Here is a 72,089-nt window from a genome sequence, read left to right as displayed (position 1 = left end):
TCTTTGAAAGGTGGCAGGTGCATTACATAAGCCAAAAGGCATGCGTCTATAAGCAAAGGTACCGAAAGGGCAGGTGAAAGTGGTTTTCTCCTGATCAGATTGTGCAACTCGTATTTGGGAGAAACCAGAATAACCGTCTAGAAAGCAAAAGTGTGTGTGTTTAGACAGCCTTTCTAGCATTTGGTCGATAAAAGGCAGAGGGTAATGATCTTTCCTAGTGGCCTTATTCAGTTTCCTAAAATTGATCACCATCCTATAGCCAGTAATAATCCTCTGTGGGATCAATTCATCCTTATCATTAGGGACAACGGTAATGCCTCCCTTCTTAGGGACGCAATGCACCGAACTCACCCAATCGCTATGAGCAACAGGATAGATAATCCCGCTTCCACGAGCTTTAGTATTTCTTTTCTTACTACTTCTTTCATCTTAGGATTTAATCTCCTTTGATGATCAGCGACTGGTTTGAAGTCAGGATCAATTTTAATCTTGTGCTGGCATAGAGTGGGACTAATGCCCTTAAGATCATCAAGAGTATATCCAATAGCAGCACGGTCCTTCCTCGGAGTTTTTAGTAACTTCTTTTCTTCATGCTCTAAGAGGCTAGCACAAATAATAACAGGATATATCTCTTTTTCATCCAGATAAGCATACTTAAGAGTATCAGGAAACTGTTTAAGCTCGAACACAGGATCACCCTTTGGTGGGGGTGGATCCCCAAGCAGTTCAACAGGCAAGTTATTCTTAAGGATAGGATATTGTTCTAAGACAACTCTATCTATTTCATCCCTTTCATCCATATGCATATCATTTTCATGCTCAAGCAAGTATTTCTCTAAGGGATCAGTAGGAGGCACGGCAATAGAAGCTAAGGCAATAGTTTCATCCTTACTAGGCAACATCTTTTCATGAGGTTGTCTACCAAACTTGGAGAAATTGAACTCATGTGACACACCTTCAAAGCCAACAGTGACAGTTTGCTTCTCACAGTCACTATGAGCATTGACGGTATTGAGGAAGGGTCTGCCAAACATGATGGGACAAAAGTTATCTTGTGCGGTAGCAAGAACGAGGAAATCAGCAGGATACTTCGTTTTACCATACAAGACTTCAACATCCCTAACAATTCCCACAGGGCCGATAGTATCTCTATTGGCAAGCTGAATATTGACATCAATAGGTTCTATCTCAACAGGTGAAATCTCATCTTTGATTTCATCATATAAGGATTGAGGTATTGCACTAACAGTAGCACCCACGTCACATAAACCATGATAGCAATGATCTCCTATCTTAACAGAAAAAACAGGCGTGCCAACAACAGGCCTATGTTTGTCTCTAGCGTGAGGTTTAGCAATTCTAGCAGCATCTTCACAGAAGTGAATATTATGTCCCTCAACATCGTCGGACAGAAGATCTTTGATAATTGCAACGCTAGGTTCAACTCTAATTTGCTCAGGGGGTGTAGGCGTTCTAATGTAGCCTCTATGTATCACAGTTGAAGCTTTGGAATGATCCTTTATCCTAACAGGGAAAGGTGGTTTCTCAATGTAAGCACTCGGAACCATAGGATTATTATAGGCAATGACTTTCTCTTCAACTGGAATGGGTTTAACTACATTGACTTCTAAAGGAGGATGATATTTGAACCACTTCTCTTTGGGGAGATCAATATGAGCAGCAAAAGATTCACACAATGAAGCTACTATCTGAGAGTCAAGTCCATACTTAGCCCTAAAGTCACAAAAAGTATTTGTCTCAACAAAGGATTTAACGCAATCAAACGTGAAATTCATACCTGACTCCTTACCTTCTTCAAGCTCCCAATTTTCAGAGTTGCATTTAATTCTCTCCAATAAATTTCATTTGAAGTCAATATCTCTCTTCCTAAAAGAACCAGTACAAGAAGTGTCAAGCATGGTGCGATCATCATGAGAAAGCCTAGCATAAAAGTTCTGAATGATAATTTCTCTCGATAGCTCATGATTGGGGCATGAATATAGCATTGATTTAAGCCTCCCCCAAGCTTGAGCGATGCTTTCTCTGTCACGAGGCCAAAAATTATAAATATAATTCCGATCACGGTGTACTAAATGCATAGGATAAAACTTTTGATGAAATTCCAATTTCAACCGATTGTAGTCCCATGATCGAGTATCATCACATAGCCTATACCATGTCAATGCCTTCTCCTTAAAAGATCAAGGAAAGACCTTCTTCTTGACCTCATCCTCAGGCAAACCTGCAAGCTTAAATAAACCACAAACTTCATCTACATAGATTAGATGCAAGTCTGGATGTGATGTTCCATCTCCTGTAAAAGGATTAGCCAGCAGTTTCTCAAACATACCCGAAGGAAATTCAAAGCAAATATTTTCAGTAGGTGCAGCAGGTTGAGGAGAAACTCTTTGTGCTTCCATTCGAGGTGAAGATACCCCGAACAAGCCCCTCAAAGGATTAGTATCCATAGTGACAAGTGACAATAAATTTCAGCACACTATATGAATGTTTCCTTACCAAGTTCCACTTACCAAAGGCGCTTCACTCCCCGGCAACGGCGCCAGAAAAGAGTCTTGATGACCCACAAGTATAGGGGATCAATCGTAGTCCTTTTGGTAAGTAAGAGTGTCGAACCCAACGAGGAGCAGAAGGATCTGACAAGTGGTTTTCAGCAAGGTAAAATCTGCAGGCACTGAAATTGTCGGTAACAAGTGATTGTGTGGTGAGATGATTCGTAGCAAGAAACAAGTAACAAAAGTAGCAACGGTGCAGCAAAGTGGCCCAATCTCTTTTGTAGCAAGGCACAAGCCTGGACAAAGTCTTATAGGAGGAAAAACGTTCCTGGGGACACACGGGAATTTCTGTCATGCTAGTTTTCATCTTGTTCATATGATTCGCGTTCGTTACTTTGATAGTTTGATATTTGGGTTGACTGGCGCTTGGGTACTGCCCTTACTTGGACAAGCATCCCACTTATGATTAACCCCTCTCGCAAGCATCCGCAACTACGAAAGAAGAATTAAGACAAAGTCTAACCATAGCATTAAACTAGTGGATCCAAATCAGCCCCTTACGAAGCAACGCATAAACTAGGGTTTAAGTTTCTGTCACTCTAGCAACCCATCATCTACTTACTACTTCCCAATGCCTTCCTATAGGCCCAAATAATGGTGAAGTGTTATGTAGTCTACGTTCACATAACACCACGGGAGGAAAAACAACATACAACATATCAAATTACCGAATGAATACCAAATTCACATGACTACTATTAGCATGACTTATGCCATGTCCTCAGGAACAAAAGTAAATACTCACAAAGCATAATCATAATCATGACCAGAGAGATAATGAGTAGCATCAAGGATCTGAACATAAACTCTTCCACCAAATAATCCAACTAGCATCAACTACAAAGAGTAATCAACACTACTAGCAACCTTACAAGTACCAATCGGAGTCGCGAGACGGAGATTGGTTACAAGTGATGAACTAGGATTTGGAGATGAGATGGTGCTGATGAAGATGTTGATGGTGATGAGTCCCCTCCGATGAGAGGAGTGTTGGTGATGACGATGGCGACGATTTCCCCCTCCAGGAGGGAAGTTTCCCCGGCAGGATCGTCCTGCGGGAGCTCTAGATTGGTTCTGCTCAAGTTCCGCCTCGTCGCGGCTGCGAAACCACGAAAAAACTCCTCCCTGATTTTTTCCTGAACGAAACCCTTCATATAGCAAAAGAGGGGGGCAAGTGGGCCAGCAGGTTGCCCACAAGCCCTCATGGCGCGGCTTGGGGGGTGGCTGCGCCGTGCAGGCTTGTGGCCAACCCCTTGCGCCCCTCTAGCACTTCTTCGACCCAGTATTTTTTATAAATCCGGAAAAAAAATCCTCGTTGATTTTTACGGTGTTTGGAGTTGCGCAGAATAGGTATCTCAAACTTGCTCCACTTTCAGGCCAGAATTCCAGCTGCCGGTATTCTCCCTCTTAATGTAAACGTTGCAAAATAAGAGAGAAAAGGCATAAGAATTGTACCGTGAAGTGAAATAACAGCCCAAGAAGCGATAAATATCAACATAAAAACATGATGTAAAATGGATGTTTCAAAGTCATCCATGAAAACCTCAACAATCTTTTCACAAAAGTCAGAGAATATAGCCATCATACATCTTTGAAAGGTGGCACGTGCATTACATAAGCCAAAAGTCATACGTTTGTAAGCAAAGGTACCGAAAGGGCAGGTGAAAGTGGTTTTCTCCTGATCAGATTGTGCAACAGGTATTTTGGAGAAACCAGAATAACCGTCTAGAAAGAAAAAAGTGTGTGTGTTAAGACAGTCTTTCGAGCATTTGGTCGATAAAGTCAAAGGGTAATGACCTATCCTAGTGGCCTTATTCAATTTCCTAAAATCGATCACCATCCTATAGCCAGTAATAATCCTCTGTGGGATCAATTCATCCTTATCATTAGGGACAACAGTAATACCTCCCTTCTTAGGGACGCAATGCACCGGACTCACCCAATCACTATGAGCGACAGAATAGATAATACCTGCTTCCAGGAGCTTTATTATTTCTTTTCTTACTACGTCTTTCATCTTAGGATTTAATCTCCATTTATGATCAGCAACTGGTTTGGAATCAGGAACTTTTTTAATCTTGTGCTGGCATAGAGTGGGACTAATGCCCTTAAGATCATCAAGAGTATATCCAATAGCAGCACGGTGCTTCCTCGAAGTTTTTAGTAACTTCTTTTCTTCATGCTCTGAGAGGCTAGCACTAATTATAACAGGATATATCTCTTTTTCATCAAGATAAGCATACTTAAGAGTATCAGGCAACTGTTTAAGCTCGAACACAGGATCACCCTTTGGTGGCGGTGGATCTCCAAGCAGTTCAACACGCAAGTTATTCTTAAGGATCGGATATTGTTCTAAGACAACTCTATCTATCTCATCCCTTTCATCCATATGCATATCATTTTCATGCTCAAGCAAATATTGCTCTAAAGGATCAGTAGGAGGCACGGCAATAGAAGCAAGGGGAATAGTTTCATCCCTACTAGGCAACTCTTTTTCATGAGGTTGTCTACCAAACTTGGAGAAATTGAACTCATGTGACACACCTTCAAAGCCAACAGTGACAGTTTGCTTCTCACATTCAATATGAGCATTGACAGTATTGAGAAAAGGTCTGCCAAATATGATGGGACAAAAGCTATCTTGTGTGGTAGCAAAGGAAATCAGCAGGATACTTTGTTTTACCACACAATACTTCAACATCCCTAACCATTCCCACAGGGCAGATAGTATCTCTATTGGCAAGCTGAATAGTCACATCAATAGGTTCCATCTCAACAGGTGCAATCTCGTCTTTGATTTCATCATATAAGGATTGAGCTATTGCACTAACACTAGCACCCACGTCACATAAACCATGATAACAATGATCTCCTATCTTAACAGAAACAATAGGCGTGCCAACAACAGGCCTATGTTTGTCTCTAGCGTGTTGTTTAGCAATTCTAGCACGGTCTTCACAGAAGTGAATATCATGGCCATCAACATTGTCGGACATGAGATCTTTGATAATAGAAATGCTAGGTTCAACTCTAATTTTCTCAGGGGGTGTAGGTGTTCTAATGTAGCCCCTACATATCACAGTTGAAACTTTAGAATGATCCTTTATCCTAACAGGGAAAGGTGGTTTCTCAATGTAAGCATTGGGAACAATAGGATCATTATAGGCAATGACTTTCTCTTCAACTGGATTGGGTTTAAATACATTGACTTTTAAGGGAGGATGATATTTAAACCACTTCTCTTTGGGGAGATCAATATGAGCAGAAAATGATTCACACAATGAAGCTACTATCTCAGAGTGAAGTCCATACTTAGCGCCAAAATCACAAAAGGTATTTGTTTCAACAAAGTATTTAACGCAATCAAACTTGAAATTCATACCTGACTCCTTACCTTCATCAAGCTCCCAATCTTCAGAGTTCCATTTAATTCTTTCCAATAAATTCCAACTGAAGTCAATATCTCTCTTCATAAAAGAACCGGTACAAGAAGTGTCAAGCATGATGCGATCATCATGAGAAAGTCGACAATAGAAGTTCTGAATGATAATTTCTCTTGAGAGTTCATGGTTGGGGCATGAATATATCATTGATTTAAGCCTCCCCCAAGCTTGAGTGATGCTTTCTCTATCACGAGGCCAAAAATTATAAATATAATTCCGATCACAATATACTAGATGCATAGGATAAAACTTTTGATGAAATTCCAATTTCAACCGATTGTACTTCCATGATCCAGTATCATCACATAGCATATACCATGTCAATGCCTTATGCCTCAAAGTTAAGGGAAAAACCTTCTTATTGACCTCATCCTCGGGCAAACCTCCAATCTTAAATAAACCACAAACTTCATCTACATAGATTATATGCAAGACTGGATGTGATGTTCCATCTCCTGTAAAAGGATTAGCCAGCAGTTTCTCAAGCATACCCGAAGGAAATTCATAGCAAATATTTTCAGTAGGTGCAGTAGGTTGAGGAGCAACTCTTTGTGCTTCCGTTCGATGTGAAGATACCCCAAAAAAGCCCCTCAAAATATTAGTTTCCATAGTGACAAGTGACAATAAATTTCAGCACACTATATAAATGTTTCCTTACCAATTTCCACTTACCAAAGGCGCTTCACTCCCCGGCAACGGCGCCAGAAAAGAGTCTTGATGACCCACAAGTATAGGGGGTCTATCATATTCCTTTCGATAAGTAAGAGTGTCGAACCAAATGAGGATTAGAAGGATCTGACAAGTGGTTTTCAGCAATGTAATATCTACAAGCACTGAAATTATCGGTAACAAGTAGTTGTGTGGCAAGATGATTCGTAGCAAGTAGCAAGTAACAAAAGTAACAACGGTGCAGCAAAGTGGCCCAATCCCTTTTGTTGCAAGGGACAAGCCTGGAAAAAGTCTTATAGGAGGTAAAACCGCTCCCGAGGACACATGGGAAAATCTGTCAAGCTAGTTTTCATCATGTTCATATGATTCGCGTCCGTTACTTTGAAAGTTTGATATGTGGGTGGACCGGCGCTTGGCTACTGCCCTTAATTGGACAAGCATCCCACTTATGATTAACCCCTCTCGCAAGCATCTGCAACTACGAAATAAAAATGAAGACAAAGTCTAACCATAGCATTAAACTAGTGGATCCAAATCAGCCCCTTATGAAGCAACGCATAAACTAGGGTTTAAACTTTTGTCACTCTAGCAACCCATCATCTACTTACTACTTCCCAATGTCTTCCTATAGGCCCAAATAATGGTGAAGTGTTATGTAGTTGATGTTCACATAACACCACTAGAGGAGAGACAACATACAACACATCAAAATATCGAACGAATACCAAATTCACATGACTACTTATAGCATGACTTATCCCATGTCCTCAGGAACAAAAGTAACTACTCACAAAGCATAATCATATTCATGACCAGAGAGGTAATGAGTAGCATCAAATATCTGAACATATAATCTTCCACCAAGTAATCCAACTAGCATCAACTACAAAGAGTAATTAACACTACTAGCAACCTTACAAGTACCAATCGGAGTCGCGAGACAGAGATTAGTTACAAGAGATGAACCAGGGTTTGGAGATGAGATGATGCTGATGAAGATGTTGATGGTGATGAGTCCCCTCCGATGAGAGGAGTGTTGGTGATGACGATGGCGACGATTTCCCCCTCCGGGAGGGAAGTTTCCCTGGCAGGATCGTCCTGCCGAAGCTCTAGATTGGTTTTGCTCAAGTTCCACCTCGTGGCGGCGGCGAATCCTCCGAAAATCCTCCTCCTGATTTTTTTGGAACGAAACCCTTCTTGTAGCAAAAGAGGGGAGCCAGAGGGCCAAGTGGGAGCCCACAAGCCCCCTAGGCGCGGTCGGGGGGGAGGCCACGCCTAGCAGGCTTGTGGCCTCCTGCTGGCGCCCCTCTGGTACTTCTTCGGCCCAGTATTTTTTATAAATCCCAAAAAAAATCCTCGTTGATTTTCACGGCTTTTGGAGTTGCGTAGAATAAGTATCTCAAACTTGCTCCTTTTTCAGGCCAGAATTCCAGCTGTCGGCATTCTCCCTCTTCATGTAAATCTTGCAAAATAAGAGAGCAAAGGCATAAGTATTGTACCGTGAAGTGTAATAACATCCCATAAAGCGATAAATATCAACATGAAAGCATGATGCAAAATGGACGTATCATGGTGAAGATCGCCATGACTCTTGCATAAAGGTAAGTACTATAAAGTAAAAGATAGGCCCTTTCGGAAAGGGAAGCATTTATTTGCAGAGGAACCAGAGCTCAAGGTTTTAAAACAGAGATTAATAATAATTTTGAGCGGTATGCTTTCATTGTCAACATAACAACCGAGAGATCTCGGTATCTTCCATGCTCGATACATTATAGGCGGTTCCCAAAAAGAATGGTAAATTTTTTACTCCCCCTCCACCAATCAATCACACTGCAAGACGAGCCAAATCCATGGGTACCGTCCATACAAACAACAATCCTGGGGGAAGTTTTGTTTCATTATATTTTGATTTGATTTTTGAGCATGGAAATGGGCATCCCTAATACCACCCACTTTCTCGTGAATGATAGTGAATCAACACATTTCATGAGAATAACCCACCAAGCATGGAAGATACTGACAGCCCCTAGTCACTATATGAGTGATTCGGGCATACAAAACAGAATATTATTTGAAGGTTTAGAGTTTGGCACATGCAAATTTACTTGGAACGGCAGGTAAATACCGCATATAGGTAGGTATGGTGGACTCATATGGAACAACTTTGGGTTTAAGAGTGTTTGGATGCACAAGTAGTATTTCTACTTGGTGCGGAAGTTTTGGCTAGTATGAGGTGGAAGCAAGCACCACATGTTGGAGGATCCATAACAATAAAACTTCTATACAAATATACCTAAGCATAACTCATTACGTTGTCTTCCTTGTCCAACTTCAACTAATTTGCTCATGACTGAAAATAATTAACGGCTATTCACAATCATAGAATATTTCCAAGATAGTATATTTATATGTGAAATCTCTCTTCAATTTTCTTTCATGAATTGTTCAAGTGACCAATGCGGTGTTTGCTAACTTCCAATAAATGTTACCACCTATACTTCTTATACGAGAAGTCATTACTCCCCATGGGATAAGCATATAAAACATATATAATTTAAGATTTATGATATTCAATTCATTCAACCATTTACTCATAGGATATAAGTGAAGCACGAGAGTAAATGACAAAACTACTCCAAAACATATAAGTGAAGATCAATGAGTAGTCAAACAATTAAGCAGCTATGTGAAGACTTTCTCTCTCTCTCTCTTAATAAAGATTTTCAGATCTGATTATTTTATTTAAACAGCAAGCCAAATAAAAATACCACTCCAAGAATAGGACACATCATGTGAACGAATAAAAATTTAGGCTCAACATAGGCTAACTGACAGTTGACGAAGAGAGGTGCGATGCGTAGCATCCGCAATCTTAGATGCTTTAGAGTTCTTGAAATATTTACTTGGGTGCCTTGGGCATCCCCATGCTTGAGATTTTGTATCACTTTCAATCCTCTCGTGTCCCGATTTCACCTATTCTCAAAAACTTCATCCATACAAAACATGAAAAGAACTCGTAAGATAGGTTAGTCCACATAATAATAAATCAATTATTTATGTACTGCCAAGACAAGTGTCGTAATAATTTAAAACATCATCTACTCTTTATTATCATTTCCACAATTTATATCTATAAATATAGTCTATGAAAACTATAGGATAAGTAGATAACAAAACTATGACAACAATCTGTCCAAACAGAATAGTCTGTAGAAATTTATGAAAACAGTGTACTTCCGTAACTCAAAAACTTATGCAAATTTAGGAAATTATGTAAAATTTATATGAAAACCTTGTGTAAAATTTTCAGAAACTTTCCAAGTTCCAATAAAATATGAAAATTCAAAGACTACATCACAAGTTTCTGTTTTTACACAACACCAATCAAAGCATGCAATGCAAGCATCCTAATGCAATTCTTGGAACTTTTTATTGAAAATCAAGATTATAAATAACACCTAACAGATAAGAACAAAATAAAATGGCGCTCCAAGCAAAACTCATATTATGTGATGAATAAAAATATAGCTCCAAGTAAGATATACCGATAATGTTGAAGACGAAAGAGGGGATGCCTTCCGGGGCATCTCCAAGCTTAGGTGCTTGAGTATGCCTTGGATATTACCTTGGGGGTGCCTTGGGATCCCCAAGCTTAGGTTATTGTCACTCCTTATTCTCCTCACATCGGTATCTCACCCGAAACTTGAAAACTTCAATCACATAAAACTTAACGAAACTTCGTGAGATGGGTTAGTATAATAAATAATGATCATTCACTTAGGTACTGTCAAGAAAAGATTCATAATTGTTCCCACATGATACAAACTGTATTCTACTATTCCCATAATTTATATCACTGAATATAAGCTATGGTAACACTAAAACAAGCCAAGTATGCATGCAAAACAGAATCTGTCAAAAACAGAACATTCTGTGAATATCTGTAGTGTAACCATACTTCCCTGTCTCTAAAAATTATTAAAAAATATATAACAATCCAGGAAATTTGTATATAAATCATGTGTAAACAGTTTAGATCAAAAGAATGTTCCAGTGAATTTACAAAATTCCTGGACTGAGAGCAAATGTTTCTGTTTTTGCACAGAATCAAGTCAACTATCATCCACACTATCCCAAAGGCTTGACTTGGCACTTTATTGAAATAAAAGGCATAAAAATGATTAATACACTAGCTTAATCATGTGAACACCAAAAAATAGAAAGTAAAAGTGTTGGGTTGTCTCCCAACAAGCGCTTTTCTTTAAAGCCTTTTAGCTAGGCATGATGATTTCAATGATGTTCACATAGGAATAATAATTATAACATGCAAAAGAGCATCATGAATCTTATGACAAGCACATTTAAGTCTAACCCACTTCCTATGCATAGGTATTTTGTAAACAAACAATTTATGGGATCAAGAATCAACTAGCATAGGAAGGCAAAACAAGCATAACTTCAAAACTTTGAACACATAGAGAGGAAACTTGATATTATTGCAATTCCTACAAGCATACGTTCCTCCCTCATAATAATTTTCAGTAGCATCATGAAGGAATTTCACAATATAACCAGCACATAAAGCATTCTTTTCATGATCTACAAGCATAGAAATTTTACTACTCACCACATAAGCCAATTTATTCACATCAATAGTAGTGGGAGAAAACTCAACAAAATAACTATCATGTGAAGCATAATCCAATTGAAAATTAAAATCATGATGAAAAGTTTCATGGTTATCATTAATCTTTATAGCATACATGTCATCACAGTAATCATCATAAATAGGAGGCATGCTTTCATCATAATAAATTTTCTCATCAAAACTTGGGGGACTAAACATATCATCTTCATCAAATATAGAATCCCCAAGCTTGTGTCTTTGCATATCATTAGCATCATGAATATTCAAGGAATTCCTACTAACAACATTGCAATCATGCTCATCATACAAAGATTTAGTTCCAAACATTTTAATAACTTCTTCTTCTAACACTTGAGCACAATTTTCCTTTCCACAATTTTCACGAAAGACATTGAAAAGATGACTCATATGAGGCAACCTCAATTCCATTTTTTGTAGTTTTCTTTTATAAAACCAAACTAGTGAAAAACAAGAAATGAAAAGATTTAATTGCAAGATCTAAAGATATACCTTCAAGCACTCACCTCCCCGGCAACGGCGCCAGAAAAGAGCTTCGTTGATGGGATGTGAGTGTCGCTTACCTAGCCTCCCTGGCAACGACGCCAAAAAAGAGCTTGATGTCTACTACACAACCATCTTCTTGTAGACTCGTGTTGGGCCTCCAAGCGCAGAGTTTTGTAGGACAATAGCAAGTTTCCCTCAAGTGGATGACCTAAGGTTTATCAATCCGTGGGAGGCATGGGATGAAGATGGTCTCTCTCAAGCAACCCTACAATCAAATAACAAAGAGTCTCTTGTGTCCCCAACACACCCAATACAATGGTAAATTGTATAGGTGCACTAGTTCGGCAAAGAGATGGTGATACAAGTGTAATATGGATGGTAGATATAGGTTTTTATAATCTGAAAATACAGAAACAGCAAGGTAAAAAATGGTAAACAGCAAGCAAAATGTTGTATAAATGCTTGGAAACAAGGCCTAGGGTCCATACTTTCACTAGTGCAAGTTCTCTCAACAATACTAACATAGTTTAATCATATATAAATCACTAACGTGCGACAAAGAGTTCACTCCAAAGTCACAAATAGCAGAGAACTAACAAAGAAATTATTGTAGGGTACGAAACCACCTCAAACTTATCTTTTCTGATCAATCTTATGAGCTATCCCTATAAGTGTCACGAACAGCCCTAGAGTTCGTACTAAAATCACACCTTAAGATACACATCAACCAAAACCCTAATGTCACCTAGATACTCCAATGTCACCACAAGTACCCATGGGCATGATTATATGATATGCATCACATAATTACAGATTCATCATGTTCAATCCAACACAAAGAACTTCAAAGAGTGCCCCAAAGTTTCTACCTGAAAGTCAAGACGAAAACATGTGCCAACCCTATGCATAGATTCCCAAGGTCACGGAACCCGCAAGTTGATCACCAAAACATACATCAAGTGGATCAATAGAACATCCCATTGTCACCACAGATATCTCATCGCAAGACATACATCAAGTGTTCTCAAATCCTTCAAGGTTCAATCTGATAAGAAAACTTCAAAGGGAAAACTCAATTCATCACAAGAAGATAGAGAGGGGAAAACTCCATATGATTCATCTATATTAATAAAACTCGCGATACATCAAGATCGTTCCATCTCAAGAACACGAGAGAGAGAGAGAGAGGTCAAACACATAGCTACTGGTACATACCCTCAGCCCTGAGGGTGAACTACTCCCTCCTCGTCATGTAGACCGCCGGGATGATGAAGATGGCCTCTGGTGATGGTTTCCCCCTCCGGTAGGGTGCCAAAACAGGCTCCTGATTGGTTTTTCATGGCTTTGGAGGCTTGCGGCGGTGGAATTCCCGATCTAGGTTTCTTTCTAAGGGTTTTGGTATTTATGGGAATTTTTGGTGTCGGTCTCATGCCAGGAAGGTTCCCGAGAAAGTCACAAGCCAGGAGGCGCGGCCTAGGCGGTGGGGGCACCCATCAGGCTTGTGGCTTCCTCATCGACTTCCTGGCCCAGGTCTGGTGCTTCGGGTGTCTCTTTTGGCCCATAAAAATCACTGTAAATATCCAGCCCATTCCGAGAACTTTTATTTCTACACAAAAAAACGACACCATGGTAGTTCTGTTGAAAACAGCGTCAGTACGGGTTAGTTCTAATAAAATCATACCAAAATCATATAGAATTATTGTAAACATGGCATGAATACTTCATAAATTATAGATATGTTGGAGATGTATTAGTCCTCTACAAGCTGATCCACATGTCTGGTCTTGATGACCACGTCGTCCACGTATGCCTCTACTGTTTTTCCGATTTGTTTCTACAAACATGTTTGGACCATGCGCTCGTAAGTGGCATTGTGCGAAAGAAGAATGGCCTATAGAGGGTTATGAAGGCGGTTATAGCCTGATCGGATTCCTTCATTTTAATCTGACGGTATCCCGAATAGGCATCAAGGAAACACACAGAGTCGTGTTAGGCCGTAGCTTTGATGATTTGGTATATTTGGGGTAAGGGGAAATGATCCTTAGGTCAGGCCTTATTGAGGTCTTTGAAATCGACACATAGCCGCCAAGATTTGTCCTTCTTTGGTACCATGACCGAATTCAACAACTAGTCAGGATGTTTAATTTCTTTGATGAACCCGACTTCTAGTAGTTTGGCAAGTTCCTCACCCATGGCTTGAAGGTTTGGTTCGGAAAATCGATGCAAGGCATGTTTGATAGGTTTGAAGCCTGCTATTATATTCAGGCTGTGTTCTTACAGCCCCCGAGGGATTCCTGGCATGTCTGAGGGGTTCCAGGCAAAGATGTCCCAATTTTCATGCAAAAAATTGTGCAAAGCCTCGTCGATTGTGGTGTCGAGCTGAGCTCCGATGGACGTCGTTTTGTTGGGGTCCATTGGATGTACCTGGAACTTGATGGTCTCGTCCGCTGGTTTAAAGGGTATGGACTTGGGTCACTTATCGAGGAGCACGTCGTCCTTGTCCACTATGGGGTGGAGTGTGGTGAGCTCTTCCGCGGAGACTATTCCTGCTAGTACCTCAAGGGCTAGGGATGTCATTTTATTTTTACCTCGGAGGGCTCTGTTGGGGTCACTTATGACTGTGATCACACCGTTCAACCCTCGCATTTTGAGCTTCATGTACCCGTAGTGGTATGGCCTAGAATTGTGAGAAGGCTTCACGTACCAGCAGGGCATGGTAACCACTATGAAAGGGCATGATATGGAAAAGAAGTTCTTCACGTCGGTAGTTCTTGGGCGTGTCGAATACCACATCGAGTGTTATTCGTCTGGTACAGCATGCTTCTTTCCCGGGGACGATGCCTCGGAAGGTGGTGTTGCTATGTTCGATCCGTGATCTGTCGAACTGCATTTTCGACACTCTGTCCTCGTAAATGAGGTTTAGACCACTACCACCGTCCATTATCACCTTATTCAGTCGAAACCCATCGACTATGGGGTTTAGGACTAGGGCGGCCGGTTCTCGGCCCGTACTGGTGATTGGTTGGTCATCCTTGCCAAATGTAACTAGTGCCTCTGACCATGGACTTGTCGTCACTACATGGTGAATTTGATGGAGCTCTCGAAGAGATCTCTTTCTTTGATTTTTGGAGGAAAATGTTTCGTAGATCGTTAGGATCTCCGCGTTGCTTACCAGCAGCGGTCCCGATCTTTCCTCCAAAAGTGGAGCCTTTAGGATGACCTCTCCACTTTTTGCAACTTGCCTCACGACCCAACATGCTCGAAGGTTGTGGGTGGAGCTAGTATTAGGCGGGCCGAGTGTATGTGGAAAGGCTCGTCTAGTAGTGTGTCGAGGATCGATCTGATCCGCGTTTTGCTCCTTTTCTCTACGGAGAATGGGGGAGCACCACTTCTTTGGGTTCCTTTGGCTTGCTCGATGTGTTTGGGATCCGTGCGCATTTGCTGCATTTGCCAGGTGCTTTCCATGGCCCAATATTTGAGCACCAGGTTTGACAGCTCGATGAAGGTGTGGACTCGGTGACGGGCGAGGGTGTTAAGGACGCCCTCGTCATGGCACCTATGTCGGAAGGCGTTGATCACCTCTTGATCGCCGAGGCTTTCTGCCCTATCATTGTTGAGGAGGAATCTAGCCCAAAAGAGGTGTATTGATTCCCCTGGCCGTTGTTTGCCTTGTGTGGGTGCGATAGACCGAACCCTTTCGCTTTTCCCAACGGATGCTCGAGCTGGGTGGTGGGTGGGGAAAATTTTTGTGTTCCCATGAGGTACGAGTCTGAGACTTCGGTGACCGCATCTTGCACTTTCGCAGGGGTTGGTACGGTAGCACCAGAGTCCGTGATTGTGAAGATATCATGTCACACTGATTCTGGGTCACGTGCCTAGTCGCCCCCTGTCCCCGTGTTTATCTCGCAACGAGATCCGAGTTCTTGATTATCAGAGGAGTCTAGATGTTCAATAACCGGGATGTAGGTCGTCCTTAACTTCTGAAAGTGCGTTATATCGACTAGAGGGGGTGAATAGGCGATTTTGAAAATTTCATCACTGAGGAAATTCCTTGTGAGGAAAGTCCTCAGTCATGAACCGAGTGAAGTGGAAATAGTACAGGATCAGATGTGCAAAAACGTCTACAGCAAAGTACTCAACGTGATTTCACAGATTCGGTTTGCACAGGTCACAAGTACAGGGTAAGAAGGTAAAGATTAACTCAGGTGAAGAATTTGAGGTTGAGGAAATTCAGAGAAAGTCTTCAGTCAAATTCTTCAAATAGTACAAATGAAAGTCTTCAACATACAATTGAGGAATTGAGAGAGATGAATAAATAGAACCCGTATCTTGATGAAGACAGTTGTTGATGACCCAGTTCCAACTGTTGTAACAGTTGTACGTCTGGTTTGGAGCGGCTTGGTATTGAAACCAAAGAACGTTGTATTCTCCTTGAGCTAAGGACACACAGTCCTCTCCCAATGCTCGTGGAAAGTCTTCAGGGCAGACTTCCAAACCCTCACAAACTTGGTCACCCAACAATCCACAATTAACTGTTGGATACTCTAGACCATAAAGCCTAGCGTTTCGAGGATGCACCGTCCTCAAAGGTAACAAGTGTCGGTTCCACACAGGAATAACTTCTTCAGTGATGCTCAATCACTTGGGTTTTGGTTTCGGTTTGGTGTTTGGGGTATTTCCTCACTTAATGATTTTCTCTCGAAGACTCTAAGGAATTTGGGTTGCTCTAAATAACTAGTGTCAGTTTCTCTCGGAGCAGCCGACCAGCTAGTGGTTGTGGGGCGGCTATTTATAGCCTGGGAGCATCCCGACATGATTTGACATAAATGCCCTTTAATAACATGACCGTTGGGTGGATAAGATCTGTAACAGGTGGCGCGTGGCGCGGCAATGGTCGGAACTTTCAACTGTGAAAGTCCTCATGTCTCTCACATTCCTCACTCTGAGGCTTTGGTAGATTTAGGTTTGGGTTGAGCATCATGAGGAAATTCATTTCATAGTTTTACCTCGACCCCCTTTAACAGTACGGTGTTCCTATGATTCAAGTGTAAAGAAAATGAAGCAGAAAGAGTAAATCTTCAAGCTTCAAGGTCTTGAGAGTGTTTTCTTCAAGACACACGGAATTCCTCATCTTCAATATCTTCATGAGGAATATCAATTTCTTCGCAATTTCTTCGCGATCAAAGTCTTCAAGGAATGACCAAAGTCTTCACCCAAAGACATATACATTTTAGGAGTCGATTTTTATCAAATAACTCAAACTCCTCAGCGACTTATAGAGCCTCTGTACACTCACAAACATATCAGTCCCTTAACCTATAAGTCTTCAAACCACCAAAATCACTAAGAGGCACTAGATGCACTTACAATCTCCCCCTTTTTGGTGGTTGATGACAAATAGGTTAGGTTTTCAACGAGGATAATAATATGAAATGTAAGTACATAGTTTGAGGAATTTGAAGTCAAGATACAGAGAAACTCCCCGTGAAGATGTGCATGTTTTGAGGAATTTGCTTTGAAGAGCAGATGGACATTGATGATTTTTATGATGGAGATCTCCCCCTGTACCTTGCATCTCATGCATGCATTTGACATATAGTATGAGGAATTAGGGATGCATGATGAAAAATGGTATCTGGCGAATTTTAGCATGTCTGCATTAATTAACTTGACGAATAAGCATGCGAAGAAAAACATTCAAAAGTATCAGAACACCATCGGGCTTAAGTTACAACTCATTATATCGAAAACTTCAGAAGAACCAAGAGTTTGTAACTTAATAAAGTTTATAATCCCATAAATAAATCCCACTTCAAGACTAACTCTCACATTTCTCCCCCTTTGTCATCAAGTGATGAAAAGGGACGAAACTGAGGACTAACTCCCATGAAGAATTTCACTTATGTGTTGAGGAAGAGGTGCGAGGAGTCTTCGAGTCAGACTTCCTTGTTGTGCCTATTGCAGTATCCTCGGGCTCTTCATCTGAATCGGTAGTGCTGAATGAACAAAATAAGCTGTCCACCAAGTAAGGAACTAGAATAGACTTGAATTTCTTCCTAGGTGACCATGACCACTCAAAGTCGCAAGAGAATTCCAATTCTTCAAGTTCCTCGGGAGTCGTCAGGTGAGACAGTATGGCCCAAGTGTGATCAAATACCTCATGAAGATAATAGTGATTTTTGTTCACAACATTTTGAGTCTCGTTCAGGGTTTTCACAATGGAGCCAAACTGGTGTTTGACCCAGTTGTGATTGCGATCAACTTTTTGGTGAAGACTGAGGAGAAGCTCTTTGTTAGTCATCACCCTTGGGGCAGTTGGGCTTGATGCTTCTTGAGTGGCATTGTCATCATATCAGGGATAAGAGTCAGCCTTGCAAAATTGACCATCCAGGGGCCGATTTCATTCATCAATCAATGACTTGCCTTTGCCTTCAACTGTTTCAAAAGATTTCTTGATGACTTTGATAGGCGGTAGATACCCGAGATGATTCTGAAAGTTAGCATGGTAATTGATGGTAGATCTGTTCCTGATGAATCTCATGATCCAAGGCGCATAAATCTTCAGCTCAAATGGTGACAACACATTATTGGCCAAAGTCCTCAAGAAGAAATCATGAAGGTTCATAAGGATGCCATGAATGACATTGAACATGATATTCTTCATGATGCCTACAACATCTTTTTCATTGTCATGCCCTTTGATAGGTGCGATGGAATATGACAAGATTCTATAGACAGTTCTGGACTCATACTTCAAGTCCTTCATGAGGAATCTAGTCCTTTTTTTCCCTGACCCAAAGGTTTCATGAGGACTTCCATGAGATTATTTGGCAGTTCCCTTTCATCATACATTCTGACTGCATCTTCTGAAGGAATTTATATTGGAAGAGCTCGAAGCAATTCTGTGGTTGAAGCTTTGTAGTGAGTGTGTTGTGTTATCCAGTCCAAGACCCACGTGTTGACGCCTTTGGGGTCGCCTGAGATATGCAGTGTGGCATAGAATTGAAGAATAATGTATGTATTCCAGTCACCGATATCTGTATAGAATGGCAGTAGCCCTGCTTCGTGAAGAACATTCAGTACTGGGGTGAAGCAAGGAATTTCCTCCATGTCATAATGAGGAATGTGGGTGTGAAGAAATATCTTTTTTCTTCCACAGAGCAGAGAAGCATAGTAGTTAAGTTGAGTTCTGGTCCAAAACTTTCTGTGCCTGATTCGAAGCCTATCATAAGGGTTTTCTCCAGTGAGGAAATGACGTTCATCATAGAAGTGTTCCTTTAAAAACTTTGGCCTCTTCAAGAGGGGTTGATGAGGCTTTGGTTGAAGATTATGTTGTTGATCATCTTCAAGATTTCTGGCCACCACAATTGCAGTTTCAGGATTTACCACTGCAATTAAAGCTTCATCAGTAGAATTTCTATACTAAGATGAGACATTTTCATCAGGAGCTTGTTCTTCAGCTTGAGGAATTTGCTTTCCCGAGTGAGAAGATGCAGTTTCTTCAGCTGATGCAGTTGAATCTTGATCTGATGCTGATTTCACATGTGAGCTCTTTTCTTTAGAGCGAGTCAGAATTTCAGTGGCTGCAGGAGTTTGAGGAATTTGAGCTCATATTGGCGAGTTTGGATGAGCCTTTTCCCAAAACTCCTCATGGAAAACTGGTGTGCTGCTGACAATGTCTTCATCAGCCTCTTTTTCTTCAGCAATCATTTCTATAGTTTGAGGAATTTGATCTGCTTGAATTTCCTCATCAATTGGCGTGGATGCAGTAGAGCGATTATCATCCATTTCCTCATCTTGTTCTGGAATGATGTGCTCTTCACCAAATGGAACAATCATACATGATGGTGCAACATTGAGGGGGGTTGCATCCACTGGAGCTGATGATGTAGCAGGCAGAGTCTTCAGGCGTTTTGCCTCTGAAGAGTTTGTAGGTGTTGAAGCCTTTCTTTGCTTGGCCTCCTTCTCACTAGCTTTTGTTTTCTTTACGTATGATGCAGACGGAAGAGTCACTTTCTTCACCTGTGAAGACTTTGGTGAAGGAGCATTTTCATCAAGCAATACTTTAGCAGTGTTAGGCCTGGCAGATTCTTCAGCTGTAATATGCTGAGTAATTTCATCAGCAACCGGTTCTTCATTTTTATAAGCCAGTTGCACATTATAGCTTGGTTGAGGATTTATTGGTTGCTTTGGAGCAACCCTGATGTTGTATTCTTCAATTGCATGAGTTGCATCTTGGAAAAATCTCACTTTGACGCCTTTGCGGTATGCATGAAGACTAGTGTATTTGTCAGTGGGGGTTTTCAACTCAGCCTTAGTCGATACAACTTTCTTAGCCGTCAAGTTGAGGATGTTTTGCTTCAGGTACTTCTCCTTTTTAGCCTTTGCAATCCGGGCTCGTTTGGCTTGCCAATCCTTCCATTTTTCTTCATTGATGAATGAAGTGACCATGTGACTGAGTCCAGGTGGAAGTTTCAAGTCATCAATTGATGTGTTTGGATCCTCATACCAAAGGTCGATGAAGTTCAGCAGTACTTTGGGATCCAGTGCGACGGGAATGATGTTGTCGGTAGCTTCTGCAACCCTTTGTTGCTTGTTTCTGATGATGGCTTGAAGAGTTTCATCATCATATTCTTCACTTCCTTTTGATGTAGAAGGAATGTTGACAACCTTGCCTGGGCTTGGCCTTGTACCTCTATCAGCAGCCATCTTTGTCTTCAGTAGACCAGGTGAAGATTTTGGTGAGCCTGAGGAAGATGGCATAGAGGAACTTGGATTTTTTTATTGATGCTTACTGAGTTGTGTCTGCAGAGGAGGTGAAGACTTTGCTGCAGTTGAGGATTGGGCAGTTGTTGCTACTTTTTGTGGAATTTGCTCTGTTGAGGGTTTTGGCTTGAGACCTGGTTTCTTCAACACAACTTTCTTCTGAGGTTTTTCTGTAGCAGAAGCCTCAGCATTAGAAGAAGTGGCAGGAGTTGCTGCAGCAGCATAATCCTCATTAAACTTTGAGACATCATCTTTTACCTTTTTCTGAAGCTTAGGCAACTACTTGTATTTTTCATCAGGATAGTCCTCAATGGTGGCTACGCTTGAAGGATGTGTTGCTTGTTGGTCTCCATGTGGCAATCTTTTGAAGGAGGTTTGAGGGCAAACTTCTTGGCATACTTTGGAGTAAGATATCTGTATTCCTTCCACTCCTTAGCCCATTTGCGTTCAATCCTTTGAAGTCTTATCTTGCGTTTAGCCATGGTTTCTTTTACATGTATTTCTTCATCTGGCTTGCAGTACTTGGCATATATCTCCTCAGGGATCTCAAAGGTAGTGTTCTATTCTAGCTTCTTGCCCACCCTTCTATTTTCTGCCTTCCTCCATTTTTTTCAGCTGAGGTTTTTGCTGAGGAATTTGTATTCTTGAGGAATCTGAGGATACAGGTAATGTTTCTTCAAGAAATGTTGCAAATGAGTTAAGTTGATGAGAACCTAGTGATTCATCATCTGACATTTTGTACATGTGAACAAAGTTTAGGTGCGACGAATTTGGAGAGGTCATATGTATTCTCAGATTTGAGGAAATTGAAAAATTTCTTAAGTTGAGGAATTTGGAATTTGAACAGTGTGTTGAGGAATTTGACTAAGCATTCTAATCTCGGGTTCCAGAGTTGTGCAGATTGGAAAATTTACAGAATTGAGCAATCTCGTGAAGAATTTAAGGGCTTAGTGAAATTCATCAAGTGTTCTAGACATGGGTGTGCATAGCTGAGAGATTCTCAGAGGAAAAACTAATTTCACGAATTCAAAGAGAATAAATGGATCAAACAGGATGGTAAAATAGAGCTTTAATTACCCTGTATGAAGAACACGATGAACTGGGGAGGTAAAAATGGAAGTTCTTCAGCTCAGATCTTTAATGCCCTAACTTGGCGACTAAAGACAGCTACAGCGGCGACGGAGGAAGATGTTCCACAGTTTGCGTGAGTCCGGCGACGGCGAGGTCGAGCAGTGAAGTTGTTCCTCACCGGCGACGAGGATGCTAGCGGCGGTGTTAGGTTTTCAACTCGGGCGGAGGAGTCGAGAGGGAGGAAGAGTTTTTGACTAAGGGGGTAAGGGGCTATTTATAGCTCAGGTGAAAAAGGTCTGAAGCAAAAAACTTCAGAAGAAACTTCCCTTGCCCCTTCGTCTCCACACGACATGTGCTACCCACGATCGAAGCGGTGGAGATCGTGGTTATCCTATCGTGAATAGTGGGTGCGGGTATTGTGGTAACGTTAAAATAAATTTTTGAATTTTTGAGGATTTTGTTACAAAGTCCTCGGGTGACAAGGACTCAGTGAGGATTTTGAACAAGTGTCAAACAGAACGCATATGAAGAATTGAGAATAGAGTGGGTTGAGCTTAGTGATGTCCCACAAGCGTATGGGATTGTAGCAGTTTTCGAGGGTAAAGTATTCAACCCAAATTTATTGATTCGCTCACAAGGGGAAGCTAAAGGATATTCTCGTATTAGCAGCTGAGTTGTCAATTCAACCACACCTAAAAGATTAGTGTCTGCAAGCAAAGTATTAGTAGTAGGTAGTATGATAGCAACGGCACCAGAAAAAGCTTTCACAGTCCCCGGCAACGGCGTTAGAAAAAGCCTTGTTGACGGGATGTTGGCGCCAACAAAGTCTTGCAACAAGTAACAGCGGAGTAGCAAGGAACAGTAGTAATAGCAGCAGCAAAGTAACAAGTAACAGCAGTAGCAGCAGCAGCAAAGTAACAGCAGTAGTGACAGCAGCAACGTGGCCCAATCCCTTTTGTAGCAAGGGACAAGCCTAGGCAAAGTAACGTAGCGAGGACCAGTAGTAAAAGACTCGTAGGCAGTGGATCGGTGATGGATGAGTGTGACGGATGTGATTCATCATGTAACAGCTATAACACGGAGAGATATGTGGCTAGTTCCCGTTCATCAATCTAATGTAGGCATGTATTCCGTATGTAGTCATACGTGCTTAGGGAAAAGAACTTGCATGACATCTATTGTCCATCCCTCCCGTGGCAGCGGGGTCCTAATGGAAACTACGGGATATTAAGGTTCGCCTTTTAATAAAGAACCGGACCAACGCATTAACACGCGGTGAATACATGAACTCCTCATACTATGGTCATCTCCGGGAGTGGTTCTGGCTATTGTCACTCCGGGGTTGCCGGGTCATAACACATAGTAGGTGACTACAACTTGCAAGATAGGATCTAAAACACCCATATATTGGCGACAACATAATAGGATCAGATCTGAAATCATGGCACTCGGGCCCTAGTGACAAGCATTAAGCATAGCCAAGTAGTAGCAACATCAATCTAGAACGTAGTGGATACTAGGGATCAATCCCCGTCAAGAACTAACTCGATTACATGATAGATCTCATCCAACTCATCACCGTCCAGCAAGCCTACGATGAGATTACTCACGAACGATGAAGAGCATCATGGAATTGTCGATGGAGAAAGGTTGATGATGACGATGGCGACGATTTCCCCTCTCTAGAGCCCGAAACGGACTCCAGATCTGCCCTCCAGATGAAGAACAGGATGTGGCGGCGCCTCAGTATCGCAAAATGCGATGAAACCTTCTCTCTGATTTTTTTTCCAGGTGAAACGGAAGATATAGAACTGAGATTGGGGGCGGTGGTGCCACGTGGGCCCCACAAGCCTGCATGGGGCGGCCTAGGGGGTGGTCGCGCCGTGTGGGCTTGTGGCCCACTCGCACACCCCCTCCGGTGGATCTTTGCGCAGGTATTTTTATTTTATTCCAGAAAAAATCTCCGTAAATTTTCACGACGTTCCGAGAACTTTCATTTCTGCACAAAAACAACACCATGGCAATTCTGCTGAAAACGGCGTCAGTCCGGGTTAGTTCCATTCAAATCATGCAAATTAGAGTCCAAAACAAGGGCAAAAGAGTTCGGAAAAGTAGATACGACGGAGACGTATCAACTCCCCCAAGCTTAATGCCTTGCTTGTCCTCAAGCAACTCAGTTGACAAACTGAGAGAGACAAAAGAAAAACTTTGACGAACTCTGTTTGATCTTGTTGTTGCAACTATGTCTAACTCATAACCAAAATTTCAACAACATCACAAGCAAATGACATCTAGGTCTCAGGTAAACTCATATCAATGGCATAATCAACTAGCAAGCAAATAATAATAAGCCTCAAGTGTCAACACTTCAATCAAAACAACATGAAGCAGCACGAATAGATGGTATCTCGCTAGCTCTTTCTGAGACCGCAAAACATAAATGCAGAGCACCTTAAAAGACCAAGGGCTGACTAAACATTGTAATTCAAGGCAATGAAGATCCAGTCACAGTCATACTCAACACAGTTAAAAGCAAAGCATAAAAATGACAGAGGTCCTCTCTAATTGGTGCTTTCGTAAGAGGAGGATGACTCAACAGGAATATAAATAGACAGGCCCTTCGCAGAGGGAAGCAGTGATTTGTAGAGGTGCCAGAGCTCAAGCTTTGAAAACAGAGATAATAATTTTGGGTGGCATGCTTTCATTGTCAACGCAATGACTAAGAGTTCTCAACATCTTCCACACTACACATGCTATACGCGGTTCCCAAACAGAAAAGTAAAGTTTTGACTCCCCCACCACCAATCAATCACACTCCACGGCTAGCCGAATCCTCGGGTACCGTCCAAACCAACATCAATCCTATGGGAGTTTTGTTTGCAATTATCTTTTCGATTTGAGCATGGAACTGGGAATTCCAATTACCGACCCCTTTCTCGTGAATGATAGTGAATAAACACATATCGAGGATAACACGCCTAGCATGGAAGATACCAATAGCCCCCTGTCACCACATGAGCAGTTCGGGCATGCAAAATAGATTATTTCTTGAAGATTTAGAGAGTGGCACATGCAAATTTACTTGGAACGGCAGGTAGATACCGCACATAGGTAGGTATGGTGAAGTCATATGGCACAACTTTGGGTTTATGGGAGTGGATGCACAAGCAGTATTACCGCTTAGTACAAGTGAAGGCTAGCAAAAGACTGGGAAGCGACCAACTAGAGAGCGACAACAGTCATCAAAATGCATTGAGAGTAACTAACATTGAGTGCAAGCATGAGTAGGACATAAATCACCATGAACATGAACATCATAGAGGCTATGTTGATTTTGTTTCAACTACATGCGTGAACATGCGCCAAGTCAAGCCACTTGAAACATTCAAAGGAGGATACCATCCTATCATACTACATCATAGTCATCTCAACATTCATGTGGGCAACCAAGGCAAACCATTATAAGCTCCTAGCTAAGTAAGCATGGCATAAGCAACTATGATCTCTAAGTTGTAATTGCAAACATGTTTCTCTCACAACAAAGATGAATCAGGCATGATGAGCTAGTCATATTTACAAAAACAAAATAGATCGAGTTCATACCAGCTTTTCCAGGCTCTGACACTTCATCATATATCGTCATTATTTCCTTTCACTTGCACGACCGAACGATGTGAACAATAATAAGCGTGCTCGTGCATTGGACTACACTGGAATCTGCAGGCAAACACAAAGGAGAAGACAAAGTAATATGGCTCTTTGAAAGCTAAACAGGTATGCATGCAAGAGCCACTAAACATTGTAACCAATATCTTATACCTTGACCCAAAGAAAAAGAAAACTATCTACACGGGAAAGCTCCCAACAAGCAAAAAGAAGAAAAACAAAATATTTTTGGTTTTTCTCAAACTAGACAGACACACGAAAAGAAAACGAGAAAAATAAAAATAAACTAGCATGGATGATACAGTGGCAAAGTGTGAACACCGGCTAACAAAGTGAAAGCATAAGCAAGAATGTAAAGTCGGTGAGAACACGTACTCCCCCAAGCTTAGGCTTTTGGCCTAACTTGGACTACTCCCAAGGAGGGAAATAACCAGCTCCTGGGTACTCCGGAGTGGACTATGGATGCCACTGTTGTGTGAGCTCCTCTGGCTCCCACTGATAAACTGGCGTCTCGTACTCGACTGGCGGCTCGGGCACGGGCACCTGTGGTTGGGCTAGGCCCCAATATGCGTAGATGTCCGAGGGCATAATAATGTACCTGCCTGCATGAAGATTGAACAAAGAAGGAGCAGGCCAAGTAATAGTCTCACGAGTACCCTGACTAAATACCAGGTTATAAATTATCCTTCTACTAATATCTCTATCAAGAAAGTCATGGCGAACCATGCTATCGTAATCTAGATATCTCTCGGGAAGAAGGACCTCTTCTTCCTCGTCCAGTCTAATGGGTATCTCAAAGTGTCTGGCAAGATGAGTAGCATAGATACCTCCATAGACAACACCTTTAGAACGGTTCAGGTTCAACCGTTGAGCTACTATAGCGCCCAAGCTATAAGTTTTATCGTTATAAAGGGCTTTGCGCAAGACCGCAAGATCTGGGGAACTAAGTGACCCAGCTTTCCCACGGCCAATCAAACATTTTCCCACAAATAGTGAGAAGTAACGAAGCACGGGAAAATGAATGCTAGCAGCTCTAGCGCAAGACACTCCTCTCTCCTCTCCTACAGCAATTGTACCGATAAAAGCTTCCAAGTCCCGTGGACGAGGTTTGTGAATATCCCCAACATAAGGTAATTTGCAAACATTGCAAAATTCCTCGAGTGACATGCGCTGGGGGACATCATAAAGTTTAAACTCAACCATAGGAGGATTCTTCCTCGGATAGAAGTTAAAGCTTAAGATAGAGGTTTGTGATTCCTCGATTCATCCATCTCATGGTCATCGAAAGAAATCCGTCAATGGGGTTGATCAAATCCCCTTGACAAAACATTTTCGAATCGCACAAGAAGGCTGTGAATTTTTGAATAGTCACTAGGTCACCTCAATGGGGATATGTATCTCCCCAACAAGCAAATCATACTTCATATTGACACGAGGAATAGGGCATTCAAAGCTCCCAATAAGTATCGATGAAGTTTTTTCGATAGCATTGATGCAATGTACTCGATATTGTTTCTTTGGAAAGTGCACCGTATGCTCATTACCATTGACATGGAAAGTGACATTGCCTTTGTTGCAATCTATAACAGCCCTTGCAGTGTTTAAAAAGGGTCTTCCAAGGATGACAGCCATGGCATCATCCTCAGGAATATCCAAGATAACAAAGTCTGTTAAGATAGTGGTGTTAGCAACCACAACAGGCACATCCTCGCAAATGCCGATAGGAAAAGTAGTTGATTTGTCGGCCATTTGCAGAGAGATTTCAGTGGGTGTCAACTTATCTAGTTCAAGTCTACGATAGAGAGAGAGAGCCATAACACTAACACCGGCTCCAAGGTCGCACAACGCAGTTCTAACGTAGTTGCCTTTAATGGAGCAAGGTATAGTGGGCACACCGGGATCACCTAGTTTCTTAGGAGTTCCACCCTTGAAAGTGTAATTAGCAAGCATGGCGGAGATCTCAAGATCAGGTACCTCCTCTTATTAGTCACAATATCTTTCATGTACTTAGCATACGGAGACATTCTGAGCATATCTTTCATACGCATCTGCAGAAAGACAGGTCTGGTCATTTCAACGAAGCGCTCAAAATCCTCATCATCCTTTTTCTTGGATGGTTTGGGAGGAAAGGGCATGGGTTTCTGAACCCATGACTCCCTTTCTTTACCGTGCTTCCTAGCAGTGAAGTCATTCTTGTCATATCTCTTAGTCTTGGGCTGTGGGTTATCAAGATCAACACTAGGTTCAATCTCCACATCCTTTTCATTGCTAGGTTGAGAATCAACATGAACATCACTATTGATATCATCATTAGGCTCATGCTCATCACCAGATTGTGTTTCAGCATCAGAAACAGAGGCATCGTTTGGACTCTCAGGTGTAGCAGCAACAGGGTTGCTAGCGTGCAGGTTCCTATCATCTTTCTTCTTTTTTCTAGGATGACTAGATGCATCAGTGCTAACTCCTTGAGACTCTTGTTCTACTCTCTTCGGATGACCCTCGCGATACAAAGGTTCCTGGGTCATTCTACTGCCTCTAGTAACGACTCTGACGGCATTGTCATTCAACTCATTGAGCAAGTCATTCTGAGCTTTAAGTACTTGTTCTACTTGAGTGTTAACCATAGAGGCATGTTTACTCAACATCTTAAGATCATTGACATTTCTGTCCACACAAGCACTTAAATGACTGAGCATATGAGCATTCTTTTCCAATTGTCTGCTAACATAATCATTGAAACTCTGTTGTTTGGCAACAAAGTATCAAATTCATCCATGCATAAGCTAGCAGGTTTATCAAAAGGAATATCACTCTCATCAAACCTACGCAGAGAATTTACTTCTACTACCTATATCAGGTTATCGAGACCATGGATCTCTTCGATAGGTGGTAGATTTTTGACATCTTCAGATTTAATGCGTTTCTCTCGCATAGATTTCTTGGCTTCTTGCATATCTTCAGGACTGAGGAATATAATACCTCTTTTCTTCAGAGTTGGCTTAGGAGGTGGTTCGGGAATAGTCCAAGCATTCTCATTGCACAAGATGTTATTCAGTGGAATCTCAGCTTGTTCTACGTTTCGTTCCCTAAAAACACTACCGGCACAACTATCTAGGTGGTCTTTGGAAGCGTCGGTAAGTCCATTATAGAAGATATCAAGTATCTCATTCTTCTCAAGAGGGTGATCAGGCAAAGCATTCAGTAGCTGGATGAGCCTCCCCCAAGCTTGTGGGAGACTCTCTTCTTCAGCTTGAGCAAAGTTGTATATTTCCTGCAAGGCAGCTTGCTTCTTATGGGCAGGGAAATATTTCTCAGAGAAGTAGTAGACCATATCCTGGGGGCTACGCACACAACCAGGAGCATGAGAAGTGAACCAGGTCTTAGCATCATCCTTTAGCGAGAAAGGAAACAGCTTGAGCATATAGTAGTGGCGGATCTTTTCCTCACTAGTGAATAGGGTGGCTATATCGTGCAGTTTGGTGAGATGGGCTACAACCGTTTCAGACTCATAACCGTAAAAGGGATCAGATTCGACCAGAGTGATTAACTCAGGGTCGACAGAGAATTCATAATCCTTATCGGTCACAAAGATAGGCGAAGTGGCAAACTTCAGGTCATATTTCATCCTAGCGTTCAGAGATTTTTCTTTCCACTTGTGCAGAAATTTCTCAACATCATAGCTATCCTTACACGCAAGAAAATACTCAGTTATCTCTCCCTCCATAACATAGCGCGTATCAAGCATAACAGGCAATTCAGGCATAGTAGCAGGTTCTACTTCAATAGTATCAGCAGTTTCAGAAGTATCATCACGTCTAGCAGCAGCTCTAGCAATTCGTGCATCAAGGGCACCTAGTGGCAAAGCAGTATTAGGCATAGCAGGCATAGTATCAAGCAGAGCATCATCAGGCATAGTATCAAGCATAGCATCATCAGGCATAGTATCAAGCATAGCATCATCAGGCATAGTATCAAGCATAGCATCATGGGCAGCAGAAGTAGCATCATCAAGCACAGGCAACATATCAAGATTTCTAGCAGGAGGCGAAGTCGCAAACTTACTCAAAACTGAAGGTGAATCAAGTGCAGAGCTAGATGGCAATTCCTTACCTCTCCTCGTAGTGGTAGGCAAGATTTTAGTTCTTGGATCTTTCGGATTCCTCATAGTGATCAGCAGACGTCAATCCCAAGTGACTCAGAGAATATAGCGGTGCTTCCCCGGCAACGGTGCCAGAAAAGGCCTTGATGTCCCACAAGCGTATGGGATCGCAGCAGTTTTCAAGGGTAGAGTATTCAACCAAAATTTATCGATTCGCTCACAAGGGGAAGCTAAAGGATATTCTCAACTATTAGCAGCTGAGTTGTCAATTCAACCACACCTGAAAGATTAGTGTCTGCAAGCAAAGTATCACTAGCAAGGTAGTATGATAGCAACGGCACCAGAAAAAGCTTTGACAATCCCCCGCAACGGCGCTAGAAAAAGCCTTGTTGACAGGATGTTAGCGCCAACAAAGTCTTGCAACAAGTAACAGCGGAGTAGCAAGGAACAGTAGTAACAGAAACAGCAAAGTAACAAGTAACAGAAGTAGCACCAGCAGCAAAGTAACAGCAGTAGTGACAGCAGCAAAGTGGCTCAATCCCTCCTGTAGCAAGGGACAAGCCTAGGCAAAGTAACGTAGCGAGGACCAGTAGTAAAAGACTCGTAGGCAGTGGATCGGTGATGGATGAGTGTGACGGATGTGATTCATCATGTAACAGCTATAACACGGAGAGATATGTGGCTAGCTCCCGTTCATCAATCTAATGTAGGCATGTATTCCGTATGTAGTCATACGTGCTTAGGGAAAAGAACTTGCATGACATCTATTGTCCATCCCTCCCGTGGCAGCGGGGTCCTAATGGAAACTACGGGATATTAAGGTTCTCCTTTTAATAAAGAACCGGACCAACGCATTAACACGCGGTGAATACATGAACTCCTCATATTATGGTCATATCCGGGAGTGGTTCCGGCTATTGTCACTCCGAGGTTGCCGGGTCATAACACATAGTAGGTGACTACAACTTGCAAGATAGGATCTAAAACACACATATATTGGCGACAACATAATAGGTTCAGATCTGAAATCATGGCACTCGGGCCCTAGTGACAGGCATTAAGCATAGCCAAGTAGTAGCAACATCAATCTAGAACATAGTGGATACTAGGGATCAATCCCCGTCAAGAACTAACTCGATTATGTGATAGATCTCATCCAAATCATCACCGTCCAGCAAGCCTACAATGAGATTACTCATGAACGATGAAGAGTATCATGGAATTGTCGAAGGAGAAAGGTTGATGATGACGATAGCGACGATTTCCCCTCTCCGGAGCCCGAAACGGACTCCAGATCTGCCCTCCAGATGAAGATCAGGATGTGGCGGCGCCTCCGTATCACAAAATGCAACGAAACCTTCTCTCTGATTTTTTTTCCAGGCGAAACGGAAGATATAGAACTGAGATTGGGGGCGGTGGTGCCACGTGGGCCCCACAAGCCTGCATGGCGCGGCCTAGGGGGTGGCCGCGCCGTGTGGGCTTGTGTCCTAGTGGCACACCCCCTCCGGCGGATCTTTGCGAAGCTATTTTTATTTTATTCCAAAAAGAATCTCCGTAAATTTTCAGGACGTTCCGAGAACTTTCATTTCTGCACAAAAACAACACCATGGCAATTCTGCTGAAAACAGCGTGAGTCCGGGTTAGTTCCATTCAAATCATGCAAGTTAGAGTCCAAAACAAGGGCAAAAGAGTTCGGAAAAGCAGATACGATGGAGACGTATCACTTAGGATAGAGTTGAGTCGGGTCTGATCACATTCACTTAGAAGAAATACCAAATTGAAGACTTAGCAATAAGTGAATTTTGTTGAGGACATTGAAAGCTCATTATAATGTATATGTATATATATATAGTCAATGAAGATCATCACAGAAAATTTTGGAGAATTTGAAATTTTGAAGACTTTGAAAATTTTGAGGATTTTGTGTAAAGTCTCAGACTGAAGAATTCAACTTTAAAGAATTTCACAGTTTGGTGGTGGCGTGACCCACCGTATAAGAATGATGATTTCTGGCGCCACGTACAATTGTTGTAGGGCCCTGAGAACCAGATTCTTCAATAATTTCTTCACACTTAGAGTGATATTCTTCATTGATTTAAGAAAATCGTTACTTTGTGTGTTGCACATCTAAGTCATCAATTTTGCATAAGTGTTAGGATGTGTGCATGTTTACAAAACATTTGAAAATTCTAGGATATTTAGCTCACACCTAAATTGCAAAACCTTCTCTCACCCAAGGGCTTTGTGAAGATATCTGCTAGCTGTTCATCAGTCTTCACATGGTCGATTATGATATTGCCCTTGAGTACATGGTCACGAAGAAAATGATGACAAATCTGGATGTGCTTGGTCTTTGAGTGTTGTACTCGGTTGTAGGAGATCTTGATTGCACTCTTATTGTCGCAGTAGAGGGGCACATTCTTCATGTTGATGTCGTTGTCTCTGAGGGTTTGCTTCATCCATAGCAGTTGAGCATAGCAAGATCCAGCAACAATGTATTCAGCTTCAGCAGTGCAGAGTGATACAGAGTTCTGCTTCTTTGAGGACCAGCAGACTAAGGATCTTCCGAGGAAATGACATGTGTCTGATGTTGACTTGGGCTCCATACGGTCACCAGCATAATCTGAATCAGCATATCCGACGAGGTGAAGATTTGAGCCCTTGGGGTACCATAATCCTAGTGTTGGTGTGTGAGCTATATATCGAAGAATATGTTTCATAGCCTTATGGTGTGATTCCTTCGGTTTTGCTTGGAAACGTGCACACATGCAAACACGAAGCATAATATCTGGCCTAGATGCACATAGGTACAATAAAGAGCCAATCATAGAACGATATACCTTCTCATCAAAATCTATACCATTTTCTTAATTGCAAATGTGGTCGTTGGTAGGCATGGGAATCTTGATGCCTTTGCATTCATGCATGCTGAATTTCCCTAGAACATCCTTGGGGTATTTCTCTTGAGATATGAAGAAACCATTGCGTTGTTGATGAATTTGCAGAACTAAGAAGAATTTCATCTCCCCCATCATGGACATTTGATATTCTTCACCCATCATGTAGACAAATTCATCACTGTAACATTTGTCAGTACAACCAAAAATAATGTCGTCGACATATATTTGGCACACGAATAGTTCATTGTCATAGGATTTTGTGAAAAGAGTAGGATCAAGTGAACCGAATTTTAAACCTTTCTTCATGAGGAATTCCTTCAATGTATCATACCACACCCGAGGGGCTTGCTTGAGGCCATAGAGTGCCTTTTTGAGTCTGAAGACTTTGTCAGGGTGCTTCGGGTCTTCAAAACCCGGGGGCTAAGCAACATATACTTCTTCCTCAAGCTTACCATTGAGGAATGCACTTTTCACATTCATTTGATATAGAGTAATATTGTGATGGTTAGCATAAGCAAGTAATATTCGAATAGCTTCAAGTCTAGCAATAGGTGCAAAAGTTTCATCAAAGTCAATTCCTTCAACCTGTGTGTAGCCTTGGGCTATAAGCCGTGCCTTGTTCCTCACAACCTGACAATCCTCATCTTGCTTGTTTCAGTAGATCCACTTGGTGTCGATGATTTTGTGCTTGCGAGGATCTGGTCTTTTGACAAGTTTCCATACATCATTTAGCTTGAACTGAAGAAGTTCATCTTGCATGGCTTGAATCCGCTCAGGTTCCATGAAGGCTTCAGCAACTTTTGAGGGTTCTGTGATAGACACAACTGAGGAATACCCACAAAAGTTAACTAAATGTGAAGCTTTTGATCGAGTAAGAGGACCTGGCGCATTGATGTCATCGACGATTTTGTCAAGTTCCACTTCATTTGCAATCCTTGGATGAGCTGATTGAAGACTTTAATTAGGCTGAGGAATTTGATTTGTCGCGTTTTTCTCACGTGCACCTGCTTGTATTTCATCAATGTTGGGGACGACTTCTTCAACAAGGGGTTCTTCCTCGGTAGGAATGATATCTTCAGTAGCCTTGTGCTTAATAGCTTCCTCATGAGTCAATTTATCTGGCACATGAGGCAGTTGCTCTCTTTGCGAGCCATTAGTTTCATTGAACCGCACATCTACAGTTTCAACAACCTTGTTGTGATAGGTGTTGAAGACTCTGTAGGTGTGCGAGTCCTTTTCGTAACCAATCATAAAACCCTCATGTGCTTTAGGTGCAAACTTTGAGCTATGGTGAGGATCTCTAATCCAGCATCTTACGCCGAAGACTTTGAACTAACTTACATTGGGTTTCTTGTCAGTGAGGAGTTCATATGAGGTTTTCTTGAGGAATTTTCAAGATATACCCTATTGATGATGTGGCAAGCAGTGTTGATTGATTTAGGCCAAAAACGTCGAGGAGTCTAATATTCTTCAAGCATAGTTCATGACATTTCAACCAGAGTCATGTGAGGAGTATAAGGAGCAGACAATTCGTGAGTAATACCAAGTTCACCAATATAATCATCAAGACCAGTATTTTTGAATTATGTCCCATTATCACTCATGATGTGTTTGATCTTGACACCGAAGTTTGTCGAGGCCCTTGTGGAAAATCGTTTGAAGACTTCCTGCACTTCAGTTTTATACTGAATGATGTCTACCCATGTATAACGAGAATATTCATCGATGATGACAAAGCCATATAAAGATGCTGCATTGGTTGGAGTAGCATAATGAGTAGGTCCAAATAGATCCATGTGAAGTAATTCAAACGGACGAGTAGTTGTCATGATAGTCTTTGAGGGGTGTTTGAATCTGGTTATTTTTCCAGACTCACAAGCACCGCAGAGATTTTCCTTGAGGATTTTGACCGATTCGATGTCAATGACATGTTTCTTCTTCGTCAGTGTGTGCAAATTCCTCATGCCTACATGACCCAATTGTCGATGCCATAGCCAGCATTCTGAGATTTTTGCTAGTAAACATGTGGCTGGTTGAGGACCTGTGGAAAAATCAACAATATACAAATCTCCTCTCCTAAAGCCTTCAAAGACTTTGGATTTGTCAGATTCCATGATGACTACACAGCTATATTATCCAAGGATGACAATCATATCAAAATCACAAAGCATTGAGACTGACATGAGGTTAAACCCAAGGGATTCGACAAGCATGACCTTGTCCATGTGTCGATCCTCAGAGATAGCCACTTTACCAAGTCCCAATACCTTGCTTTTACCTTTATCAGCGTAAGTGATTTGCTTCAGTGGTGATGGAGTCAGTGGCATATTCATCAATACACTTTTATCACCAGTCATGTGATTTGTGCAACCATTGTCAAGAACCCACTCTGTATTCTTGGGTTTATCATCCTGTAGATGAATTTGTACAGCTTACCATCGCATATGCTTCAAACTTGAAGAATATGATATCAATTTCATCAGATAAGAATTTCATCACAAACAGTAAATTTGAGGACGTGTGAAATGTTAATTCATTTCATCATGTTTTAGCTTGCGTCCAATCAAGCAATTTCCTAAGGTCTCCAGCAACTTCTTCAGATGATGACTTTCATCTGGAGACCTGACCTCCAGAAGTGATTAGTTTGTTTTCTTCGCCACCCACATCTGAAGGGGTGGCAAAGAATTCATCATCCTGCGAGCACCATATGAGAATGGAGGCATTAAATCTAATGCACTTGTTTTCAGAGTAGAGGGGTTAGAGTACTCAAATGAATAGGGAGAGAAATTCTTTGAGGACTTATGAACATAATGATTTGAGGAATAATGCTCATATTCATGTCCCTTGTAGTTTCCCTACATATGAGAAGCGTTAGTGCGAGTACGAGCATAATTTTGACCATTTGAGGAATTTGATCCTCGTGAAGACTTTGGTCCGCCTAAGGAATTTGATCTGGGGTTCTGGTTCTTCACAGGTGGTGTCATGAGGGCATTCACCTGAAGATTTTCCAAGCAACTTTTGGGGACCCAGATTTTCCTCAGGGGTGGTCCATTCCTGCAGTTAGTTCCAACATATCGAGAAAATACTTCATCAGATTCATTTTTTAATAGTTTATAGTTGGAGTCAAATGACTCATCAGAGGAATAGGACATTTCACATGCAAAGCCTGTTAGAGTGGATGGATCAACGGGAGGGCTTTTAGCAGCAACCCAAAAGGTTTTGGGGTACTACTCAGGTTTCCAATATTACCCATCAACATTCAATTTCCTCTCGAAGGCAATGCCCTCTTTCCTCGGGTTCATGTTCAGAATATGCTTTTTGAGCACATCGCAAAGGGTTTGATGCACTTTGAGACTTTTGTATATGTGTGTCACATACAATTCCTTCAATCTTGCATTTTTGTCAGTAACATTTGTGGTTTCTTCAAGTGAAGAATTTGGTACCACAGGAACAGTTGAAGAATTTGTAGCGATAGAAGCATTTGATGATTTAGGTTAAGAATTAGCAGTTTCACGCTCGATGCATTTCAGACATGGTGGAATGAATTCAGCCTGAGCGGTATTGGTCTGTTGAGCAAGCAATGAATCATTTTCCATTCGAAGATCATCATGAGACATTCTTAACTTCTCAAGATCAAGCTTCCTTTGAAGAAAGTCATAGGAAAGTTTCTCAGGATGAGCCAAGAGTGTGCCATAACGATCTTGAAGACCATCAAATCTAGAGTGAAAACTTTTAACATCTTCAGTGAGGACTTGAGTACGATTCATTTCATCGTTCAGTAGATCATCGCTTTTGTCTAGCAGTCTCTAAAGCTTTTCAATGGCACTTTGTTGTTTAGTGGCAATGTTTGCAAGTTTATAGTAACTGGGTTTTTGATAATCATCGGGTTCACAATCACTAGAGTCACAGGAGGAAGTGTGGTTTGGTACCTTTGAACCTTTTGCCATGAAGCAATAGGTTGGAGCAAAGTCATCAGCATATTCATGAATGTAGATGGCGTTGTCATTTTCTTCAAGGTTGAAGATTGACTTGCTGACGAATGTGGTTGCTAGTGCAAGACTTGCCACACCAGACTCTGACTCCACTTCAGAACCTTCCTCTTCATCACATTCGTCAGATTCTTCTTCAGAATCCATTTCCTTGCCAATGAGTGCCCGAGCCTTTCTGAAACTGGTCTTCTTGTGCGATGAGGATTTTGAAGATGAGGATTTTGAAGATTTCTTCTTTTTCTTTGAGTCATCAGAACTTTCATCCTTGTATTTCTTCTTTCTTGATTCTTTCACCCAGCGAGGACAATCAGCAATGTAGTGACCAGATTTCTTGCATTTCTGGCAGGTTCTTTTCTTGTAGTCCTCAGATGAAGATTCTGATTTCCTCATATCTTTACTTGAATATTTTCCAAACTGACAACGCTTTGTGAACTTCTGGAATTTCATCACAAGCATTGCAAGTTCCTGTCCAAGTTCTTCAGGGTCGCCAAGACTGCAATCCGAGTCTTCTTCTTCAGATGAGGAAACAGCCTTAGCCTTCAGTGCACGAGGTTTTGAGTAGCTTGGTCCATACAAACCTCTCTTTTCTTCTTGTTCGAATTCATGAGTATTGAGTCTCTCAAGTCTATCAGCAGGATCAAGCATCTTGTAGTCTCTTCGTTCTTGGATCTGATGGATCAAGAGATCGTAGCAGTTTCTTCACAACTTCATGGTCAGTGATGTCTCTTGCTCCCAGTGCTTGCAGTTCATTTGAGATGCCAGTGAGGCGATCAAAGGTATCTTGGCAGCTTCCATTGTCAAGCCTCTTGAAGCGATTGAAGAGATTTCGAAGAAGATCGACACGAGAGTCACGCTGTGTTGAGACTCCATCATTAATTGACTTTGGACAGCCTATCCCAGATAAGTTTAGTTCTGCCCAAAGCACTCACTCTGCCATACTGACCTTTTCTCAGGTGGCCACATATGACATTCTTCACTTGCGAGTCAAGTTGCTTGAACTTCTTCACATCAGCGGAAGAGATAGTAGCAGTGATGGAGGGAATACCATTTTCCACAATATACCAGAGATCGTTGTCAATTGCTTGAGGATGTATTTGCATCTTGGTCTTCTAGTAGGGGAAGTCCTTTCCTTCGAAGGTAGGACATCCTGCAGTAATCTTGATCATACCTACATTCGACATAACTAAAACTCCACGCGATTAAACCAAAATCACACAGAATAAGGGAGTACCTTGCTCTGATACCAATTGAAAGTCTGTAATATCGACTAGAGGGGGTGAATAGGCGATTTTTAAAATTTCATCTTTGAGGAAATTCCTTGTGAGGAAAGTCCTCAGTCTTGAACTGAGTGCAGCGGAAATAGTACAGGATCAGATGTGTGAAAACGTCTACAACAAAGTACTCAACGTGATTTCAAAGATTTGGTTTGCACAGGTCACAAGTATAGGGTAAGCATGTGAATATTAACTCGGGTGAAGAATTTGAGGTTGAGGAAATTCAGAGAAAGTCTTCAGTCAAATTCTTCAAACAGTACAGATGGAAGTCTTCAACATACAATTGAGAAATTGAGAGAGATGAAGAAATATAACCCGTAGCTTGATGAAGACAGTTGTTGATGACCCAGTTCCAACTGTTGTGATAGTTGTACGTCTGGTTTGAAGCGGCTTGGTATTGAAACCAAAGGATACACAGTCTCGGGACACACTGTCCCTACCGTATTCTCCTTAAGCTAAGGACACACAATCCTCGCCCAACACTCGTGGTAACTCTTCAGGGCAGACTTCCTAACCCTCACAAACTCGTTCACCCAGCGATCCACAATTGACTACTGGATGCTCTAGACCATGACGCCTAGCCGTGTGGAGGATGCACAGTTCTCAAAGTTAACAAGTGTCGTTTCCACACAGGACTAACTTCTTCATTGATGCTCAATCACTTGGGTCTTGGTTTGAGTTTGGTGTTTGGGGTATTTCTTCACTTGATGATTTTCTCTCGAAGACTCTCAGGAATTTAGGTTGCTCTAAATAACTAGTGTCAGTTTCTCTCGGAGCAGCCGGCCAGCTAGTGGTTATGGGAGGCGGCTATTTATAGCCTGGGAGCATCCTGACATGATTTGACATAAATGCCCTTTAATAATATGATCGTTGGGTTTGATAAGATCTGTAACAGGTGGCGCGTGGCGTGGCAACGTTTGCAACTTTCAACTGTGAAAGTCCTCATGTCTCTCACATTCTTCACTCTGAGGCTTTGGTAGATTTAGGTTTGGGTTGAGCATCATGAGCAAATTCGTTCCATGGTTTTACCTCGACCCACTTAAACAGTATGGTGTTCCTATGACTCAAGCGTAAAGAAAATGAAGCAGAAAGAGTAAATCTTCAAGATTCAAGGTCTTCAGAGTGTTTTCTTCAGGACACACCGAATTCCTCATCTTCAATATCTTCATGAGGAATATCAATTTCTTCGCAATTTCTTCGCGATCAAAGTCTTCAAGGAATAACCAAAGTCTTCACCGGAAGACATACATTTTAGGGGTCGATTTTCATCGAATAACTCAAACTCCTCAGTGACTTATAGAGCATGTGTACACTCACAAACATATCAGTCTCTTAACCTATAAGTATTCAAACCACCAAAATCACTAAGGGGCACTAGATGCACTTACAACTTCGGTAGCTGGTGTGGGGAGCCTTTAGCCGGGCTCTCGACGGTAGCGACCAAATGCGTATGGGTGGGACATGAATTTCCCTGTCGTCGGGCCTAAGCCCGACTCGGTCATAGATCGGAGATTGGTCGCCGATCATGGCCTTAGATTAGAGCCGCTCAAGTAACTCGTGTAGCAACGGAGTCTCGGTGGAGTCTGTATCGTTCAAGTGTTTGGGCTCAGCCCGCAGTGCTGATCCCCCGGGATCATTCGAGGACGCTCTCGGGCCGTGTTCGACCCAGCCAAATCCGGGCGTATCGACCACGTGGGGCTCTAAGGCCGGACCAAGGGTCAAAGTCGCCCCGGTAGAGGGATCCATGGATTCCGAAGTCGAGGCATCAGAACTCGTGGGCTCCTCAAAAGGAGCTAGGAGCCTTGTTAACACAAGATCACCCCGGGGGTGGATGGTGAACTCTAGGCTCCCGAACCTTACTTCCTGGCCGGGGGTGAAGCTTCCCACCTGGCTAAGGTGGCCAGCCGGATTAGCATGCAACGATGCCTCCGAACGCGAAGATCTGTCCGGGGACAAAGATGTCCTTGCCGCGGATCTCTTCGCGGATGACTAGTCATGCCATCAATCCTTCCTACGATCCTACAACGGAACTCTCAATGAAAGCACCAATGTCGGTGGCCAAACCGGTGGATCTCGGGTAGGGGGTCCCGAATTGTGGACCTATGATCGACGGTTTACAGAGACGAAGGAGACGGTGTTTACACAGGTTCGGGCCCTCTTGAGGAGGTAAAACCCTACGTCATGCTTGATTATATTGATGGTATATGAGGATTACAGAGTTGATCTACCTCGAGGTCGTATGAGCTAAACCCTAGATGAGTCAACTTGCCTATGCGGATGAAACCATCTGGTTTATATAGACATCAGGAATCCTAGGGTTACATACAACCGACCTTGAGTCGGGGGTAGGAACGCCGATCTAAACTACTAAACTTGTATGATACGCTAGTCTACGGAGCTTTCCTTCTCGAACACGAAGTCATCATGCAGTCCGGTCTTCAATAATACGGCCCATATGGTCAACCTATAAGAGATCAGCCGACCATCCAAGGATACCTTAGTCCAAAACTCCCTCAGTCGTCATTGAAGATGCCTTTATATACAATCTCCCTTATATGACTTTCTTGTAAACCCTACTAATCTTATTCCATGTCATGAACATTGATCAAATCATAAATAGTCCAAGGAGACTCATAAGTGTCAAACGTTAGGTACGAGCACATGGCAACTTCGAACTCTTTTAACAACAAATTTAGTTACGCGGGGATCACAACTTTATTTGGCAAGTATGACAACTTTTGTCCTTTAGTTTATTTTTGTTAAAAAAATTACTATGTGCCATTATAATTTACCATCCTTACGTGCCTGGAATTGCCATCAAAAAACGTCAGCATTGGAGTGTCAGCCACATGACGTATGGCGCTTATTATTTGAACAGTACAAAAATGATACTCCTATCACAAAAGAGTATAGATTAACGTGCATTGCACATATATAATTATTTTTTAATTGTTTGGGTTGCATAGTACTACCATATATATTCACGTGGTATAATTTCTAGTAACGCAAATGCCACACCGTCTATCATTGATGGATGGGTCAAATCAATAGTTGTCAAACGTACTGTTCAATTATTTTGCATCGGCCTTGTCGAATGATCTATGTGGTCACTGGACCTCTCCGTCGCCACACGAAGTCATCAAAAATCTCCACCCGTCCTCCCTAGTTCGACTCCTGCAGCTCTCTCACCCTACAATCTCCTTTGGAAATCTCTTATTGACCCTGCTCCTGCACAGCCACGCAAAGATTTCTGAGAAGATCACCGAATTTGGTCGTGCCTCTTACGCGGTCAAAAGCAGCACAAGCTGACTGGTGCGCCCAAAGAAATGGGGATGAAATGGCACGTCGTCGCGGCGCTGGTCGTGGCCTGCACTCTCGCCGCCGCCGTCGCCGCAGACAGGGGGCTCTCGTTCGCCGGCGGCGCCACGCCACCGGGGGAAGCGAGCTACCTGCGCAAGCTGGCCAACTCCCTCTGGCAGAGTGACGGGACCAGCTACCACCACGTGTGGCCGGTAATAATAGAAGCCTCTCTTGTGTGCTAATTTCGAGCTGTGTTTATCCTAGAGCTTGTGCAGAAACACAAATCAACAAATTAAGCCATTTAAACCCAGTTTCAGGGGATTTACCTGTAGGCTAGACCTAGTTAAGATTGAGATGGCTGTTTGTTTTGATGGTTCTGGGCCATTCCGCACTTCTTCATTATCTGGGATGGCCTGTTAACTTGGTGCTTCTTATCTGTACCTTTGTATGTAGCCATTAAAACTTGGGTGGAAAATTGTCTTGGGGTCATTCATTGGATTCTTTGGAGCAGCGTTCGGCAGCATCGGCGGCGTAGGTGGCGGTGGGGTCTTCGTTCCGATGCTGACCTTGATCATTGGCTTTGACCCCAAGTCGTCTGCTGCGATGTCAAAATGTGAGGATTCAGTTCATCTTGCCGTGGATCTATGATCTATCCATGTATTCTTCTTCTTCATTTCAATTAAGATTGTGGAGCATTGTTAGCAATAAACAACTCACACACGTAAATGACCAACAGTTATTCTGCTGCACGACTGTGGAGTAGCTTGTATTAAAAGAAAAGTTTAGTTGCATATTCGACACTACAAACAGAAACATTTCCAAATTTAAGTGAGTTTGCCCTAAAGCGTTCTATAATTTGGAGTGCAAGGTACATCTCAAATGTATTCGATTGATTAAACACATATTCTCTCTACCATAATACAAAAGGTGAAAATAAAATAGAAAATTCATCACGAGAGAACATATCTTTGGAAAATTTGTTAGGTTCATGATTGTTTCTGAGAACTGAGATAGCGTACTCTGCCACAGGTATGATCATGGGGGCCGCTGTGTCAACCGTGTACTGCAACGTCAAGCTGAAGCACCCAACATTGGACATGCCAGTGATAGACTATGATCTAGCCCTGCTCATACAGCCCATGCTCATGCTAGGGGTCAGCATTGGTGTTATCTGCAATGTGATATTCCCTGACTGGCTTGTCACAGTCCTCTTGATCATTCTCTTCATAGGTTCTCAGACATTGCCCTGAAATTGCAACAACTGTTAATCCTAAGCTATGACTGTAGCTGACTTCAGAATGATTTTCGAATTAAATTCCAGTTACTTCAACTAAAGCTTTTCTGAAGGCTGTCGAAACATGGAAGAAAGAGACGATAACCATAGCGGTAATATTTTTTGTTTTTCCCCTGGATACCCGCACTTTTTTGTTTGGCATCTCATTTGGTTATTGGTTCAGGTGGCAACAAAACGATCAGAGGAAACCAGTAAGTGAACAGTAAACCCAACTATTCATCGTCATGTATGAAGTGTTGAAGTGTCAAAAAATGCTACTCTTACATTGTCTGCAGGATCTAATAGCGCAGCTCTCTGCAGGTGAAGAACAGGAGTACATGCAGCTGTCTGCAGGACTTGACGCCGCATCTCAGTCTGAAATTCTGTCAGATCATGATCAAAATGAAACCCCGCCAGATGAAGCGGTGAAATAAAAACCGATGAACATTACATTCCCTGGCATTGGAAGCCATCATCGTAAGGACTCATAAGACTAGAGCTGGTCTGATACTGCAGGTATCCATTTGGAAGAATGTTTACTGGAAGGAGGTTGGCCTCCTTGGCTTTGTCTGGGTAGCATTCCTTGCGCTTCAGCTCGCTAAGGTGCGTGACGTGATCGCATTTTCAAACTATAACATGAATTCCAGGATAATTAAGAACTTTTAGTTTTCAGTGAATAGTTGCTTTATTACATACTCCGTCAGATCCATATTATTTGTCTAGTTTTAGACTTTTAGTACAACTTTGGTACAGGAGTACCTTTTTACAATACCAAGCTGTGCACTTGTGTGTTAAGTTTTCAATAATCTAGCTCAAGTTGCATAGGAAGATATTCTAAATGGCAAACTACTGCATGCAACTCATACTATAGTCTGTGAAATTACTCCAGAGAAATAGAAATATTGACACTTATATTATGTTAACCTCGCTGCACCCATGCTAAGTTCAGTTGTGTCATGTTATTTCAGCTATCTCATAAGCGTATCTGTACGCAGTTTGTTTAAGACTTTAGCCAGAAACGTGCTTGGTTCACGTTGCGGCAGTGTGAGTCGTAGTGTAGACAGAGTCCTTGTTTACTTAGTCAAGTAATCGTGCAAGGATCTGGCCACGATCTGTCCGTGGGATGGCACGGAGAAAACGGATCGTGATCAGCGCATTGTGCGAGTTTGTTATACAGCTGAATAAAAGGAATGAGCAGAAAAGACGCAGCGGTTACGCGTCGCAAAAATCTCCCTGTTCGCTGCGTTCGTGCAGCTCGTCTTTCTCCTTCAGTTCATCTCAGGTGTGTCCACCTCGCGTGAGTGTGTCGATCCAAGGCTAGTTCTAACACTTGGTATCAGAGCCTGGTTCACGTACGGCGGCGGAGGTAGGAGGAGTTGTGGCGGCGGAGATCGACGATGGGCGACACTTCACCGAGCGGCAGCGGCGGCGGAAAGTACACGCCGCCGGCAAGGAGGCCTGGTGATGAGGGCACGGCCGCAGAGGTGGCGATCGTGCCGCGCATGCCGACGAGGACCGGCGGCGTCCCGATCCAGTATCCCATGCTCACGGACTCGAACTATGGTCTGTGGGCGGTGAAGATGAAGCTGCTCCTTCGCCCCTACGGTGTCTGGCCGGCGATCGAGGGGACAGGCGAGTTTAATCAAAACAGGGATGACGAAGCCTTTGCTGCCTTGTCTCAGTCTGTTCCCGACTCGGTGATGATGGCAGTGGCTGAATGCACTACCGCTCACGAGGCCTGGGAAGCGATCCGGCGCATGCGTGTCGGTGAGGACCGCGTCAAGAAGGCGCGGGTCAAGCAGTTGAAGCGACAGCTCGACCGCATGGAGATGGACGATGGTGAGTCCGTTAGTGTGTTTGCGCAGAAATTGCTGACTCTCGTCGGAGAAATCCGATCGTTGGGCGAGACGGTGTCAGATGAGTCGATCATTGAGGTCCTCTTCAACGCCGTCCCGAGCCGGTTTGGGGACATCGTGAACACCATTGAGCAGTGGGGTGACCTCACTACCATGACCGTGTCGGAGGCAGTTGGTCGCCTCGCCGCGTTTGAAGAGAGCCAACGCGGGCGGCGCCGTCAATCCGGTGGGAAGGAGGACCAGCTGATGCTGATGACACAGGCCCTTGAGCAGCTCATGAAGGGCAAAAATGGGCCACCGGGAGCCGGCAGTAGCAACGCTGGTCGTGGCCGCGGAGGTGGTCGAGGTCGAGGCGGTGGCCGCGGTAACCGCGGACAAGCCGGGCGCGGCGAGAACAAGGACGTGGAGAAGCAGAAGAAACACCGTAAGTTCGACATCACTAAGGTCAGGTGTTTTAACTGTAATAAGATGGGACATTTTCAGTCAGACTGTCCAGAGCCCAAACGAGAGCAGGCAAATTTTGCCCAGGAGGAGGAGGCAGATGAGCAACCTCTGCTCATGATCGCAGCATGTGAGCTGGCCCCAGCAAAGATCGAGTTGACGGAACAAGTGTTCTTGAATGAGAAGCAGGTGCTTCCGAAGCTAAGCGGTGATTGGGACATCTCCTGGTACTTGGACACCGGAGCAAGCAATCATATGACCGGTTGCCGCGACAAGTTTGCAGAGCTCGATGAGGCAGTAAACGGCAAGGTCAAATTTGGCGATGGTTCTGCTGTGGACATCCGTGGACGAGGTTCAGTTCTCTTGAAGTGTCTCACAGGTGAGCACCGGGTTCTGACGGATGTATACTTCATTCCTCGACTTAAGAACAACATTATCAGTTTGGGCCAGCTAGATGAAAATGGATGCAAGTATGCAAGTGAGGATGGAGTAATGACCGTGTGGGACAGAGAAAGAAATGTTCTTGCACGAGTGAATAGGACCAAGAACAGGATGTATATACTGAACATCCAGCCCACTGAACCTGTGTGTCTGCTTGCTCACGCTAAGGATCAAGCATGGTTGTGGCACATGAGGTATGGACATGTAAATTTCAGGTAACTTCGTACACTTGCAGCAGAAGAGATGGTACATGGCATGCCGTACCTCGACCGGGTGGAGCAAATCTGTGATGGGTGCATGATAGCAAAACAGAGACGCCTCTCCTTCCCAGTTCAGGCGACTTACCGCGCAACGGAGCAACTTCAGCTCATCCATGCAGACTTGTGCGGACCTATAACACCTGAAACGCCTGGCGGAAAGAGGTATTTTCTTTTGTTAGTGGATGACCACTCTCGGTTCATGTGGATTACTCTGTTGCGGAGCAAAGATGAAGCTCTCAATGGACTGCAGAAAATCCAAAAGGCAGCTGAAGTTGAAAGTGGGCATCAGTTAAAGGAAATTAGAACAGACCGAGGGGGTGAGTTTACTTCAAGAGAATTTGCAGAGCACTGTGAGCGGCACGGAATCAAGCATTTTCGCACGTCACCGTATAGCCCACAACAAAATGGTGTGGTTGAAAGGAGAAACCAAACCGTGGTGGGCATGGCGCGCAGTCTGCTGAAAAGTATGGGGGTGCCACCTCGGTTTTGGGGTGAAGCAGTGACCACTGCCGTATATTTGCTGAACAGATCGTTGACAAAGAGTGTCAAGGGGAAAACACCATATGAGGCTTGGTATGAGAAAAAGCCGTCACTTCAACATCTTCGTACTTTTGGTTGTGTTGCTCATGTGAAGAAGGTTGGGCCCGGCGTGTCAAAACTCTCTGATAGAAGCTCACAAATGATCTTTATTGGTTATGAACCTGGCTCCAAAGCCTACCGCATGTATGACCCTGAAAGCAAGAAACTTGTTGTATCACGAGATGCAGTGTTCGAGGAAGACAGGTGTTGGGATTGGAGCATCTCGGGATCAGTGGAAAGTAGCGATGGAAGTTCATTTGTTATCAGCTACCCAGAACAACCAAATTGTGACGAAGCAGGAGAGGTAGCAGAAGACGTTGCCCCGGAGGCGGATTCATCAAGTAGAACCCCTGCAATGGCAGCGCCTCGGCTGGGTGATAGAACAAGACGTGCTAACGACGGGTCTGCGATCCCGCTGGACCTAGAAGCCTCTCCGGTGACTCCTGCTTATGCTCCTGGTTCTCCTGACACACCGTACTCCGAGCCTTCCGAGGGCCCACAAGGCAAGCGCCTTCTGGATGATGTCTATGAGGAAACGACAGAGGTAGAGGCAGCCTACTCAGGCCTCTGTTTATTTGGTATGGAAGAACCTGCCAATCACTTCGAGGCGATGAAAGAGTCGTGTTGGCAGAGAGCTATGCAGGATGAATTGAGCTCCATTGAGGCAAATAGTACATGGCACCTTTGTGACCTGCCAAAGGGATGCAGGCCCATTGGTCTGAAGTGGATTTATAAGAGAAAGAAGGATCCCAATGGAGTTGTAGTCAAACACAAGGCGAGGCTGGTAGCTAAAGGGTATGTACAACGCCAAGGGGTCGATTTTGAGGAAGTTTTTGCTCCTGTTGCACGCTTGGAATCTGTCAGACTTCTAGTGGCACTTGCTGCACAATTTGGTTGGAAAATGCATCATATGGATGTTAAATCAGCGTTTCTCAACGGTGATCTGAATGAAGAAGTCTATGTGAGCCAACCGCCGGGGTTTGAGATTGCCGGATGTGACAGCAAGGTGTACAGACTTAAGAAGGCTCTCTACGGCCTTTGACAAGCTCCAAGGGCATGGAACTCAAAATTGGATACTACTCTCACTGAATTTGGCTTTGAAAAATGCCCTTCCGAGTCGGGTCTGTACAGGAAAAGGGCAGCTAAGTCAGTACTGATAGTGGGTGTGTATGTTGATGATTTGATTATCACTGGCGGCAGTGACCGTGCCATCAAAGAATTCAAGGACCAGATGAAGTCTAAGTTTAGCATGAGTGACTTGGGTCTACTAAGTTATTACCTGGGTATTGAAGTTAAGCAATCAGAAGAAGGTATTGTTTCGTGCCAATCAGGTTATGCTTCCCGGATCCTTGAGAAAATGGGGATGTCAGACTGTAAGTCAGCCCAAACCCCACTGGAACCCAGGCTGAAACTCAGCAAGAACAGTAAGGCTAAAGAAACTGATGCAACTCAATACAGGAGTTTAGTGGGGAGTTTGAGATACTTACTTCACACACGTCCTGATCTCAGTTTTGCAGTGGGTTTTGTTGGCAGATTTATGGAGAAGCCCACAACAGAGCATTTGGTCACAGTCAAAAACATTTTGAAGTACGTAAAAGGAACACTCAACCTTGGATGTGTCTACAACAAGTCTAGAGAGTATGCGCCTCAACTGATAGGATACAGCGACAGTGATCATGCGGGAGACATTGATGATCGCAAAAGTACTTCAGGTGTTCTGTTTTACTATGGTGGCTGTCCCATAACCTGGACATCGCAAAAACAGAAAATCGTCGCTCAGTCTTCCTGTGAGGCTGAATATGTAGCTGCTGCATCAGCAGCTTGTCAAGGGATTTGGTTAGCTAGGCTTCTTGGAGAATTACTGGATCAGAAGCCAAACAAGGTACTACTGAAAGTGGATAATCAATCAGCCATTTCCTTGTGCAAAAATCCTGTGTACCACGAGCGAAGCAAGCACATTGAGATAAAATATCACTTCGTGAGAAGCTGTGTTGAGGAGGGGAAGATCATTGTGGAACATATAAGAACTGAAGAACAGCTTGCTGACATGTTAACAAAGTCACTTCCTAGGGTTCGGTTCCAGGAGATGAAGGAGATGATCGGATTGCGTGATGTGAAGTGAGTGCAGCAGAGATTAAGGAGGTGAATATTATGTTAACCTCGCTGCACCCATGCTAAGTTCAGTTGTGTCATGTTATTTCAGCTATCTCATAAGCGTATCTGTACGCAGTTTGTTTAAGACTTTAGCCAGAAACGTGCTTGGTTCACGTTGCGGCAGTGTGAGTCGTAGTGTAGACAGAGTCCTTGTTTACTTAGTCAAGTAATCGTGCAAGGATCTGGCCACGATCTGTCCGTGGGATGGCACGGAGAAAACGGATCGTGATCAGCGCATTGTGCGAGTTTGTTATACAGCTGAATAAAAGGAATGAGCAGAAAAGACGCAGCGGTTACGCGTCGCAAAAATCTCCCTGTTCGCTGCGTTCGTGCAGCTCGTCTTTCTCCTTCAGTTCATCTCAGGTGTGTCCACCTCGCGTGAGTGTGTCGATCCAAGGCTAGTTCTAACAACTTATGTTAATATTCTTCATGCTTGCAGAACTACATGGCAACTTGCTCCATCTCGTACTGGGTTCTGAACTTACTCCAGGTACTGTACTGACTTTCTTCAAAACGATATTCAACCATAGCGCATACAAAATTGATCCATAGTTCATTTACATTTTGGATATGTGCGCAGATCCCAGTGTCAGTTGGGGTGGCGATGTACGAGGCAGTAGGTTTGATGCAGGGGAGGAGGGTGATATCATCAAAGAGGAATGAAGAGAACAGCCTGAGAGCTCATCAGCTGTTGGTATACTGCTTCTTGGGCGTCACGGCTGGTGTCGTCGCCGGTCTTCTTGGCGTCGGTGGGGGCTCCATCATGGGGCCTCTCTTCTTGGAGCTCGGTGTCCCACCGCAAGTAAATCGATCTTTGTTTTCTCATGTCAAGAACTTAATGTTCCGATCATGGTTTCTACTATCTATTTATCGCACATTCAACCTGTTTGCATTCCGTTGAACGTCGTCAGGTCGCAAGTGCTACAGCCACCTTCGCGATGATGTTCTCAGCTTCCATGTCCGTCGTAGAGTACTACCTCCTGAACCGGTTCCCTGTGCCATATGGTAATGTCTCTTGTTCTCTGATCCTCTTATGCTTGATTATCTTGTAGATGTTACTTATTCTCTGAAATGAAACCTGTGCAGCTCTCTACTTGACCATCCTGGCATTTTTGGCTGCGATCATTGGTCAGAGGGTTGTGAGGAAGCTAATTGATCTGCTAGGGCGGGCATCGATCATCATCTTCATATTGTCCTTCATGATCTTCATCAGCGCGCTCTCTCTAGGTACCCGGTTTCCCTCCCCTCAGTGCAAGTGCAACAATCCATCCGTGTCACATGGTTTCAAACCGAACATCAGGCTCTGAAATTTTGTGTAGGCGGAGTCGGCATCTCGAACACGATCCACAAGATCGCGCGGCGGGAGTACATGGGATTTGAGAACATCTGCAAATATGGTGTGTAGGAAGCCATATCGAAGGTGTGCATGAGCAGCGTGATGTATTGTTATTGTGCAGTTTCAGTAGATATTGGAAGTGTCAAGGTGAACAAGGCTTGGAGTTCAGGATTCCAGCTACTCTGTTTGTCTAGAGCTGAACTGTAAATTGTAAACTGTAAATTTGCTCCAAATAAAATGATTGAATTTAGAGTTTAATCTTGCCCTTCTCCCTTCTCTGCATTGCTCCATTATTTCGATAAAATCGTCTGATTTTCTTTGGTGTTCAGTCATCCGAATAGAATTAAATTTGTATCCGTTCACAAGTGTTGTCAATATTTTTGGTTATTGGTTAGACAGTATTCCAAATATCGTCAAGTTTTTAATGACATAAATGCTTCTCCTATGCAGGTTGTTTTTCGTTGTACGCACTCGCTTCGTACGTACTCTATGCTACAATGAGCGGGGGTCCAACCGTTGTTCAGGGTGGTGTGTACGTGGCTGGGACAGGTGGCTACCAAGGTTTTTACCCAACATGAGTGGCAGCATAACCTCCTGATTGGTCCACCTCACCTTTCTATATAGGCATAGTGTTGATCTATAGGACTCTACTTTTTCTGATTTCTCGGTTTTATTTCCTTCTTATTGTCAGACTTTTAGTGTCTCGTTGCACGTATCCTAATTATGCAGAGGCCGGATGTTGCTTATAATACTTTGTATCTACTTGATGTTACGTTTTGAGTTAATAAAGCCGCTCTTTATCGGAAGAAAAATTAAGTGCTAAATATGTTATCAAGCTAATATACATCATTGCTGATAAATTGGTATTTGTAATACCTAAATAGTTTATCCTCACTATCTTATTTCTCTTGACATGCAGCATATCCACATCATCAGCCCCACCACCACCAATTATCTTCACATGTAGACTGACACGATGATTTCAGACTTCCACCACCGGCTACTCCAATGGTGCAGCGGCAAGAGCATCCCGTTGTCTTCATTTTAGACATGAGGTGAAGCTGAAGGAGAAAGTATCCACTGAAAACTCTTCTTCAGTGGAAGCATGGAAACCAACGTGTTGGATTAGAAACGACCGGTGCAGATGAATCAATGTCTGCCCCCCTGCTCAGCTTTGGTATATTTGTGAAAAAAACACCCTGGCTGTGCTCTGTCCTACCGAATCTCACCAGCCCCAAAATTCTGAAACAGCAGCAGGCTTGCCCTGGTCCTGATTCCTATCCTAAACAGTACAATATTCATTTATTATCCAACTACCCCTTATTTGCATTTGAGCTGCGTCACTTCTTTGGAAATATCATCATTCTGATGATAGACGTTGTGTATTTCTCGCATGTAAAATATATTCAGTTTACTGTACATGTATCCGAACTTCTTAAGTGATGGACGTTGACATCAATACACATCTTGGAACGATAAGAAATTAACCGTTGGAGATCACAAATGCATATCAACAAAAAACAAAAGCTTGTATATATAGTAACCTGGACAGGAATTCTTGCTGTCAAACAAAACCTGGACGGGAATTCAAGCACCGAGATATTAATTTCAGTACAGATACATCCATCCGACATGTTCATATAAATAGATGACATAACCGCGATTATATTACACAATGTTTGAATTCATATAATAGTGATAGCGATTACATTACACAATAGGTCATATCGTGGAAACTGCAAGTGCTTTGTACCCAACGAACCAAACCATTCGAGTAAATTGTAAAAAACCATCACAATTGGGGATGCGAAAACAGAAAACCGCCACCATTCGTTTTCTTTTCAAAAACCGACCACCATTGTGCTGACAGTTTTTAAAAAAATGCTGATACACTGATTTGTCGTGTTTAGTGGGTTTCTGACCGGTGGGCCCAACTGTCAGGCGCCACATGTCCGGGGGAGACGGCGGCCGTTTCGTCCCGTTAGCTGGCGTCGCTGAAGACACAACCAAGCGGTCGAAACCAAATCGAATCCCCTTTCTGTCGCTCCCGTCTTTCTCTGCCGCCGACGCCCGCGTCGTCGTCGGTTTCGCTCGTCATCGTCGCCGACCGCCGCTACCATGGTTTCGTGGAAGGACGGTGAAAGTAGCAGCGAGGGTTCCGTTTCCCCCCTTCTTCAACAAGCCCGGTGACGAATCCTACATGAGTTAGTTTTCTTTAACAACTAGGGTTAGGTCTTCTTTGATTTGAGCTTCTTTCGACCGATTTGAACATGGATTTGAGGATGTACTCCCTTGTAGCTTCCACCCACCACTATTGATCCAGAGTGGTGCGACATTGTTGCCGGAGGACCGATGTACGCGCATAACCTGCCAGTGCGAAGGGGTGTTGTATTCCATGGCATTAGCACTGGACGAAGGTTTTACGGGTGTGCTAATGAGGTTTGTATTAATCCTCTGTATGTTAGTCAGGAGTTTGTAGTTGATAAGGAACTCTATTTGGAAGTTTACAATTGTTATTATTTCAGGAAGATGACAATTGTGGTCTAGTAGAGTGGATTGACCCTGAATGGCTTGAAGCAATGAAGAATGCATTGCACAAGATTTGGGATATGCATGAGCAGAGCATCAAAGAGAATGAAAGTAAAGAAAAGGTGGTACTGAAGTTAGAAGAAGAGAAGAAAATTATACAGGAGAAGCATCACAATCATATCAAGGAAACAAGCCGATTTTTTTCAACAGTTCACAAGAATGTGATGAGGGAGAACTACCAAAAGATTATGCACGATGATGATGTTGAGAAAGCTCTAGTTGAAGCCCGAGAATAGAGTGCTAAGTTTGAGAAAGAGAATAGAGAACTTAAGATTGCACTTCAAGTGATTAACCAGAGCAATGATGAGCTGATTTCAAACTGGAAGAACGCTGTAGAAGATCAAGGCTTGGAAAAGCTGAAGTAAGAGAAGAAAATACTTGAGTATATGATAGCTGATTTGCTTAAGGCTGGTGAGGAGAGGAAGAATAAGTTAAGGAAGATCATAGAAATTTGCCAATAGTAAATGTAATATCTAGATTTCATGTATGCTGACTTGCTGGTTGTTATGTGTTGAACTATGTATGGTGTCCTCTGAACCTTTTGATCCTGAACTATGTAAGGCTGGTGAATAGAGGAAGAATAAATATGAACCTTTTGATCCTGAACTATGTCTAGCACCATTTGGCGCCACAACCAGTTCAGCTCACATAATTCAACCATAATTCAACAACAATATTCAGCAACAACAACAATAATTTGGCACCACAACCAGTTCAGCTCACATAATTCAACCATAATTCAACAACAATATTCAGCAACAACAACAATAATTTGGCACCACAACCAGTTCAGCTCACATAATTCAACAGCAATATTCAGCTCACATAATTCAAACACAATTCAACAACAATATTCAATAACAACAACAATTTGGCACCACAACCAGTTCAGCAAAATGACACCTGATTTGGGCTTGGTGCTTGTCATAGCTAGTTACCACTAGCATAGAAGTAATCATTGAACCTATTTGGCCTCTTGCTAGCCCTTTTACCTGCATCAGTGGTTCTTGGAGGAGCAAATGATGACCTAGTTGCTGCTCTTGGAGTATTTCTTGAAGGTCCTGGAGCACCATTAGACCTTGATGTTGTTGATCTTGAAGAAGACCTTGAAAGTCCTGCTGCTGTAGTAGTGGCTGCTTGTGTTGCTATAAAAGTAGCTCTTGGAGGTGTTGTAGAAGTGGCTGCTGCAGGTGTTCGAGCTGTTGTAGAATTGGTTGTTGTAGCTCTTGAAGGTCTTGGAGGAGGTGTAGAAGTGGTTGTTGTAGCTCTTGGACCTGCTCTAGATCTTGCCCTATTTTCCTGAAACAAAGGGCCCTATTTTCCTCAAACAAAGTGCAGAAATGTTCACCTTGTGCTTATTCTTCCTAGCAGCTAGTGCTGGCTTTAAAGCAACTGAACAATTTGTGTACCTATGTCCCTGCATCCCACAGTTACTGCAAGTAATTGTTCCAACCCTAGATGTATCCTTTGGTTTTGGCACCTCAAATTTGCCCTTCCTTCTCTGGGTCTGTTTTCTACCCTTCTTCCTATGAAACACAAGTGGATCAATGTCCCTTGTAGCAGTTCTTGACCAAAGATCTGGCCCTAGAACTGGGTAGATGATTGGCTTGTATGCTTCCACATACATTTGTTTCTTGAAGAATTTATGTACAAAATCTTCAGGATGCTGTTTTGACTTGTATATGGCAGATACAATATGGTTACATGGTATACCTCTCATGTCCCATTTCCTGCAACCTCATGTCCAATTTCTCAAGTTGACAGCATAAGACTTCTCACCACTGTTGACCTGGAATAGATTTGGGTCTGCCATCATGGCCTTGCAATTCCTAGCCCATTCCTTGGCCTCTTCTAGCATCTCTGCATAAGCTGGTGTGATTTCCCATCTTGCATTCTGCCCTCGAATCCTTTTTTTCATTGAACTTGACCATCAATTTGCATCTAGCCCCTTCTACCATTTTTTAATGGGTTTTCCCCTAATGTCCAAAATCATCCTACCGAACACCTCACTAATGTTGTTCACTACTAGGCTAGTCTTACAGTTGGTGTCCATCGAATACCTAGCCCATGTTTCAACAGGAATTGCCTTAAGCCACAACCAGGCATCCTCACTATCATTTTTAATTTCTTCCATTGCTAAATCAAAGCCATTTTTAGTGTAAGAGTAAGATGTTGCATCCATATATTTCTTTAGCTCATCTCCCCTGAAACCAGCACTTTGGAAATTTGCATAAATGTGTCTTAAACAATATCTTTGTGGGAAATTTGAAAATATTTGATCAATTGCATTGAGCAGACCCTGATGATAGAAATAGAGTTTATATCCTATGTTTTCTAAGTAGTAGTAATGCAAACAAGTAAGGAAATATATGTTACCTTCCGCGTGTCTGAAATAATTGTGTAGTACCCAAATTGTCCTGATTCTCCACCAATTGCTATCTTTAGTTGAGTTAGAAACCAGCACCAACATGGGATATCTTCCTTCTCAACTTCTCCAAAAGCCAATGGATAGATGTTATTGTTTCCATCTATTCTTGTAGCAGCTAAGATTTGTTGTCATGTGTTCAACTTAACAAAACAACCATCCAACCCTAAAACAATTACACAAGACCATAGTAAACTTCACAAAATGATAATCAACTATACTAGGGTTTTGTTTTTCAAAGTAGCATCAATACAATACTTGTGAAAGGTCTACATCCTGTCAGAAAGCCATCTCTTTGAGCTGCTAGACAAATGAAAAGCCTATGAAATCTAGGGTTTTTGCTTGGATGCTCTGTGACAACTCTAGTTGTCACAATGCATCTGCTTCCTGGGTTTGTGTCAAGCACAACCTGGAGATAATCTCTTATCCTCGTATATTGTGCTTCATGATCACCTTGGACCACACTGAGTGCTTGTTGTCTTGCCCTGTAAGCCTTCATCTTACCAATCTCCACACCAAATTTCTCCTTTGTCTTGTCTATCACAGTATCAATTCCAGCTCTTGGATCTATTCTGAAGCTATCCTCCACTGCCTTGGCCACATACCTAGCAGGAATCTTGCAATTCTCACCACTTGGAGCACATGTATGCTTTAATCGCAACTTCCTAATACAAAATGTTTTATCATTTGCTATAACAGATGCAACCATGTGAAAGGGGCATTCTTTTTCAACACAATCAACTATTATCCTATCTTTGTTATTCCTGTGAAAATGGTAGTTCCTCCTTTGAGTAACATGAAGATTAACCAAACCTCTCCTGAACTGATAAACATCACTAAAACACATGTGCCAACATATTTGATCCTGTAGGACAAGCCTGTTCTCATCATACCATATTCTTCCCTTCTTCTTCTTTGACCCTGACTTCCTGCCAGATGTGGAGCAGTACAACACAACTTCATCATCTGAATCAACTTCCCCATCAGTCTTCCTCAAGTATATCTTCTGAACTACAATGGGATCTTGTTGTGGGTCCTCTTCTAATAGGCAATTTCTTCAGAGGTGTTGGTTCAACAAAGCCCTCTTCTTCCTCCTCCTCAGCTTCACAAAATAAATCTTCTGGCTCAGAATCACCTTCAAAAACCCTCTTCCTCTTGAGGTCTTTTATTTCCTGCTCTTCCTCCTCCATGCTATCTCCGTCCTCCATGTTATCTTCTTCCTCCATGTTATCTTCATCCCCCTTATTATCATCCTCTTGCTCTAGTGGCATGTCATCAAACTCATTAAGAAAATCATTTATCTGTTCAAGCCCAGGAACATTTGTCCCCTTACTCATGTTACAACTCTCCTGAGTGATGAGATATTCTCCATATGAGTCTTTTGTGTGAACACTAACAATTGGACCAGAAAATGTTGCTTGCTCAATGGACTGACTTGCATATACCACTCCAGCATCATCTACATTATATATCTTAGGTGAACCAAACTGTGAAATAGGTATTTCCTGCTCACATTCAACATCATCCCAACTGCAGTTAAACAATTTCAATTAACCCTAAATCCTAAAATCATTTGCATACCCAAAACAGAGCTAAATAAGAACAAAAACTCGGACCTAAAACAGAGTTCAAGTGGAAGAAGAAGACTCACTCCTTGAAGTTGCTCCCGCCTTGCTCGCAGCGCTCCTCACCGCCGGCGACGACAGATCCACCATCGCCCGCAACCATAGCAGGAGGGGCGGATGGGGAGAGAGGAAGGGAGGAGGGGGAGCGAGGAAGGCCGGAGCGGCCCCCGGTGTGGTCTTCCCTTTTGGTGTCGGCACAACCTCCGCCGCCGCCACCTCTGCCGATGGACATGGGAGAGAGCGAGCTCAAGCTGCTGGGGGGGGGGGGGGGGAGAGATGCGATTTCGGGCTAGGGTTCGACCGCTTGGTTATGTCTTCAGCGACGCCAGCTAACGGGACGTAACAAGCGCCGTCTCCCCCTGGACACGTGGCGCCTCACAGTAGGGCCCACTGGTCAAAAATCCACTTAAACGCGGCAAATCAGTGTATCAACGTTTTTTGAAAACTGTCAGCACAATGGTGGTGGATTTTTGAAAAGAAAACGAATGATGGCGGTTTTCTGTTTTCGCGTCCTCAATTGTGATGGTTTTTTGCAATTTACTCAAACCGATGAGTTGTGCCATCCAGTTCTAACACAAAGAACATATACCAAAGAAACTGAGAGTGTGTTAGAAAGGATAAAAACATGCAGCTATATTACTTATTCGTGTACACTAGCCACTAGCAATATACCTTTTTATGGACGTGATTTCATAGGACAAGTGCGGCTATCATGGGTAACAACTTGTTTACATGTGCTGCACATGCATGGTATATTCTCCTTCTTTTGTTGTTTCTTTCCCTTCTCATTATGCCCCTTTATTCTCTTTATTTTACCCCAAAAGTGGAGCGAATATCGTTTGGCGGGTGGTTGCCAACTTCATCAGGAATAGTACAACCAAGAAATTGCTCAAACTGTTGAAGTAGACTTTGTTCTTTGGCTGGTACTCCCTCCTTTCCTAAATATAAGTCTTTCTAAAGATTCCACTAGTAGACTATATACGGATGTATATAGACATACTTTAAAATGTAGATTCATTTATTTTGCTCCGTATGTAGACTCCTAGTGAAATCTCTTAAAAGACTTATATTTAGGAACGGAGGGAGTACAATCTTGTCCAGTTCTTCCCCAAGTGCATAGATTCCATCTTTGAAGAATTTCAAACCAGCCTGTGATTGTTAGCTTGAACTAATAATTCTTCCATCTTCTTGCATGTATGAGAAACCATTTTTTGTAGCTCAATCTCCATTGAGCTGCGAGTAACTTCCCCCAACAAAATTCCATCCTCATCAAAGACAGCATCGATCCACCTTGCAATTTTTTGTGAACCTTTTGAGTACATAATGATTTGGGAGTTCTGTCAGCCTGGCGGTTCTTAGAATGTGAATTAGATGACGGCATGGAATACCACGCCTTTCAAATAACAAGCAACTGCAAGAAGCGACCATGTTTGATATATTCCAACTTACAGTCCTCGTTTTGGTAGAAGCGTCAACAAGCGTCAACAATAATGCTCCCTGTCAGCAAGTAGCTCCTTCTGAAATTCTGTAAACACCTCATGGGTGAATACAATGCTCCCATGCTTTTCTAATCCCCAAGATGTCTTTAATGGAGGTGATGTGTGCAGGCTAACATTATCGTCTTCTAGCTCCTTGTGTCGTTGTTCCTCCAAGGCAGTTTCAAAACGAAGCCAAAACTCAACGAAAGCATGTTTGTATCAATAATGCGAGAGAAGAAAGCATTGGCGCTTTCAGATAGTGATGTGGTTCTGAGCAGCCCGGAGAGAGCTATATCATTGAAATAAGCTGGTATCCAAGTTTGAAGACCATCGCTCCTCAAATTCACTAGGAGTCTCAGAAGCCCAAACGACTAAGTTTAAGCGCTCATGGAAATATTCGTTGGACTTCAAATCAGGGGACACCTTTTCTCCAACTTTCTTCATAATGTGCCACATACATAGCACAGGTTATAGTTTCCATGCTTCCACTGAAGAAGAGTTTCTACCAGATACTTTCTCAAGGTGAGGCCATATGAATGTGGCCCTAGAGGAGGCCGTGCAGATGGACCAACATATTTGCCTCTGACAGCTATATCTTGCCTTAAATGAGATGGAAGCTGCACTCATTGAAGTGAATGGCTCCTCGCGCAAGTAACTGGATCGGCCATTCGCGATTCTTTAAAACGAAATAGAGAGAAAAAGGGGAGCACGGCCCTCTTTAGCAGACCCCATATAAGTGATCAAACCCGTAAAAAAATTGTATTCTACAGTTTTGGTCGAAAAAAGTGTCAAGAACAGAAACTGTAAAAGGGTCCAACCCGTAATTTTCTTTAAGGGGCACGGAAAAGACACATCCGAAACCCTTATTTTTAAAGGTTGGAAGGCCGAACCGAGGGGGCCCCGTATATAGGTCAAACCTCGTCGGAGCAAACACATCGCCGTGGAGTTTACCGGAATGCGCCATAAACTCACCCGAATTCATCACTGCACGCCAGAAAAGGCCGTTAGACGTCGCAACCGATCGCCGCCGGTTTGAATTACACTAACTCAACCTCGCCATGGCCTCCCATGACCTCGGCCTAGCTGCCGGAATCCTCCCGTCGCGGCCGGCAAAGGGGCACGATCGGCCGGCACGGCTGGCAAAAGAGCAGGACGTTGTCGGCGGGCGACGGGGCATGACCGGCGGGCGACAAGATGCGGCCGACATGGTGATGGGGCGCGGCCGGCAGGGACGGGACGCGGCCGACGGGCGATGGGGCGCGGCTGATGGGGTTGGACGCGTTCGGCGTGGCCGGCATGGGCGGCTAGAGGAAGGGGCGGTGGCCGTCGGACCGGAGGAAGGAATTCTTTATCTTAGTTTTACAGTTTCTGTTCAGCCGTAGCTAAAATAAACCCTTAAAATGCCTTTTTTACAACCTGTATTCCAATTTTACAATTTACGATTTTACGGGGTCTGCTAGAGATGTTATAAGGCTTCTAGCCAGTACGCCGATTACCCACAAGTATGGGGGATCTTTCGTAGTCCTTTCGATAAGTAAGAGTGTCGAACCCAACAAGGAGCAGAAGGAAATGACAAGCGGTTTTCAGTAAGGTATTTTGTGCAAGCACTGAAATTATCGGTAACAGATAGTTTTATGATAAGGTAATTCGTAACGGGTAGCAAGTAACAAATGTAACAATGATGCAGCAAAGTGGCCAAATCCTTTTTGTAGCAAAGGACAAGCCTGGACAAACTCTTATATAAAGAAAAGCGCTCCCGAGGACACATGAGAATTTATGTCAAGCTAGTTTTCATCATGCTCATATGATTCACGCTCGCTACTTTGATAATTTGATATGTGGGTGGACCGGTGCTTGGGTGCTGCCCTTACTTGGAAAAACATCCCACTTATGATTAACCCCTCTCGCAAGCATCCGCAATTATGAAAGAAGAATTAAGATAAATCTAACCATAGCATTAAACTAGTGGATCCAAATCATCCCCTTACGAAGCAACGCATAAACTAGGGTTTAAGCTTCGGTCACTCTAGCAACTCATCATCTACTTATTACTTCCCAATGCCTTCCTCTAGGCCCAAATAATGGTGAAGTGTCATGTAGTCGACGTTCACATGACACCACTAGAGGAGAGACAACATATATCTTATCGAAATATCGAAGAATACCAAATTCACATGATTACTTATAACAAGACTTATCTCATGTCCACAGGAACAAATGTAACTACTCATAAAGCATATTCATGTTCATAATCAGAGGAGTATTAATAATCATTAAGGATCCAAACATGTAATCTTCCACCAAGTAAACCAACTAGCATCAACTACAAGGAGTAATCAACACTACTAGCAACCCACGGGTACCAATCTGAGGTTTTGAGACAAAGATCGGATACAAGAGATGAACTAGGGTTTGGAGAGGATGGTGTTGATGAAGATGTTGATGGAGATTGACCCCCTCTGAATGAGAGGATCGTTGGTGATGACGATGGCTTCTATTTCCCCCTCCAGATGGGAAGTTTCCCTCGCGAAATAGCTCCGTCGGAGCTCTAGATTGGTTCTGTCGAAGTTCCGCCTCGAGACGGCGACGCCTCGTCCCGAAAGGTCTGATATGATTTTTTTTCCAGGTCAAAACCCTTCATATAGCAGAAGATGGGCACCGGAGGCCTGCCAGGGGCCCCACAAGCCTGCAGGGCGCGACCAGGGGGTGGGCAGCGCCCCTGGCTTGTGACCTCCTGGTGGGTCTCCTCCGGTATTTCTTTCGTCCATTATTTTTTATATATTCCAAAACAATTCTCTATAACTTCTCACGACTTTTGGAGTTGTGCAGAATAGTTCTCTAAGATTTGCTCCTTTTCTAGTCCAGAATTCCAGGTGTCGGCATTCTCCCTTTTCATGTAAATCTTGTACAATAAGAGAGAAAAGGCATAACTATTGTACCATAATGTGTATTAACGACCCATAATGCAATAAATATTGATATAAAAGCATGATCGAAAATGGACGTATCAACTCCCCCAAGCTTAGACCTCGCTTGTCCTCAAGCGAAAGCCGAGATCAATAAATATGCCCACATGTTTAGAGATAGAGGTGTCGATAAAATAAAATACGGACATGAAGGCATCATGATTATCTTTAGAACAACAATACATATTGACATAGAATATCTTATACTAGAGTAACAATTCATTCACAAGGCAAAATAGGAATCAAGAACTCTATTGAGAATTAACAAACTATGATTTCAGTCATTGAAGCAAATTCCAATTTATCGCAACGTAGGAAAGAATCAATATAAGAGCTTGTAAGGCAAATCCACACACTCAATCATCTTATGGTATTTCATAATTGCTAACACTCACACGGTACCTATGAGGTCAAAGCTTTAATCGGACACAGAGAAAGATAGGGCTTATAGTTTTGCCTCCCAACTATTTACCTCAAGGATAATGTCAACAATAATAACTCATGATCACCCACATTAGAGTGGATATATTTGTCTAGATCATTCCCCCAAACATGATGCTTGCCAAAAGGTAAAGGCGAAATAAAGGAAATGGTGAGGATCACCACGACTCTTACATAAAGGTAAGTACTAGAAAAGTAAAGGTAACAGATAGGCCCTTCGCAGAGGGAAGCAGAGGTTGTCATGCACTTTTATAATTAGATGCACAATCCCTTAATGCAAAAGAACGTCACTTTATATTGCCCCTTGTGATAAAGAACTTTATTATGCAGTATGTCGCTTTTATTTCTTCTATATCACAAGTTTGTATAAAGTTTATTTTCCTCGCACTAATAAACCACACATATTTAAAGAGCAATTTTTATTGCTTGCACCGATGACAACTTACTTTAAGGATCTTACTCAATCCATAGGTAGGTATGGTGGACTCTCAAGGCAAACCTGGGTTAAAGGTTTTTGGATGCACAAGTAGTATCTCTACTTGGTGTAGGAGTTTCTGGCTAATATGAGGTGGAAGCAAGCGACACATGTTGAAGGATCTACAACCATATAACTTTTATTCGGAAATAAGCAAACATAACTCATTATGTTGTCTTCCTTGTCCAACATTAATCTTTTGGCATATAATATTTTAATGAGTGCTCACAATCATAAAAGATGTCCAAGATAATATATTTATATATGAACCTCTCGTTCTTTATTACTTCCTCGTAATTGCAACAATGACCAATAGCTTTGTTTGTCAACTCACAACAAATTTCAATCGACATATTTTTTTATGTGAAGTCATCACTCCTCATAAGATCATTATGTATGCTTTTTTTGCTTTTATTCTATACTTCTTTCTATTTCTTTTTCTTAAAATCATATGGTAAGCAAGCAAAGCCCTTGACTCAAAACTACTCTTTATTATATAACTCCCGAACTTGCTTACATAGGAGTAACAAAAAGAAAAACTCAAAACTAGATCACACTAAAACTTTATTCTACTAGATCAAGATATAACTAAAAGGATCGAACGAAGGAAGAAAAAAAGTAAAAGGTGTGACGGTGATATGATACCGGGGCACCTCCCCCAAGCTTGCACAAGCCAAGGGGAGTGCCCATACCCATGTGTTGAGTTGTCTTTCTTCGGATGTGGTGATGTTGAAGTTGTTGGTGAGGTTGAAAGCTTATCACGTTTCCACTTAAGCATGACATTTTGTTCCCTTAGATCGTCTACTTTATGCTCGAGCCTCAATATATTTTCACATAATTCACCTTTGCTCTCATGCAGAAAACGAGTAGGGATAAATAGCACTTTGGGTTTTCTCCTTGTATTTGGGAGGCTCGACTTCTTGAACTCCACATGCATATCTTCGGGCCGAGGCAAGGGAATCTCCTCTTCGTCCAAGCTTTCTTCCGCATACTTGCATACCTCCAGTTCCTCCTCCGAGCACAATCCATAGGGATCTACGTCCCCGTAGAGCTTGGGATTGGCAAGATAGTGTGATACATAGCTCTCCCCATCGGAATCTTGGGACGACATCTTACTCTAAATCTGCTGCAGAAACATCTCAAACGAGAATAGAGATATTGTCGAGATACGAAGGTCAAAACCTTTTTTGTATGTCGACAAGTGTGCTAGCATGACCACGGGCCGATATGGCATGGTCGAATTCCCGCCCCTTTTGGTGTGCTGGTGTTAGAGCATATATCTTCATATGTGGTTTTGGTAATTGATGACAATTCCTATGGACTAATGGTTGCCTTAAGTTATATTTATAGAATTTGTCCATAGGCACTTCTTGAAGTCCATCTGTTGGGTTCAAGGAGTTCATATGATGACCAAGATGGTATTCAAGGTATTATCCAAAGAATGGTCATAGAGACACAAGGTTGATCAAGATCTCAAACAAAAACTAAATCAAGATGACCAACACACAAAGCGTACAAGATGTACCGAGAGGGATCAAGTGATCCCATGGTATGGTAAGCATTGTCCATTACGTGTTTGTGTACTAACCCATGGTCTTCGTGAGAGTTCTATGTGGGGGTTAGGTGTGCTTCCATGGGCTTGCGTCAAAAGGAAGATCTCATACAACCCATGAAGGATGACGTCAAGTGGTGATCGTCATCAAGATTGCGGTGTGCAAGTTCAAGTGGATCAGCACGAATATATCATGCTTGATGCTTGTCGTCCATTGTGGTGGCAATGGACTTGTGAAGATATGCTGAAGAGTGGCTCACCCATAGTGAGTATGGGGGAGCAATCAACTAGTCTTCATCAAGCCAACGCAATCAAGAAAGGTGGTCCATCTTGAGGAAGCCAAGATCTTCATCATCTAGCTCAAGAGGTCGAGGTGCAAGGTATAGGTTTGCCCTTGATAGGTTTTCTGTGTTAGGATAGATTGATGTATTGTCAAGGGGCGGCTCTCAAGTGAGTAGCTTGATCGTATCGTTCGTTGAGAGCTCAAACCATTTGCATCCTTGCATCATACTTCTTGGTTCTTATTTGGTGTTTCTATTTGTGAGTTTTAGAGCATATGGTCATCTTCATGACAAGCTCGAGTTCATCGAAAACGGAGTCCATATGCATCTACTATGATGTTTTCGATGTTGGAGTTTTTGCCGGTTCTTCATTCATAGAGGTCTCACATCTCTATATCATTGGCATTTTCATATCTCCATGGTCTTAAGATTTCCTGTCGTCCTGAATCCAACAAGCTTGGGTTTGCTCGATTCGGAGCTCGTATGCGAAAGTTATGGCTGTTTCAGTGGCGAGCGGTAGTACCGCTGGACCTAGCGGTAGTACTGCTGGCGCTAGAGCTGGTGGTAGTACCGCTAGCCCTAGCAGTAGTACCGCTATCCTAGCGGTAGTACCTGTTGGGGAACGTCGCATGGGAAACAAAAAATTTCCTACGCGCACGAAGACCTATCATGGTGATGTCCATCTACGAGAGGGGATGAGTGATCTACGTACCCTTGTAGATCGTACAGCAGAAGCGTTAGTGAACGCGGTTGATGTAGTGGAACATCCTCACGTCCCTCGATCCACCCCGCGAACAATCCCGCGATCAGTCCCACGATCTAGTACCGAACGGACAGCACCTCCGCGTTCAGCACACGTAAAGCTCGACGATGATCTCGGCCTTCTTGATCCAGCAAGAGAGACGGAGAGGTAGAAGAGTTCTCCGGCAGAGTGACGGCGCTCCGGAGGTTGGTGATGACCTTGTCTCAGCAGGGCTCTGCTCGAGCTCCGCAGAAACGCGATTTAGAGGAAAAACCGTGGAGGTATGTGGTCGGGCTGCCGTGGAAAAGTCGTCTCAAATCAGCCCCAATACCTCCGTATATATAGGTGGGAGGGAGGGGACCTTGCCTTGGGGCTCAAGGAGCCCCAAGGGGGTCGGCCGAGTCCAAGGGGGGAAGGCTCCCCCCAAACCGAATTGGACTTGGTTTGGTGGGTGGGAGTCCTTCCTTCCCTTTCCACCTCCCTTTTTTTTTCTTTCTCTTTGATTTTCCTTTGTATGGCGCATAGGGCCCTTTTGGGCTGTCCCACCAGCCCACTAAGGGCTGGTGCGCCACCCTCATGGCCTATGGGCTTCCCCGGGGTGGGTTGCCCCCCGGTGAACTCCCGGAACCCATTCGTCATTCCCGGTAACTCCGAAAACCTTCCGGTAATCAAATGAGGTCATCCTATATATCAATCTTCGTTTCCGGACCATTCCGGAAACCCTCGTGACGTCCGTGATCTCATCCGGGACTCCTAACAACATTCGGTAACCAACCATATAACTCAAATACGCATAAAACAACATCGAACCTTAAGTGTGCAGACCCTGCGGGTTCGAGAACTATGTAGACATGACCCGAGAGACTCCTCGGTCAATATCCAATAGCGGGACCTGGATGCCCATATTGGATCCTACATATTCTATGAAGATCTTATCGTTTGAACCTCAGTGCCAAGGATTCATATAATCCCGTATGTCATTCCCTTTGTCCTTCGGTATGTTACTTGCCCGAGATTCGATCGTTAGTATCCGCATACCTATTTCAATCTCGTTTACCGGCAAGTCTCTTTACTCGTTCCGTAATACAAGATCCCGCAACTTACACTAAGTTACATTGCTTGCAAGGCTTGTGTGTGATGTTGTATTACCGAGTGGGCCCCGAGATACCTTTCCGTCACACGGAGTGAAAAATCTCAGTCTTGATCCATACTAACTCAACTAACACCTTCGGAGATACCTGTAGAGCATCTTTATAGTCACCCAGTTACGTTGCGACGTTTGATACACACAAAGCATTCCTCCGGTGTCAGTGAGTTATATGATCTCATGGTCATAGGAATAAATACTTGACACGCAGAAAACAGTAGCAACAAAATGACACGATCAACATGCTACGTCTATTAGTTTGGGTTTAGTCCATCACGTGATTCTCCTAATGACGTGATCCAGTTATCAAGCAACAACACTTTGTTCATAATCAGAAGACACTGACTATCCTTGATCAACTGGCTAGCCAACTAGAGGCTTGCTAGGGACGGTGTTTTGTCTATGTATCCACACATGTAAATGAGTCTTCATTCAATACAATTATAGCATGGATAATAAACGATTATCTTGATACAGGAATTATAATAATAACTTCATTTATTATTGCCTCTAGGGCATAATTCCAACAGTCTCCCACTTGCACTAGAGTCAATAATCTATCCCTCACATCATCATGTGAATTACATTGTAATAAATCTAACACCCATGCAGTTCTGGTGTTGATCATGCTTTGGCCGTGGAAGAGGTTTAGTCAGCGGGTCTGCTACATTCAGATCCGTGTGCACTTTGCATATATTTACGTCCTCTCCCTCGACGTAGTCGTGGATGAGGTTGAAGCGTCGTTTGATGTGTCTGGACTCCTTGTGAAACCGTGGTTCCTTTGCTAAGGGAATGACACCCGTGTTGTCACAGAACAAGGTTATTGGATTCAGTGCGCTTGGCACCACTCCAAGATCCGTCATGAACTGCTTCATCCAGACACCCTCCTTAGCTGCCTCCGAGGCAGCCATGTACTCCGCTTCACATGTAGAATCTGCTACGACGCTTTGCTTGGAACTTCACCAGCTTACCGCACCCCCATTAAGAATAAATACGTATCCGGTTTGCGACTTAGAGTCGTCCGGATCTGTGTCAAAGCTTGTATCGACGTAACCTTTTACGGCGAGCTCTTCGTCACCTCCATACACGAGAAACATCTCCTTAGTCCTTTTCAGGTACTTCAGGATATTCTTGACCGTTGTCCAGTGATCCACTCCTGGATTACTCTGGAACCTACCTGCCATACTTATGGCTAGGCTAACATCCGGTCTAGTGCACAGCATTGCATACATGATAGAACCTATGGCTGAAGCATAGGGGACGGAGCACATATGCTCTCTATCTTCATCAGTTGTTGGGCACTGAGTCTTACTCAATCTCGTACCTTGTAAAACTGGCAAGAACCCTTTCTTGGATTGTTCCATTTTGAACCTTTTCAAAACTTTATCAAGGTATGTGCTTTGTGAAAGTCCTATCAGGCGTTTTGATCTATCCCTATAGATCTTAATGCCTAGAATGTAAGCAGCTTCTCCTAGGTCCTTCATAGAGAAACTCTTATTCAAGTAATCCTTTATGCTCTCTAAAAACTCCACGTTGTTTCCAATCAGCAATATGTCATCCACATATAATATTAGAAATGCCACAGAGCTCCCACTCATTTTCTTGTAAATACAAGATTCTCCAACCACTTGTATAAACCCAAATGCTTTGATCACCTCATCAAAGCGTTTGTTCCAACTCCGAGATGCTTGCACCAGTCCATAAATGGATCGCTGGAGCTTGCACACCTTGTTAGCATTCTTAGGATCGACAAAACCTTCGGGTTGTATCATATACAACTCTTCCTTAAGGAAACCGTTAAGGAACGCCGTTTTGACATCCATCTGCCAGATTGCATAATCGAAAAATGCAGCTATTGCTAACATGATTCTGACGGACTTAAGCATCGCTACGGGTGAGAATGTCTCATCGTAGTCAACTCCTTGAACTTGTGAAAAACCCTTTGCCACAAGTCGAGCTTTATAAACGGTCACATTGCCGTCAGCGTCCGTCTTCCTCTTAAAGATCCATTTGTTCTGAATAGCCTTGCGGCCCTCAGGTAGTACCTCCAAAGTCCACACTTTGTTCTCATACATGGATCCTATCTCGGACTTCATGGCTTCTAGCCATTTGTTGGAATCTGGGCCCACCATTGCTTCTTCATAATTTGCAGGTTCATTGTTGTCTAACAACATGATTGATAAGACGGGATTACCGTACCACTCTGGAGCAGCACGTGGTCTCGTCGACCTGCGTGGTTCGACAGAAACTTGAACTGGAGTTTCATGATCATCATCATTAACTTCCTCCTCAACCGGTGTCGCAACGACAGAGGTTTCCACTTGCCCTGCGCCACCATCCAGAGGGATGAGAGGTTCGACAACCTCGTCAAGTTCTATCTTCCTCCCACTCAATTCTCTCAAGAGAAACTCCTTCTCGAGAAAAGCTCCGTTTTTAGCAACAAACACTTTGCCCTCGGATTTGAGATAGAAGGTGTACCCAACTGTCTCTTTTGGGTAACCTATGAAGATGCACTTTTCCGCTTTGGATTCCAGCTTTTCAGGCTGAAGCTTTTTGACATAAGCATCACATCCCCAAACTTTAAGAAACGACAACTTTGGCCTTTTGCCATACCACAGTTCGTATGGTGTCGTCTCAACGGATTTTGATGGTGCCCTATTTAAAGTGAATGCAGCTGTTTCTAATGCATAACCCCAAAACGATAACGGCAAATCAGTAAGAGACATCATAGATCGCACCATCTCTAATAGAGTATGATTACGACGTTCGGACACACCATTACGCTGTGGTGTTCCAGGCGGTGTTAACTGTGAAACAGTTCCACATTGTTTTAAGTGAGTACCAAACTCGAAACTCAGATATTCACCCCCACGATCAGACCATAGGAACTTGATCTTCTTGTTACGATGATTTTCCACTTCACTCTGAAATTGCTTGAACTTTTCAAATGTTTCAGACTTGTGCTTCATCAAGTAGACATAACCATATCTACTCAAACCGTCAGTGAAGGTGAGAAAATAACGATATCCGCCGCGTGCCTCCACGCTCATCGGTCCACACACATCGGTATGTATGATTTCCAACAAGTCACTTGCACGCTCCATTGTTCCGGAGAACGGAGTCTTAGTCATCTTGCCCATGAGGCATGGTTCGCACGTGTCAAGTGACTCCAAAAGTCCATCAACATGGAGTTTCTTCATGCGCTTTACACCAATATGACCTAAGCGACAGTGCCACAAAAATATGGCGCTATCATTGTTAACTCTAACTCTTTTGGTCTCAATGTTATGTATATGCGTATCGCTATCAAGATTCAATATGAACAATCCTCTCACATTCGGTGCATGACCATAAAAGATGTTACTCATAGAAATAGAACAACCATTATTCTCAGACTTAAAAGAGTAACCGTCTCGCAATAAACAAGATCCAGATATAATGTTCATGCTCAACGCAGGCACTAAATAACAATGATTTAAGTTCATCACTAATCCCGATGGTAGCTGAAGTGACACTGTGCCGACGGCGATTGCATCAACCTTGGAACCGTTTCCTACGCGCATCGTCACTTCATCTTTCGCCAGCCTTCGTCTATTCCGCAGTTCCTGTTTCGAGTTGCAAATATGAGCAACAGAACCGGTATCGAATACCCAGGCACTACTACGAGAGCCGGTTAAGTACACATCAATAACATGTATATCAAATATACCTGATTTTTCTTTGCCCGCCTTCTTATCTGCCAGATACTTGGGGCAGTTGCGCTTCCAGTGACCCATACCCTTGCAATAGAAGCACTCCGTTTCAGGCTTAGGTCCAGCCTTGGGTTTCTTCGGCGGATTGGCAACAGGCTTGCCGCTCTTCTTCGAATTGCCCTTCTTGCCTTTGCCGTTTCTCTTGAAACTAGTGGTCTTGCTCACCATCAACACTTGATGCTCTTTACGGAGTTCAGACTCTGCGACTTTCAGCATCGCAAACAACTCGCCGGGAGACTTGTTCATCCCTTGCATGTTGTAGTTCAACACAAAGCCTTTATAGCTTGGTGGCAGTGATTGAAGGATTCTGTCAGTGATAGCTTCTTGCGGGAGTTCAATCCCCAGTTCAGCTAGACGGTTTGAGTACCCAGACATTTTGAGCACATGTTCACTGACAGACGAGTTTTCCTCCATCTTGCAAGCATAGAATTTATCGGAGGTCTCATACCTCTCGATCCGGGCGTTCTTCTGAAAGATAAACTTCAACTCCTGGAACATCTCAAATGCTCCATGACGCTCAAAGCGACGTTGAAGTCCCGGTTCTAAGCCATACAAGACTGCACATTGAACTATTGAGTAGTCCTCCTTACGCGCTAACCAAGCGTTCTTAACATCCTGATCAGCCGTGGCGGGTGGTTCATCTCCTAGCGCAGCATTAAGGACATAATCCTTCTTCCCAGCTTGTAAGATTAGCTTAAGATTATGAGCCCAGTCTACAAAGTTGCTTCCATCATCTTTCAACTTAGCTTTCTCTAGGAACGTATTAAAATTCAGGATGACTGTAGCGTGAGCCATGATCTACAACACAAATATATTCAAAGTGGACTTAGACTATGTTCAAGATAATTAGAGTTTAACTTAATCAAATTATTCGCTAAACTCCCACTCAAAAAGTACATCTCTCTAGTCATTTGAGTGGTTCATGATCCACTTATACTAGCTCAAGTCCGATCATCACGTGAGTTGAGTATAGTTTCAGTGGTAAGCATCCCTATGCTAATCATATCATCTATATGATTCATGATCGACCTTTCGGTCTCATGTGTTCCGAGGCCATGTCTGCACATGCTAGGCTCGTCAAGCTTAACCCGAGTGTTCCGCGTGCGCAACTGTTTTGCACCCGTTGTATGTGAACGTTGAGTCTATCACACCCGATCATCACGTGGTGTCTCGAAACGACGAACTGTAGCAACGGTGCACAGTCGGGGAGAACACAATTTCGTCTTGAAATTTTAGTGAGAGATCGCCTCATAATGCTACCGTCGTTCTAAGCAAAATAAGGTGCATAAAAGGATTAACATCACATGCAATTCATAAGTGACATGATATGGCCATCATCACGTGCTTCTTGATCTCCATCACCAAAGCACCGGCACGATCTTCTTGTCACCGGCGCCACACCATGATCTCCATCAACGTGTTGCCATCGGGGTTGTCGTGCTACTCATGCTATTACTACTAAAGCTACATCCTAGCAAAATAGTAAACGCATCTGCAAGCACAAACGTTAGTATAAAGACAACCTATGGCTCCTGCCGGTTGCCGTACCATCGACGTACAAGTCGATATTTTCTATTACAACATGATCATCTCATACATCCAATATATCACATCACATCGTTGGCCATATCACATCACAAGCATACCCTGCAAAAACAAGTTAGACGTCCTCTAATTTTGTTGTTGCATGTTTTACGTGGTGACCACGGGTATCTAGTAGGATCGCATCTTACTTACGCAAACACCACAACGGAGATATATGAGTTGCTATTTAACCTTATCCAAGGACCTCCTCGGTCAAATCCGATTCAACTAAAGTTGGAGAAACTGACACTTGCCAGTCATCTTTGAGCAACGGGGTTACTCATAGCGATGAAACCAGTCTCTCGTAAGCGTACGACTAATGTCGGTCCAAGCCGCTTCAATCCAACAATACCGCGGAATCAAGAAAAGACTAAGGAGGGCAGCAAAACGCACATCACCACCCACAAAAACTTTTGTGTTCTACTCGAGAAGACATCTACGCATGAACCTAGCTCATGATGCCACTGTTGGGGAACGTCGCATAGGAAACAAAAAATTTCCTACGCGCACGAAGACCTGTCATGGTGATGTCCATCTACGAGAGGGGATGAGTGATCTACGTACCCTTGTAGATCGTACAGCAGAAGCGTTAGTGAACGCGGTTGATGTAGTGGAACGTCCTCACGTCCCTTGATCCGCCCCGCGAACAATCCCGCGATCAGTCCCACGATCTAGTACCGAACGGACGGCACCTCCGCGTTCAGCACACGTACATCTCGACGATGATCTCGGCCTTCTTGATCCAGCAAGAAAGACGGAGAGGTAGAAGAGTTCTCCGGCAGCGTGACGGCGCTCCGGAGGTTGGTGATGACCTTGTCTTTGCAGGGCTCCGCCCGAGCTCCGCAGAAACGCGATCTAGAGGAAAAACCGTGGAGGTATGTGGTCGGGCTGCCGTGGAAAAGTCGTCTCAAATCAGCCCCAATACCTCCGTAGATATAGGTGGGAGGGAGGGGACCTTGCCTTGGGGCTCAAGGAGCCCCAAGGGGGTCGGCCGAGTCCAAGGGGGGAAGGCTCCCCCCACCAAACCGAATTGGACTTGGTTTGGTGGGTGGGAGTCCTTCCTTCCCTTTCCACCTCCCTTTTTTTTCTTTCTCTTTGATTTTCCTTTGTATGACGCATAGGGCCCTTTTGGGCTGTCCCACCAGCCCACTAAGGGCTGGTGCGCCACCCTCATGGCCTATGGGCTTCCCCGGGGTGGGTTGCCCCCCCGGTGAACTCCCGGAACCCATTCGTCATTCCCGGTACATTCCCGGTAACTCCGAAAACCTTCCGGTAATCAAATGAGGTCATCCTATATATCAATCTTCGTTTCCGGACCATTCCGGAAACCCTCGTGACGTCCGTGATCTCATCCGGGACTCCGAACAACATTCGGTAACCAACCATATAACTCAAATACGCATAAAACAACGTCGAACCTTAAGTGTGCAGACCCTGCGGGTTCGAGAACTATGTAGACATGACCCGAGAGACTCCTCGGTCAATATCCAATAGCGGGACCTGGATGCCCATATTGGATCCTACATATTCTACGAAGATCTTATCGTTTGAACCTCAGATCCAAGGATTCATATAATCCCGTATGTCATTCCCTTTGTCCTTCGGTATGTTACTTGCCCGAGATTCGATCGTTAGTATCCGCATACCTATTTCAATCTCGTTTACCGGCAAGTCTCTTTACTCGTTCCGTAATACAAGATCCCGCAACTTACACTAAGTTACATTGCTTGCAAGGCTTGTGTGCGATGTTGTATTACCGAGTGGGCCCCGAGATACCTTTCCGTCACACG

The 72,089-nt window shown here is 43.2% G+C and overlaps 1 protein-coding gene across 3 annotated transcripts; it reads left to right on the top strand.

Annotated features, from left to right (window-relative positions):
* The first annotated feature begins 40,707 nt into the window (after positions 1-40,707).
* Positions 40,708-50,657, top strand: LOC123412084 (sulfite exporter TauE/SafE family protein 3-like). Of its 3 annotated transcripts, XR_006613405.1 has the most exons (14): positions 40,708-41,114; positions 41,356-41,515; positions 41,932-42,132; positions 42,224-42,288; positions 42,360-42,387; positions 42,497-42,600; positions 42,692-42,778; positions 48,346-48,396; positions 48,487-48,708; positions 48,818-48,911; positions 48,993-49,133; positions 49,226-49,326; positions 49,693-49,803; positions 50,162-50,657. XR_006613405.1 is itself a non-coding variant. In XM_045105033.1 (13 exons), the coding sequence occupies exons 1-12, from the start codon at positions 40,929-40,931 to the stop codon at positions 49,309-49,311; spliced, it is 1,425 nt and encodes a 474-aa protein (XP_044960968.1). In that variant the 5' UTR covers positions 40,708-40,928; the 3' UTR covers positions 49,312-49,326; positions 49,693-50,058. The 3 variants fall into 3 exon arrangements, 2 of the variants coding, with proteins under 2 accessions (XP_044960968.1, XP_044960967.1); XM_045105033.1 differs by lacking the exon at positions 50,162-50,657 and having other exon boundaries at positions 49,693-50,058; XM_045105032.1 differs by lacking the exons at positions 49,693-49,803; positions 50,162-50,657 and having other exon boundaries at positions 40,709-41,114; positions 49,226-49,500.
* Positions 50,658-72,089: the final 21,432 nt, after the last annotated feature.

This window comes from Hordeum vulgare, chromosome 7H, assembly GCF_904849725.1.
Source record: "Hordeum vulgare subsp. vulgare chromosome 7H, MorexV3_pseudomolecules_assembly, whole genome shotgun sequence".
Classification (NCBI taxonomy): Eukaryota; Viridiplantae; Streptophyta; class Magnoliopsida; order Poales; family Poaceae; genus Hordeum; species Hordeum vulgare.
Note: the sequence above shows the minus strand (reverse complement) of the source record. Positions and strands in the feature narration are given on the sequence as shown.

What these genes read in the sequence shown, in the direction of transcription:
- LOC123412084 (XM_045105033.1), top strand. Translation starts at nt 40,929, where the DNA reads ATGGGGATGAAATGGCACGTCGTCGCGGCGCTGGTCGTGGCCTGCACT. An exon ending in AAGAGACGATAACCATAGCG is followed by an intron (nt 42,289 to 42,359) that starts GTAATATTTTTT and finishes TTATTGGTTCAG; the next exon opens with GTGGCAACAAAACGATCAGA. An exon ending in AAACCCCGCCAGATGAAGCG is followed by an intron (nt 42,601 to 42,691) that starts GTGAAATAAAAA and finishes CTGATACTGCAG; the next exon opens with GTATCCATTTGGAAGAATGT.